At 32.8% G+C, this 67474-nt stretch overlaps 3 protein-coding genes across 10 annotated transcripts; all 3 read right to left on the bottom strand.

Annotated features, from left to right (window-relative positions):
* Positions 1 to 15147: 15147 nt before the first annotated feature.
* LOC110627437 (ATPase MORC2B) lies at positions 15148 to 30733 on the bottom strand. 8 transcript variants are annotated; one of them, XM_021773738.2, is made up of 15 exons: positions 30578 to 30733; positions 30318 to 30402; positions 29571 to 29724; positions 28901 to 29027; positions 28344 to 28809; positions 25742 to 25925; positions 25456 to 25557; positions 25033 to 25362; positions 22046 to 22129; positions 21796 to 21954; positions 20574 to 20657; positions 16839 to 16976; positions 16280 to 16422; positions 15701 to 15840; positions 15148 to 15416 (listed from the first exon to the last, which is right to left on the bottom strand). In XM_021773738.2, exons 1-15 carry the CDS (start codon positions 30618 to 30620, stop codon positions 15313 to 15315), a joined length of 2343 nt encoding a protein of 780 aa, XP_021629430.1. In that variant the 5' UTR covers positions 30621 to 30733; the 3' UTR covers positions 15148 to 15312. The 8 variants fall into 8 exon arrangements, with proteins under 8 accessions (XP_021629430.1, XP_021629431.1, XP_021629432.1 ...); XM_021773739.2 differs by having other exon boundaries at positions 16280 to 16392; XM_021773740.2 differs by having other exon boundaries at positions 28344 to 28767.
* A 15743-nt stretch (positions 30734 to 46476) lies between these two features.
* On the bottom strand, positions 46477 to 54731 carry LOC110627713. The gene is made up of 9 exons (XM_021774064.2): positions 54488 to 54731; positions 54303 to 54414; positions 53800 to 53927; positions 53310 to 53449; positions 53109 to 53177; positions 52624 to 52762; positions 52347 to 52409; positions 52220 to 52263; positions 46477 to 46882 (listed from the first exon to the last, which is right to left on the bottom strand). Exons 1-9 carry the CDS (start codon positions 54585 to 54587, stop codon positions 46796 to 46798), a joined length of 882 nt encoding a protein of 293 aa, XP_021629756.1. The 5' UTR covers positions 54588 to 54731; the 3' UTR covers positions 46477 to 46795.
* Positions 54732 to 58727: 3996 nt separating this feature from the next.
* On the bottom strand, positions 58728 to 60296 carry LOC110627842 (mitogen-activated protein kinase kinase kinase 18). The gene has a single exon (XM_021774214.2). It carries the CDS (start codon positions 60016 to 60018, stop codon positions 58735 to 58737), a length of 1284 nt encoding a protein of 427 aa, XP_021629906.1. The 5' UTR covers positions 60019 to 60296; the 3' UTR covers positions 58728 to 58734.
* Between the last annotated feature and the right edge of the window lie 7178 nt (positions 60297 to 67474).

The raw sequence follows: 67474 nt of genomic DNA, 5'->3' as shown, positions 1-67474 counted from the left end.
CTTGAGCACGTCCTAGGGAATGCTCAAGCTATTAGGCAGGCACAAGGGCATGTTGTTGGTTTTGCTTTAGCCCTAAAATTGAACACTTTGGTCCTTTATTTCATTAAAGATCAAGCCTCACATCATACTCCCCCTTTGAAAGAATCTCATCTTGAGCTAAGATTTGTCGCAACAAACCACAAGGATTGTCTTATTAGCTTTTACTTTATTATTTCCTACTTTGAATAAACTCTGGCTCCAAATTTGAAGTGCGAAAGAATGAAAATCTTCATTAGAAAAGTACACAGCATCTTCTCCTTTGTAGGATGAGGATTTGAAAAGTTGAAGTGAGCCCCTTCGTATCTATCTTTGCTTCTTCAAGAATTTATAAACAAACAAAAACAATAAAACATTAGGATACAAAAGGCTAGGTAACTCTTAAAACAATCATGGTTGAGGGATACAACCACAGCTCCAGTTGCGATATCGAGTTGCTCTTTGCCTATGTCCTCATGAATAATTGCTGTCCCTTTTCATTCTTTTGCAAAATACCAATTTTCCTTCCATGAGATCTTCAATTGAAATCCATCATCCTCATCCTCGTCTCCTCGATTTCACAATAAATTTCCTTTTCTCTTTCAACTAGGTTAATAGTTTTTCTCATCTGAACACTCATGGGTTTATGGTCTTCCTCGTTGCATTCATAACATTTAAGAGTAGTGTATTTAGTATGGGGATTTATACCTTTGAAAGGGTTGAAACTATTTGCTTTGCTAGTTCCACTAGTTAAATTCTTGTTTGAGTTCTCCTCCTTTAGTAACTTAAGAAGAGACTTGGGCACTTCCTGCCTCATCCTCCTTAGCCTATTTATTGTCCTCGTCATTCCTTCGATAAAAATCATGGTGCATCCTTTCGCTCTTCGTCATCTCAGCTCAATGCCATATTCTTTGCCTTAGACAAAGTTGTTAATATACTTGTACACCAAGAATTCCTCAATTGTGAAATTTCCATCAAATTGATGAATATTTGACTTTTACTTCAGATTTTTTTTTTGTCATACTTTCATCATATCTATCATAACCACGAGCACCTTTGCTCTCTTAATTTTTGTACCGTCTAGGATAGTCATGGGTTATATATTCGTCCTCTTCTTACAAACTTTCATAAGGCCAATTTAGCGTTAGAGATGACTCTTCAACGCAGTATCAAAATCCAGTGGGATTTTGGTGCTGCGCTACAGTTGGAGTGACACTGTAGCAATACCATTTCAGTTTTTTTTTTTTATTTTTTTAAAATTTATATATAATCTAAAACTTATATATATTTTCTTTAATTTTTTTATTTTCATAATTTATTATATTTTTAATTTATTTTATATTTTTATAATTATTAAAATTTAATTTAAATTAATATATTTTTAATTATAAATAGTATTTATGATAAATTAATTTATTTATAATATATTATAGTAGAATGACACATATATTATAATTGAACAATATATATTAATTTAAACTATAATTATCAACAGTACATTAAATATTTAATATTCTAGAAGGCCAGACTCGGATCCAACAATATTATTAAGATATTGATCATATACATTAGATGTGGATGAGGCTGATGGTTGTTGACGTTGAGCTCTTTTCTCTGATATGAGTCTATTTTATTTTTAATTTGCTAATTAATGTTTAATTAATGTATGTTTATAATTAATGTTAAACCTCGCAGAGGGGGAATGGTGAACAAGAGCTCACGGTGGCTCCGTACGCCGGGGAGGTCTTTCCGATCAGAAGGTAGTAGTGGTTCAGCTATGGAAACTGATCAAGATTATGCCGCTTATCACGGGCCTAATTTAAATTCAAATTCTGAAAAAGATAAGGGAGTGGTTACTGGAGCTGCTTTAGCTAAGTCTCCTATTTTGTCTCAACATGCTGTTAATTCCCATGTACACCCAGCCATGCAATCTCCTATTGGGCTTACTATTGTGGACCTGAAGCGGCGTCGTATGGAGGAGGCATTAAATGAGGAGAGGGCCCAAGATGGTGGTACCAATGCAGGACCTGATTCTACACTTTCAAGGGCTGCACCAAAAAACATGTTATCGGCGGGTTCTGGGGACCAGGCCCGTCGAGAGAAATGAGTTACCTTAGCTGGAACTGTCGTGGGCTTGGCAACCCACGGGCAGTTAGTTTCCTAAAAGAAATTGTTAGGGAAAAGAGGCCAAGTTTTATTTTTTTAATTGAAACTCTTTGTTATCGTAATAGGATTGAAGAAATAAAAAATTTATTGGGTTATGATGATTTTGTTTCTGTAGACTGTGTGGGGCATAGTGGTGATCTGGCTTTACTTTGGCGTGCTATTGACTCTGTGCATGTTCTATTTCAATCGGCTAGATGTATTGATGTGGAGGTTGACTTGGATTCGGTGGGTAGTTGGTGACTAACTGGCTTTTATGGACATCCTAATCGTAATCATCATCAGGAGTCTTGGGCTTTACTACAGAATTTAGCAACTATGAGCACACGTCCCTGGGTTTGTATGGGGGACTTCAATGACATTCTAGCTAATCATGAGAAGAAAGGAGGCAGACGGCAACCAAATGCATTGATTCAGGGGTTTCGCAATGCTGTAATGGCAGCGGGACTCTGTGATTTTCCCATGAGCGGATATAAATTTACTTGGGAAACTGGTAGGGGCTCAGATCGGTGGGTTGAAGAAAAATTAGATAGAGTTCTTACCTCTCCATCATTTAATTCTTTGTTTTCCCATGCTAGAGCGGCTTCGTTGGAAGCTTCTTCATCTGATCATCTTCCAATACTGTTGGAGATACGTCTCTTTATTCCGACCCAGTTGGCCAGGAGATTTAAATTTGAGAACAGTTGGAGAAGAGAGCCACAGTGCCGTGAGTTGATCTCCAATGTTTGGAATTCGAGTGCCTCTGTGGATGTGTTTAATAAATTACTTTGGTGTGGAGAATTGTTGTATAGATGGGGGCTGGACATTCGAAATCTACATAAGCAGGAGTTGGTACAGTGTAAGTTAGATATGCAGCACTTGCGGGGTTCTCGTTCGTTGGTTGATGTTCGCAAGTTTGAGGAGGCTAAGAAGAGATACCATGACTTGTTGAGGGATAAAGAAATACAATGGAAGCAACGTGCCAAAGTCTTTTGGTTGAAAGAAGGAGATTCTAACACTAGATTCTTTCATGCAATGGCTACAAACAGAAAAAAGAAGAATCTGATTCATCGGCTCCAAGACAGCAATGGGGTTTGGTGTGAGAGGGGGCCAGCTCTCGACACTCTTATTGTTGATTATTTTCAGGATATCTTCCAGGCAAATTCGGGTGATACTCAGCCTATTATTGATCATATCCCTCACTATATTACTGAGGAAGATAATGCTTTTCTTCTTGCTCCTTATTCACCTGAGGAAGCCCGTGCAGCAGTGTTTAGCATGCAGGCGGACAAGGCACCTGGTCTCGATGGGTTCAACCCAGGTTTTTTCCAATATCACTGGGATATTATTGGGTCTGATGTTTCATCTACTTGTATTTCAATGTTGGTTGTCGGTACATTCCCGGTAGAGTTAAATGAAACAGCATTAGTTTTGATTCCAAAGAAGACAATTCCTGGGACGATGGGGGATTTGCGGCCAATAGCTTTGTGTAATGTCTTTTATAAAATAATGTCCAAGATGGTTGCAAATCGACTTAAAAGGCTACTGCCTCGGATTATTTCTCCATCACAGTCGGCATTTGTTGCCGGGAGAAGCATCCATGATAATACTATAATTGCCTTCGAGCTTATGCACTTTTTCAAAGGCAAGCGCTACGGTCGTGAGAGTTATGGTGCCTTAAAGATGGACATTAGCAAGGCATATGATCATATGGAGTGGAATTATGTTTCGGATGTCTTGGATAAAATGGGTTTCTCAACACAGTGGACGAGTGTGATCATGCACTGTATTACTTCAGTCAGCTATCATATTGTTCATGATGGGAAGGAATTGGGTCCAATTATGCCTACACGAGGATTGCGACAAGGAGATTCCTTGTCCCCATATATATTTATCTTGTGTACTGAGGGACTTTCACAGCTTATATCGCACAAGGTAGCTAGTTCGGCTTTACATGGTTGTCGGGTGGCTAGGAGATGCCCTGAGATAACTCATCTCTTCTTTGCCGATGATAGCTTGATTTTCTTCCATAGCACTGCTGCTGAAGCTCAGGTTGTGAAGGAGGTGGTTTCTACTTATGCACAGGCATCTGGGCAGCTCATAAATTTCACGAAATCAACCATATGCTTCTCTAAGAACACGAGACAGAATGATCGGGCTGGTGTGTGCTCTGTGTTAGGCGTGGAAGAGCATTCAAGTTTGGGCAAATATTTGGGTCTTCCATCAGTAGTGGGCATAAACAAAAGGGAAATATTTGGTTTTTTAAAGGACAAGGTGTGGCAGAAACTTAACTCCTGGAAACATCGTTGCTTGTCCCGTGCAGGTAAAGAAATCTTACTAAGAACAGTGCTCCAAGCACTTCCTAATTATGTGATGAGCATGTTCCTAATCCCTAAGACTCTTTGTTACGACCTCCAACAGATGATGAATATGTTTTGGTGGGGTAAAGGTATTAACCATGAAAGGGGAATCCATTGGATGAGTTGGGATAGGATGAGTCAACCAAAATTTGTTGGAGGATTGGGCTTCAAGAAGTTAAGGGAGTTCAACTTGGCTATGGTTGGAAAGCAAGCTTGGAATATTGTGACTAATCCTTCTTCTTTGGTGGCAAGGTTAATTAAAGCTCGTTATTTTCCTGATGCTAATTTTATCACGGCTCGTCTGGGGTCTAATCCGAGCTATTTTTGGCGAAGCATTTGGGAAGCACAATCTGTTATTAAGGCCGGTATGTGTTGAAAAGTTGGAAATGGACAGCAAATTCGAGTCTGGGAAGATCCTTGGATCCCAAATTTGCCTTCCTCCTGGGTGCAAACATCGCAGCCTGTTAACTCACAGGTAAACTTTGTTCATGATTTGATGATTAATGGTTTTTGGAATTTGCCATTGTTACGTTCAATTTTTAGTATGGAAGAGCAGCAGGCCATACTGTCTATTCCCCTCCCTTGATTTGCTGCTAGTGACAGATTGATCTGGAAGTTGGAGCCAAAGGGTCAATATTCAGTTAAATCAGTTTATAAATTCCTAACTAATATTGGGGATGGAGTTGTGGGAGGTCATATTAGTGCGATGTGGCGAAAATTATGGAACGTCAGGGCTCCTCCTAAGTGTCGCGACTTAGTGTGGAGGGCAATCAATAATGCCATACCAGTTTTGCAGCTGCTTCAACAGCGACATGTTCCTGTGCATAATTCATGTCCTTTATGTAATTCTGTTAGTGAATCTGTGCTCCATGTGCTGGTTACATGCCCTTTTGCCAAGAGGGTATGGCTTGCGTCTTCGATTGGATGGCTTTTTCCTCAGTCGGCGTCATTTTTGGCATGGTTGTGCTCAGTTTTGCAGCTGGTGAGAAAGGAAGACCAAGCTATGGTGGTAATGATCTGCTGGGCTCTTTGGCAGGCACGGAATGATGTGGTCTGGTCTTCGAAGTGGTCGAGCCCTGCTGCTGTGGTGTATCGGGCTAGGACAATCCTCTACGATTGGTGTAATGCGCGACACGTTGATGACAGTTCTTCTGATGCTGTGCCAGCTCCTCCACCGTTACATTTCTGGGTTCCACCGCTTCAAGGATTCTTGAAAGCTAATGTAGATGCAGCAGTCTTCCCTGATGGCTTCATTGGAGTTGGTGGAGTGCTTCGCTCATATGATGGCTCTTTTGTTGGCGCTTGTCAACATAGACTCCTTGGTTACTTCTCTCCTAAAACAGCTGAGCTAATTGCCATTTAGAGAAGTTCTGAGTTGGATTAAGAGGCTGGGTTATGATCAGATAGTGTTGGAATCAGATGCTCTTACGGTAGTGAAGGCTTTGCTTTCTTCTTCAACTTCTGATTTTTCTAGTTTTGGGTCCCTTGTTGATGATTGTAAATCTCTAATAGCAGAGATGAATTCAGTATCTGTGAGTTTTGTTCCTCGATCTGCCAATAGTGTGGCACATCTTATAGCTAGAGCTGTCTCTACTATTTCAGACAGGATGGAGTGGCTGAGCACCCCTCCACAATTGATTGTTCATACTTTGATGTTGGACTTCCAAATTTGAATGCAATTACATTTTTAGTTCAAAAAAAGGTAATATTTTTTTATCATTAATATTTAATTAATGTATTTTTATAATTAATTATTTTTATTTATTTATAATATAATTGAATATTTGAATATTGGATGAAATTGTAAAATATATAAATATTTAGGGTGAATATATAAAATTATATGAATTTTTTGAATAAAATATATAAATAAAGTTAAAGTAAAATAAATAATATAATATTAAAGAGAAAAGAATATAAACAGAAAATTTTTTTTGGTGTTAAAAATAGTGCAGAAGATTGGAGATAATATTATTTTGATGTTTTGCGCGTTGGAAATGGCCTAATAGACACTTTTGCCTACAAGAAGGAATTGGCTGCACCATCTCTTGGTCTTCTATTTTCTGCATGATCTCTCTTTGCATCTAGTCACCCTATTTGTTCAATACCGCATTCCATATGCTTTAACCTAAAAACCACTCATCGATTGAGATGTGGCTTCAATTATTGCAACATGCATTTCTTATGTAGGGGTTTAGCTCCTTGATCATGATTGCAAGAACCATTGCTATCATCTTGATCAAGGCTAGCCATCTTGATTGATGTGATTTTCTATACTTTGATACCACCTAACATATTACGCTCATGCATTAGAGTGAAATTTGAGAGAATAAATCTAATTAAAAATAAATATTAAGAAAAAAGTTGTTAAATATATGTGAATCTAGAATGTTTACATAGTTTTAATTTTCCTAAACATAATCAGAATAAAACTCTAATCAAAACATGAAATTACAACACATCAAATTCACAATAAAATCGAAATAAAACTAAACCTATCTAGATTAGAATTACAAGATAGCTCCTACATAAATATGTGCACCTTTCCAAAGCCATAAACATCATCACCAATGATAGCAGACATCTCTCTAGCTATACCATTCTTTTGCATATGCATCCAAGAATTAATATGGTAGTAACCAAATCTTTTATGCCATAACCAGGTTTTATCACTGACAATGTTGTTTGATCTAATTGTTTTAAGTGCAAAATATAGTGATTATGGATCTTTTTAAATCCCTCTATATTTAATTTATCTAAAATTACAGTTCGTTCATCCATTATAAACATTAGTTCAAAACTAGTGGATGGTCAGATTTCTTTTGAAATTATAATTTATTTATAAAATATTTTTTTTATAAAAGTTTACAATCTATTTAAAAGTTATTTGGTATCACTTAAAAATAACTGAAGTTATAAGTATATTTTAAAAGTTCTGAAATTATAAGTATTGAAGTATTTTAATGAATAAAAATTGAAGAATAAAAAATGTCAAAAATTATTTAAATGGGATATTATAAATAAAAGTTAATGGGGATTTAAATATTATTTCAAATAAAAATAAAGGATCAAAATGTTTAAATTATAATAGAAGAGGACGGACTGATTATAGATGAATTTAAGTATATGATTTTAAAAATACAAGAACCAATCCACTAATTATGCTAAAATTCAAGAACTCAAGTGTAATTTATTCATTTAAAAAAGATAACAAAGAAATTTTCATACTTTTAATGGCAAAATAGATGGAGGACCTTTAATTTAGACAAATTAATTACGTAGGAATTTAGTGTTCAATTTTAAAAATACAGTGATCGATCCATTAATTATATTAAAATTTATTGATTAAAGTGTAATTTATTTTATTTTTTAAAAAAGCAATAGATGCACTATTGATTAAAAACTTATACTAATCTATACGAAAAAAATAAATGAATATTCTTCTAAAATATTTTTAATTAATTGTGTAATATTTTATGCCGTATGTTTTTCATTAAAATATTTAAAACATAATGATTTTTTTTACATTATATAATTATTATAATTCCCATATATCAATTAACATTGCTAATAATCTGTCTAGCTATCTGAGAAAATAAAAATTATATATTTCAATTGCAATAGCAATTGAATCAATTGATTTTTAGTTTTATTATAACATAATATTACAATCTCCTTAAAGTATTAAGAAAAATTATTTTATTTTGGATACATAAAGCAATTTGAAAAATTTGCAAATTCACAATTTTTTAGTAAATGAAAAAGATAAATGCTCAATATTTATTAACTTTATCATTTCTTCTTTAACTAAAGTATTAGAATATTTAAAATTATTAGCTAATTGTATACTTTCACTAGAATATTTATTTTAAAAATATATCTGAAATATTTAATATCGGCTTGAAATTTAAAAAACAATTGCATTAATTGTATTTCACCTTAATTTCATTAGCCCTCTAAGTGAAGAGGAATGTTAAAATATCAAACTTTAATTTACAACCATGTTAGATTTACTCTATTATTGGCTCCATTATTAAATTTTATAATTCATTTTTTTTTAAATGGGGAGCGGGGGATTCGAACATGAAATTTCTTAGATTTACTCGGATGCACTTACCATCAGGCTAAGTCTGTGAGTACGTAATTCATTTTTATTGTCATTTATATTAAATATTGAGATCTAATATTTATCGGATCCGTAAAATATTATATGTAAAATAATGTATCAATAATATCAATACATATGCACCTAAAATATTAATTTAATATTTCTTGATTGATAAAATTATTTGTTAATCTTTTACTTTTAACTGCTTTCATCGATAAATTTTTTCTTCGATAAATTTTTAGAAGTTGTTGTATTATTAAAAGAAAATTGAAATTTGAAGCGAAATATTATAAAATAAATTTAGAGTTTGAAAGAGAAAATTTTGAGGAATAGAGTTTTTGAGAGAATGAGAATATTTTGAGAGAATTGAGATTATCTCAAAGTGAAAAAATAAAAAAAGATTAAGAGAATTGAGATGAATTTGAGTGAGTTTTGAAAATTGAGAGAATTTTGAAAGAATTGGTAACTGAAAACTTAAAGAAATTTGAGATTATTTTGAATGAGCTATTTATAAGAAAAAAAATATATTTTAAAAAATTAAAAAAATCAACAAAAACAATACACTTTTGGACCATCTTTGAAATGATTCAAAGTGGAATATTTGCTTCCAACAACCCACTGGAAAAGGCGCTTGGCCCTCTCTCACTTAAGACCAACCACGGGACATTATATAGCATTCCATGGTTGGCTAATATTTTTTAAAATTAAAATAAATTAGAAATCGAACCGTCGATTTGAACCAATAAGTTTTGGACCAGTTTCGATTCTGGTTCAAAGAAGGAACCCAATCTGATCCCCTCTTAGAAGGTTTTAATCTGATTCACGATCTGAACTGATCAGTAGCCAGGTCTAGAGAGGATATCCTTTCTCTAGCTGGAGCATGGACTCCCTACCCGTCTCCAAGTGATATTTTTATTTTTTTTTTCTTTTCTTATCTTCTATTGACGGGAGATAGTAATCTTTTTTTTTGTATTTATATTTTTTGTGCTCCTTTTGTCGCCAATTCTTTTTCAGTTGTATATTTTTCTTCTGTATGCAGGTGAAGTTCTCTTAGATTTTATTTCCAAATCTGGTAACATAATAAAGAGTGGCTCGAAGAGCAAAGTCTCAAAAGGCAAGATAGGGTTGCCATAGAGTGCATTTCCTTCACATTAGCCAATGACATTTTCGATCAATAAAAGCCCTCGACTTTGAAGCCACTTTTGGTGAGATTCAGAAAACTTGAGGATGCGATCTTTTCAATGTTTCTACTCACTTGGATGGTGTGTGGGTTCATTTTTGGGCTTGAGAAGGAGCTGTCTGCCATCAAGTCAGATAGGGTCAAGGAAGTCTCTAGGGCTTTGTACTTGGCTGGATTTTAATTATATTGTGTCTTAAGGATTTTAGTTGTATCATATTTAGATGTAGGCCTTGGGCCTTGGGTCTTATGGTTATGCAATAAAATTTTTACCTTTGAAAAAAATAATCTAAGAACCAAAAATTCTATTGCACTCAACTTCTTATTCCTAGAAAAACTTGGCTCTCCACATATACTCATCTTAATGTTTTCTCTCTTTTTGGATCAATGAAAATAGTGCTAACTAACAACATCTTGCTTTATTAATTAAATAAATATACCTTAAGTTTAGAGGTGTATTTGTACTGAGCTAACTTATTAAGCCAAATAAAGCTCAGACTCTGTACTAAAATTGAGCTCAATTTGAACTTGATTTATTTTATTTAATAATGAGATTAAATTAAGTTTGGTTTGATTTAAAATCGTTAACATTTTTCTGAACTTAACTTTTGATTAAAAAGCTCAAGCTCGAATTCTAAATTAACAATAATAAATTATTTACAATACATTGATAAGTTATTAGGCATAGTTAATGAAAATAATATTAAAAAAAGTATGTTAAAAAAAATTACATAAACATAAATCATAGAAAAATAATACAAATAAATACAAACTACATCAACATAACTCAAATAAAATACAAATTTGAATATCAAATAAATAAAGTTTAAAAACAACTTATATGATTCCATCTTCTTCCTTAGTTGCTCAACTTGAAAGTGAGGAAACAATTTAAACTTCAACATCGATTTAATCTTCATAATAAATAAAAAAATAAAATATTAGTAATATAAAAAAAGAGAAGTATTATCATCGTATTATGAATTAAAAAAAAAAGTGATTAAATTTATACTTGAAAAATTATTATAGCAACAAAGTTTATTATTAAGGATCCAACCACCGAGATAATATAACCTCTTGAATATCTTCCTCCTTTTATAATAATAGACTTAAATAAATTAATTTAATGCTATTAATTAGAGACAAAAAATACAATTAGACTTACCTTCTTTTTCATAACCAATCACCTCTACAAGTTAAAATTTGAATAATTTATGTTTCTAATGATACTTTGTATGGATCACAACTCTACCTCTAACACTAAAAGCTGATTTTAAAGCAATAATAATTATAAGAATTGATAGTACGTCATGTGCTATTTTTTATAATATACTGAATTTCTTGTTATTTATCTTTCAATATCTATTAACGTTAGAATCATCTTTACAAATATAAACATCTTCTTTCAAATACACTTATAATTCAAACTTCGCTTGCTCAATCACATTATCAAAATTCATGATATAATTATAAAATGTGCTCTTCCTCTTATTTGTTGTTTTCCCACTTACTCTATAATTACATTCTTTATTTTTTTTAGTTTTACCACTATTAACGTTTGATCCAAAACTTCTTGCTTTACGAGCATCTACATACTCATGCATAATGTTTATATCTCAATTGTAATATGCTTAATTGCACCAGATTTGGAATGTATTTATAGAAAACATCATTTAATTAACTTCATCTTATTCCTTAGATCTAATATAACTGCTAAAGAGATCAACAAATTACAATCACCCAATACTCATCAAATTTAGATTTCATCTTATCAACCATCGGTTTCATAAAGGTATCCCACTTTCATGTACTTCATTTACTAATTTCTTTATTGAATGAAATTTAGAAAGAAATAATTTTAAAGTTTGATAATACCTGAAATAACATTGGTAACTTTATTAAATTCTTCAAGAGAAGAACATACTTCCTTAACCTTTTACCAATCATCCTTACTAGGCAAATATATATAACTTGGATCTCTTTACTTATAGCGAGGTAAGACATCTTTAAACTCTTAACAGTTGATTACATGAAATAAGTTGCATTTCACCTTGTGCTACAATCCAAAATAAGCTTTTTGGAAAGCAGTTTCACTAAATATCAAATGATGAGACTCAGAAATAAGATGTTTTATGCTTTCACACACATTTTTAATTATATATGCAATCTAAAAAAAATTCTTATACCAATAAATTTAATATGTATGTACAACACTTCACATGAACACAATTCATCATGAATTGCAAGATTATTCTTGTAAGCAAAATTATCTTTCAACATCCTAACAACAACATTATTTTAAGCGATATTATCAATACTAACAATTCATAACTTATCTTCAATTCCTCATTCAACTAGGATATCACGTATAACAACTCATGTATGAGTTTAGAGTCAACAAAGTGGTCAGTGACAACTATATATGAAATGTGCTAAAAGTTCACTTAACTTTCATAAATTTATGGTCACACTGATTTTATCAGTGGCTTTTAGTAATGCTTCAATTTTCTTCTTCTCAATTTCATAAGCATAAACACAATATTTTCTTACATTGCACAACTAATCTTCTAATAATATGAAGCTGCAGTTCTCATTAACAAATTGCGACTCTCATACTCTGTAAAGATAAATGGCAACTCATGAATAAGGATTATATGAGCGAGTACTTCTTTTACTTTTACATGGTCATAAAATTTTGCATAGAAGTAATGCTTCAATTTTCTTCTTCTCAATTTCATAAGCATAAACACAATATTTTCTTACATTGCACAACTAATCTTCTAATAATATGAAGCTGCAGTTCTCATTAACAAATTGAGACTCTCATACTCTGTAAAGATAAATGGCAACTCATGAATAAGGATTATATGAGCGAGTACTTCTTTTACTTTTACATGGTCATAAAATTTTGCATAGAAGTCACACTTTTTATCTCAACTAAGGTTGTTGTTGCTCTTTTAAATTTACCTTCCTTCTTAGACAACTATTTAAATGTCTAAGTGTATTGTGGCACTAGTTCTACGAACTCCAAGCTAATGATTGTAGTGAATACATTATTCTTTATTGTTCCATCAAAAAGTGTAACTTTTTAAACTCAATCCACATTTTAGAAGTTTGCTTCATTTTCTTCGGACAAAATGGATTTTCTCCATCCTTTTTCTTTATTTTTATTTGATTTAGCAATATTTGTAGCAACATCATCTATGATTGGTCTTGTAGATGAATCTTAAGTGAAAAGAAAAAGAATAGAAGACACTTAATCAATAGGAGTACTTAATTCATTTGAATTTACATTTGACATTCTGTAAATAAATTTTGTATATTAATTTTATTAAGAGAAAAGTAAAAAAAAAGTATCATATGATTTTATCGGTTTTTCACTTTAGAGTTTATAATTTATTTCAAGATTTGTGATTCAATTATATGTCAAAGTAATATCTTATGATATAAGTTTTACATTAGTACAATATCTAAAAATTGCCGTTGTTTGCTAACGACATAATACCATGAGGTATTAGATACAAATTTGTACCACAAACCTTAAAATAAGTGAAAAATCGATAAAACTATATGGTACTTATTTGTACTTTTTTAATTAAATATATAAGTTAGAACATTACAAAAGAGCATGACAATCTTCCATGTATAATAAACATGCTACATTCATGTATTATCACACCATAAATAAGGTTAAAAACAAGGTGTAATTATTATCTGTTAAAGTTTTAAATGTAAATAAATGGGAAAACAGTTGATGGATAAATAATTCAATGACAAAACATATACATAGATATTGAAATTGGACCACCTACTTAAACCATCTCACCAACAGAAAGCTTCTTTTGGTAAAAACCCTTGAATTTTTCTAGGATACAGTAGTTTCAGTACATTCTCCATCTCAAAATTCATGGTATCTTTGGATTGAATTCATGCATAAATAAATGCTTAAAGAATAAAATATAATTTTTGTTTGAACTTTTTTATGCTCCTAGTTCTTACATGTGAAATTATAAAATTATAGAATAATAATTTATGGACAAATCTGAACCTATTCCAAATGACCTATTCAGTCTTTTAACAAGTTTCATATAACCTCAAACCTAAATTTGCCTCTTAGACCATAATAATTAATAATGACTACTAAATCTCATCAAAATCATTATTAAAAATCACTAAACTTTCATCAGTAACAGTATAACCACTTGATTTAATAGAAATTTCCATTCACACAAGTAACAGGATCTTCAAAAAAATAGAAACAATTGAAGAAGGTGATGTCTTATTTATCGTTGAGCGCAAACAGGGGTTACGAAGCTGGAACCTAGAGTGGCGGTGCGACATTGGAAGAGGGCTGCAAACGATCGTGCGACTGCTCTTTCGCGTGCGACACTGGATAGGACAGATCTGCGGTATGCTGCGCTGAAGAGGACCGAGCTGATGCATCAACCCGGCACTGGCAGGAGGCTACACAGCCTGCGAAGGTGCAATTGCTCAGGGGCACACGATGGTGAAGAACGCGAGCTAATGCGGCAACGGCTGAAGAGTGGAGAACCGCAGAACATGATGGGCAATGGAAAATTGGGGTCCCTTGAGCATATACTTCATATTTGCTAGGCTATTCTTAGTAAAATTACATAGTTTTGTTAAATGGGTTTTAATGTATTTTTTTATAATTAAGTAATTTAATTCAAAACTAACCAGTTTTAGTTAAAACTATGTAGTTTAGTTAATAGATTTCAAATGTATTATTATAATCAAGTTCTTTAATTAAAAAATTTACTGTATAAAATACAAATTATGAATGAAATTTTTATTATTTATAATAGTTGATTTTATGTTTAAATTAAATGAAACCTTTAATTTTTTGAAAATAAACACAAAACATAAAATATGATCATAATCATAAAAGTAGATGTTATGAATTAGGTAAAGAGTGTGCGTATTATATTTATAAATAGAATTTTTATAATTGTAATTTAATTTGAAACAGTACATTATGTTCATAAAAAGAAAAATTACAATATAAATAAGTAAAAATTTTATAAAATATAAAACTAATATAAATATTTATGTGTATAGAAAATAATGTAACTTCACATTATCTAATTAAGTTAATTTTGATGAAAACAAATTTAATTTTCAAAATTATGAAAACTCTTAAGTGTTATTAATGATAAAATCTAGAAACCAAATAGTAAATTGGCCAATTTATTTTCAATGAACACACACATGCTAGAACACCCACAAGTCTCAAGCAAATTCATTTGTTAGGCGTCCAAATGACATCTCTCACTCCTAAGTAAATATAGAGAAGAAGCTTAGCAGGTGATGCAACAAATACACCATTTTCCAAATTTACACATTCCACATCATATTTCATCAACTACCCAAATATTCTGGTTATATATACAAATGGGTATTCTGGTTATATACAAATGCTCTAAGGCAGCAAGTCCAAAAAGCCTAATATCCAAGTAAATATTCACAACTTCATACCCGAGAAAACTATGCTATGATACAACCTTCTTACAAGACCTGGAAAGGCCTTTTCGGTTCCGCTTTAAACCTTTCCTGTCGTTCTTCTGGGTTCCGTCAAAATTTTCATCAATATCACCTACAAGCGAAATGAACAAAAACAAAAATGGAAAGAAATTCTGATCATCAAGGTTTAAGATATTTGAATCAGAAATGACCATACCCGTTCATCAACTAACAAATCTAGAACTGTACTCAAAGTTAAAAATACCATTCTAATACCAATGGGTTTTAGCTCATTAGTACTGGAGTCATCTCTTAAATTCGAGTTCGAACTCCATTCAAAGCCAAGAAAAATACAAATTAATTATCTAGCTACGTACACAGTGCAAGGGCTAAAGGTAACTCTGATGGATCGATTACCTTCAGGTGTAATTGTTGCATCACCTTCAACATCTCTGCTGCCATATCCAGACCGTTTTGCAGAAACTGTAATCACGCCACTTTCAACCTTTTGCTCAGGGATTTCACATGATCCCTTGAAAGGTTCCATGTAACAGAACCTGAGAAGATAAAGTGTAAAATAAACAATGCTTGCACATATATATAGTAAGGAATATAATCTGAAAATATATGCAGGCATTCTTTCTCATAACATAGAACTTCTAATATACAGATTCCAGTTAGTGAAGGATAACATAACAAGAAGGGCCTTGCAGGAGCTTAACATGTGGAAGCACACCTTGCAGCTAAATTAATGAATACTCCAGCAAAGTTCAGCAAAACGTTGAACAAGCCCATCCCAACTTTTAATATAAGCAAACTAGACATACCCACACTATAATGGACCAAGGTGCTCTACACTGTACAGAATATATTATTAAAGTTGGACAATGACAACTCCCATTACACTTATTTTTAAAATTACTTTTCCAGTATGAGCACGTGATATATAATACCATATCATACGAGGGAAAGCTAATCAACATATTAGACGAATACCATTCCGTAGGTAAATTCTTGCTGTCAAATCCAGAACTCAACATCCTCCACTTTCTACACTTATCACACTGAACCCATTCATGGTCAGGCTTGTGCAGGTAGCCACCTTTTTTCTGGAACAGTAGAAACCATCTCAATATATCCTTAATTGAAAAAAAAATCCAAAAAAAAGAAAGAAAAAACTCAGAAGATTTGTAAAATAAAAAGAATGATGTAACTTAATTGAGGCAGTTGATTAAGCAAGGAGCATTGTATTAAACTTAAATACATCCTTCTCTTATTCTTAGAACATCTGGCACCTATAGTCATTGCTGAAAAGGAAGAAACACTAAAATTTTATTTCTTGTCAAGTTATAATTCATTGTTTCCATATAGGTGGTTGTCATTTCAAATGCATGAAGGTTTTCTTCGGTTGCTCCGTGCCTCCATGGTTGTTAACCTAAAGCAACTTCTAAGAAAAAGGAAAACGTTCACTTGAAATGAACAATGCAAAATCGACAAGTCAAAAAATAAATAATGAATAAAAATTTTCTCAGAAATTAGTAAAATGTTGTCTTACCAGCAGCACTGTGTCATAATTCTTATCCCAGTATTCATCTGCTTCCTTCCCCAGCCACTCCTCCAGTAGAGCATATGATTCACAATCCAGAAAACCTTGTTTGTTACTATGCACCCAAACATGACCATTACCTTCATTCTTTGAAGGAAAAGAAGGGGGCATCAAATTGTATCAGTTCACAATATATAGAAAGTGCAAGTTAGGTTGTAAATGCTCAAAAAGAAAAACTTGACTAACAGCTATTCATGTACCAACTGCACCGGTATATTTCTTTCTTTGTATTTACAAACAAAAGAAATTTTCCTAGCATGAACTCTGAAGCTTTGTCCATGCAACACCGAGTTGCAAAGTTACCTAAGTGATATTTTAGTGATACGAAGTGCTTCTGTCTTGCTTAGAAATTTCATCACATTGATAAAAGAAAAGTACTTAGAGTTGAGTTCACCTTACGGTAAATGGTAAGCCTAATAATAGAATCTAAATGAGTGCTGGAAATCCCTAAATTTTCAATGGAGCAAAATAAGAGTGAGAGTAAAAGCAGCCCTCTGAAGAAAGTTAATTGGTCAAGTAAGGAATCTAGAGAATTAAATAGAGAAGAAAGAGAGAAAATGATAGAAAAGCCCAAGGTGGAGCCGGCAGAAAAGCCCAGAACAATGGAACCAAATACTTCTGTTAATTCATTCAAGGAAATGGATTAAAAAGGGAAGGAATGAAATATCTGATGATGGAGAATATCCCACAATCATTCTCCCAGCACTATAAATGCCCTTCCCCCATGCCATGCTCTAAGCTAGCATTCTAAATCAAAGAAATTAACATATCCTCTCCCACCCCTTCCTTCCCATTTTAAAGATTCAGTCTACTCATGCAACACATCGCCATTCCCTTAACAAAAGTTTCTGCTGCAGAACAGAATTCTGATCTTGAATATTCCAGAATATAGTTTCCAGATGCTGTCGCCTCTTTTGGGCCTTTCTTCTGGGCTGCGACTGAACATTTTTCTTATCATTACTAAAGGTGCAAAAGGTTCCACTGCCACACACACAATATGAAATGTCAGGCGCAATAGAAATGAAACCAAAATTTACTTGTATTAATAGCAAACATTTAAAATTCTAGTGTCAATGTTTTTGAAACTCAAATATAAAGCCTTGTACTGTAGTAAAAAAATGCAATCTGGCCCTTCATGTTTCATTATATTCAGCATTACAAAAAGGTTTTCTGTTTTGATCAATTGAGTCATCTTGAAAATAACATTTATGTTGTTGAGTATGTTAATAATTGAAACGTTTTAGTAAATCTTCTAAAAGATTTTGAGTAAAATGTAAATAATAAAATGTCATAAAAAAAGAAAAATAATTAATAAAAATAAAATGGAATAAACTAAAAAAAAAAAAATTCCTGTCCACAGTTTCTCTTTTTCTTTCTCATCCTCTCCTTTCCATCAGATTTCCAACATTCCCAAATCCCAAGTCCCATAACTAGAGATATAGCTCCAAGCCTCCAACACATGTATCTTCCATCGTCACTCTCAACTACAATCACCAAAACACCAACTTTAGCATCAAAGCTTTAGTCCCCCTTTATTATTTTGTTCCCAAATTATTTTTCTATCCTTTCATTGAAACCAGAAGGAAACTAAAATTCAGCCAATTTCATTCTTATTCCATATGAAACCAGAGCTCTACCCTAAATCTATATATGTAAACTACATAAACAACTAAAGAACTGTTGAATATGAGTTTAACTATCTGATTAAGTGGGCTACCTTCAGCTCCATGATTGGTGGTAAGAGGGTCATTGCAAGAGTGCATCTATTACAAGAAAGTGGGAACGGTGAAGAGGGGTTGATAGCTAATGTGCGATGGTCAAGAGGGTGCCTGAGGAGATCAGGTTAATTTTTCATAATGAAAAGGAAGAGGGCCTTTTTTATATTTATTTTTACAAACCAGTTAAATTTTTCAAACATGTATTAAAAAGTAAAACATTTTAAAAGAATAACATAGCAATAATTTTTGGACTTATTATTTTATTAAATGGGTTCAATTGCAATAAAATAGTTTTGTATCCATTCCGAGAAAAAGAAATCAGCAAGTGCTCAATCACACATATGACACCCCCTTCCCCCTAGAATATATATACGCAAAAATACTATCTTTTCCATATTCCAAATATGCTTTGACTAAACCAAGTAAATATAGATTATTCCAATAAACACAGCACAATTAGTGATTAAACACAATGAAATCAACAATAAACATTGTAGAATTAACAAAGCAAAATTAACAATCTAACATGACAGCAAACATTTCATATTTGTTGATCTAACCCCTATCTTTTCCCTCGGTGTATATTGCCTCTTGTCAAGTAAATTAAGCAACAAAAGAATCTTAAAGTAATAATCACAAGAACAAAGCATCTAGAAATGAGATGGAATCTACAAGGCACTTAGAAAAGCAGAGAAAGTGTGCGTGCATGCTTGCATGTGTGTATAGAGGGTCCTGCACAATCAAGTTTTGTTGGAGTGAAGTGATCAAAGTAATAGAATAGGCAACATTGTTTTCTTTCCCCTCTTGCTGAAGGTTGCCCATGTCTAATGTCTAGCAACATGGATGTCTTTCTGTTTCTTTTTATTGTTTTAATTAGATTTGGTGTATCATGATAAGGTCACTCACATAATTAAATCAATAGCATGGTTTTAAAAAACGGCCATTACGTTATTTATAGGTTTTCGAGCCTGTCATGGCCGTTAAGGCATGTAAATAACGGCAGGAAAATTTTGTTGCCGTTATAGCCGTTACGCAAAGGTAATGGCCGTTATCGACTGTGATGTAATGGCCATAACGGCCGCTACTTTCCTTACCAGTAGTATAGCACCAGCCTTTGTATGCATTATTGAAGGGGAAAAAAACTGATTTCTCTACTTCTTCTCTTTGACCTTTTGTCTTTCTTTACACTTTACTACTTTGTGTCTTCGCCACAACTAGCAAGCCAAGCAGTCCTCCATCCAGCACTCTCTCCCCTTCTCCAGAGTCCAAACTCCAGCTCTAGGCTCCAGCGTTCTTCCATACTTATTTTCAGCCTCCATTTCAACTTTTTAAGCCAAAAACTGCCATATTTCTCTTAAATTTTTTTATAGCAGCTTATATACTTAAATTTCTACTAAAAAGCCTACCCTAAACGATCATTCTGGTAGTATTAATTGAGGTAAGTTACTATATATAATGTTTAAAATTTATGTATTTTATGTTTATTTGATATATTTGTACTTATTATTAAGTTGTATAACATAATTTTCATTATATTTTTCAATATATTTTAATTTCAAGAACTTTACAAATTTTTCCAAAAAATTTGCGCCGCAACAGACCGTTACCATTACGTTATGACCGTTACAGGCCTATTTCCATTACATGCAGCCACGACCGCAATTTGAAACCATGATCAATAGTGGATATTTGTGGATGAAATAACATTACATAAAGAGAGAGAGACAGAGAATAGCAAGAGAATAAAATAGTGTATGCACTCCTCATAAAGGTCCCTGCATTAGTGATCAATGCAGTATTTCATTGATTGAAATACAGGGGCATTGTGACTCAAGTGCATCATTAACAACTACGCTTGTAAAGAGATCTCCTTGCAAGCATGTAAGAACTCTTTCAAATCTTTAATGCATGACAGCATCAGCAGAAATAAAACAGCCAAACACCTATTTAGAAAAGACTTGCCTACCATTAGTTCAGTAACATCTATAACACCAATCACACCTCGTCCCACTTCACCATTATATGTCATGCCACCAACTCTTTTGTAAGCCTAAAATAAAAGAAGAAAAAATGAGCATTAAATTAGAGATTCAATGTGATCTGATGGAACATGAGTAAGGGGAGCACAAGAGCATTTGAACATTATGACAGAAAAAGAATCAACCTTCGTAGAGGAGAAGAAAAGGCAACTATAATCCTATACATTATGAACTAATATAAAACATTTGATAATATAGCATAATTTCCTATATGCATTCTATTCCATATTCATGTGTCCTCACTCAGTAAATTTGATTTCATGGCATTGGAACATGTGGCATTTAATTAAATACCAAACTAAAGCTTCATATTCGTACCATCCAACTCAAATACTATAGTTCATTGTAGGAACTTTGGATGTAGAATAACAATAAAGACAAACTAGTTTTTTAGTTTTGAAGGATCAAGTGCTTTTTGATCTCATAATATAGCAATGAACAAATCATTAATATCAAACTCATATACTCAAGAACCCAAGTGTAATTTTAAAAACTGATACCTAATATAGCAAGGCTAAAGCGTAGAGCCCAGGGATAGATACATGTGCAAGGCCAAATCTTAAGGGGGTTTTAAGAAGTTACTCTACTCTGCAGTACAAATCCTTTTTTACCATTCTTGTCAGTTTTAAGGCAAGCTTTCTTTATCATTGTGATCCACTTCTTATTTGGTCCTCTTGCAGCTATCAATCATACATCCCATTTAGTTAATCTTCTTTTCGAGAAGGTGAAAGTAGCATTCGTTTTAATTTAAATATAGAGAGGGTCATTTGAGATGGTTTGAAGAAGGGAGACTCCCTGTCCCTCGAAAAGAAGACATTTAGCTCACATAAAGACAAGGATGTCATTGATTTAAAGAACTGGCCAAGAATTGAGCAAAATTCACACACTATTACATTGATCTGATAATAGACTTCAAGTCTAATATATTTAAAAATTCTAGCAAACTAATAAACACGCGCAGAACCCTTCATTGGAGAAGATTATTAGGAACAAATGCACTGAAGAATAATTGAAACAACCATGAACCATAAATCAATTTTGAAATGATTGAAATATTATTAAAGGTGATAAACATAAAATGATACTGAAAACTACTCATTAAAACGGTACCAAACCCAGGTAAAATCATATCATGAAGCAAAATCTGACCTCAATTAAGCGACCATGCCAATACAAAAACATTCCACAATTTGCCTGCTCCCACTCTAATTGACTGCGACCAAGGGTTACTTGAACATGTTTCCCCATGATAACAGCAGATGCTTGATAAGTATTACTCAAGGAATTTGCCAATGGCCGACTTTTAACCTGTGGAAGAGCTCATGCTAAATATTAAAAAATTAAAGCAACGATAAATAACACCACTTCCCACAAATAGAACTGAAAAGCAAGCAATTACCAGAGAACCTTGAACATACATCCTCATCCGTGGGACTAAAAAGATGACTTCTAGATAAGATCTAAGAGAGTAGTCTAAGAGCACCTGGAAACAACAGAGAAACACGGTGAACTAGATATTACAAAAAATAAACTAATTTGACGTGGATTAGTTATCCCAAGTCCCAACACGGATATGCAAATGAATTTCAAGGCTGATGAAGTGGAGAATAAAATTATAAAATGGGACATTTCAAGGGGGTAGTAAGGATAATACAGGGGGCTCAATAGTGCCATAGAAAAGAAAGTGACACAAGTAAGAAATTTCAGAACAGTAGCTACATGATATTTTGCATAATATTTACTTTGTATTTGAATTGATGCAAAATAACATATTTGGATTGAGAAATAAAGTAATCAATTTTCGTTTGTATATTGGTTTCATCTAAGATGCAGCAATCATAGGCACAAATGTATTGCCCACATCATAACAAATTGTCAACCATAAAGTGTGCAGATCACATCTCATTCTTGTTGAAACTGCTATTGATCAAAATTGATTAGTTAAGGGAGATGGAGGGATGAGTGTTCTGTTATTTAACAGACATTTTCATTTTTATGGGGAACATAATGGAACCAGATGTAGGAATGGAAATAAATAATATATATTGTATAAATATATTTATAAACTTTGAAGTAGAAAGCTCTAGTGAGAGACTTGGCAAGTGAAAATTATTAACAGAGAAGCTACCAAGTGCTCAAATTAACTGAAATACTGCAAAGTGGTCAAATTGAAATAAGAGAGTGAGTTGTTACAGGCTCAAGGCAAAGGGTCCTGGAGCCCAGGTGCAAGGTGCAGGCAGCAGGTGCACACCTGAGCGATGCAAGGTGCAAAAATAATAAATAAATAAATATAAATAGTTATTAAAATAAAAGAAATACAAGATAAGTTTATCTACTTTCATAATTATAGAATTTTCAACTTTGATGATATGATAAAACTTATAATTAGAAATTAATTTTTCACTTGTGATTTATCTTTAATATTTATAAATAATATAATGATTAATTTATGGCAGCAAGAAATTATATAATTTAATATTGTATAATAGTATGTAATTTATGGCATCAACAAGGAATTTTTTTATTATAAAAGTAATTCAAAATACCTAAAATTTTTTATCATATTAAAAAAATTATACTTAATTTTTAATATTAAAGAAAAGTATGAAATAAAAACATGAATGAGGATTTGAGATCTTATCAAGTGAAATTGGACAGCATAACAGCATAGTAAAAAGAGATTAGAGAATCCAGAAGAAGAATCTAAAAGTATAAAGAAAGAGAGGAGGAGGAGGAGGAGGAGGAGAATCCAAAATAAAAAATAAAGAAATAAAGGAGTGGAAGAAGAAGAATAAAAAGCAATTGATCTCTAGGAGCAAACAAAGGTAAACATATGTTCTTTCTCCTCCTCCTCCTTTGTTCTCCATGTCTGCTTCTCCTTCCTCTTTCTTCTTCTCCACGTCTGCTTCTCCTTAATCTTTCTTCTTCTCCTTCCTCTTTCTTCTTCTCCACGTCTGCTTCACCTTAATCTTTCTTCTTCTCCTTCTTCTTTCCTTTACTGGGAGCACTTGTACCTGTTTGGAGTGGGAAAAAAAGCCAGTCACCTCTGAATAGGGCGTCTAGATTGCCAAGGCGCACCACCTGAGTGCACCTTGGCTCGCCTGGGTGCGCCTTTGAATCATAACCCGCTTGGGGAGTGTCAAGACGCTGACCTTTGAGCCTCGCATGCCTTTAACAACTACGTTTGTGCATATTGGAAATAAAATTAAAGAAGGTCCATTAAGATAGTTTAATAATGTCTATAGATAGTTTAGTAATGTCTAAAGTAGAGCATCAAATGCCCTAGTATGGAAGTGTAATAAGTTAGTACAAGAAAATGAGGAGATAGGGGAGAGCCTAAGATGATGTGAAGGGAAGTGCCATCAAAAGATTTACAAGTTTTCTACATTAATACGGAATCAGTGTCTAATACAGCTAAATGGCAAAGAATAAATCCATATATCTAACCCCAACTAGTTTGGAATTAAGATATAATTGTTGTTGTTGTTGCCATATATGTAGAAGTAGACAACTTTTGAGCAAATTAAAATTATTGCATGTACAGATATGGATAAATCCAAATAGAAGTATTACTTCAAAAGTTAGAAAAAGATAAAAAGTAAAAATTTGCTTGAGATATATACAAGATAAGCTAAAAAGAAACCTTCTTTATCAAGTAGGTGTATTTACACGCATAGATAAATACACAAAGAAGTTTTATTTAAATACTTTCAAAAATAAATAAGAGCCTAGGAGAACATTTTGGTACGAGGTTAAATCAATGTATAAAACTAAGGTATAGGCTTAAATAAGAAAAATTCTACCTATTAATTTACAGATTCAATTCTCGAAGTAAATACAAAATCAAGAAGATAGAACATATAATCAACCCAATCAACACTGTGCTGCCAAAAGTGCAAAGAAATGAATAGTTTAGCTCTTCAAAACTTAATTATTACAATATCATAATCACATAATAAATAATCAATCATAATGTAAAACACAATATGAAGATAATTTGTTTCCAGTGATCCATTACGTAGTGTGTACTTTTGAAAATGATAAATTCAATATGTTACAAACGCTATTTCGCATTTTCAGATTTTACTAAGTAATATTAACAATTTTATTTCTACTATTAGCATAGGCTGCAAATTGTTATTTTTAAACAAGTACATGAAGTGTCGCCACTGTATAAATAGAGGCTACCAAACATTCTGTTGCACAAAAAATTTATGGCATATTTATGCTGTTAACTGTTGAATAGTAACATACATGGATAATTTGTTGATAATAATTGTGTTCATGGTTTCTTAGTGTAACTATAACTAGTGAATAACTTTCCTCTTAAGTCCTAGCTTCTTTCTGCTTATCTTAGATATGAATTGAGAGAGAAGGAGGAACAACCTTTTGACTCATCTGGCCAGGACGAGATCTAACCCTTCTAGAACGGATGAGTATGTCGCCTTGGTGAAAGGAGCTCCCACCAGTCAGTCCATCAGTCCAGTCCAGACAATAATTTGAGCCCCACTTATCTAAGTTCCATATGTATATTTGTGTTCCTGTGCATTTTCCATGGAACAAGCCTGCTTTTTCACCAATCAAATACTTATCAAATGGTGAAAATTCCTTAATAGTTTTCAAATTGTACTTTGCTAAAGCTTTAGACTGGACATTTCTATCTACTTCCATAAATTGTCCTTTTCTGCAGTAGCTTACAATTGGAATCTCTAGATTCTGCAGAATCAACACAATTAAGATGATAAGAAAAACTAAAGCATGTTAGAAGAAATAGCAGACAAACAAAATCAATCCATATTTTCAGCATACATCTTTTCCTTCATTTAGAGATTGTGAGAGAAAGGCTATAGATCTGGAATCAGCAGTCTGCGTAAGAACAAGAGCATCCCTCCCAAGCCTCATTGCTCCAGTCTGAGAAATTGAATCTAAATCAATATTAGATGCATATTAATGATAAACCACTGTAATTATTAAAGCTGATTTCACACTGCAGCTTGGACAATCAAATTCAAGCAATTCAAAATCATATACATATCATACACGAATAAAATATTGGAGAGATATGAGCTACCCACAGAAATATGACCAAGGCTACCTTAAATCCAACACCAAATCTTCCTATATGATCTGGATCATCTATATCAGGTTGCTTGTGCCCAAAACATGTCATTCTCACAATGTCCTGATGAGTCATCCCCTGGCCATCATCTATAACTGACAGCATAGGAATATCTTTTCCAGCTCTTTTTGAGTAGATGATTTCAACAGAGATATCCAATCTGTCAACACAAACTACAAGTAAGATATGGAGGGCTTCTTTTGTGCCATTTTAGTACCATGAGGTTTAATTCATTTGTCCCTTTCGTGATTTTTGTCAGTATCACTAAAATTATACGTTATCAAACTCGTGTTGTATTACAAAACAACAATGAGACATTCATATTATCCATAAATTTAACTACATTGATGGTGAAACATGCCATCAAACTAGTAAAATTCACATTTTTTTTATTTAGAAATTAAACTTATTTTTGTTTACAGACCTTACAAATATCATTGACAAAGCATTTAGTTACATATAACAAGTCATTTCACAAGACAGGGATATTATTCAAATATGTGTTTGACCACATTAAACAAAAATGAAACAAGATGATGATAGATGAAACCTCTAATCTAAGTACTAAAATGGAGGGAAAAAAAATCTTATCCCTCAAGTGTCAAAGCCCTAAACCACAAAGCATTTTATAAACTTTTTGCAAAATCAATGCTACACTAGACCTGTATAAAAGCAAATATGCATTGTTACTACAAGAAATAATTATTATGGAAAGTTATTCCTATTTAATATAGGATTTGTATTCCTAAATAAATAGAATAATATATATCTATATATTTCTAAAATAGGAAGATTTGATATATTTCTATTACAGTTGAAGAATCCCTTAATTTATGGTATCATACCATATATATCTTAGATCCTCTACTATAAATAGGAAAGTTTATATATTATGAGAAGATAATTTAATTCAAGAAAGATGTAGCCCTTTGAGATTTTGCATCCGTAGATATAGGCTCTCGTAGTTGAACCACGTAAATCTTCTTGTGTTATTTTCTTCTCTCTTCTATTATTCCAACTTTAACATGGTATCAGAGCCTTCAATTCCTTTAAGTTTGGGCACTGTCCATAGATGATACTATTCACAAGTAGTATTCATAGGTACTATTCATTGGTACTGTTTATGGGCACTGTTCACAGTTACTTTGTGTTCGATTGGTGCGGTTTGTTCAATTCTATGAGTTGTTTTGTGTTGATGTTTCTTCACCGGTATTGCCTTTTGAGAGAGATTTTGTATTGATGTTTTTTTGTTGGTATTCCCTTTGGAAAGAGAATTGCAATTCCAAAGATTGTTTTCTATTTTTGTACTTTGTGTGAATGTCTTTGTGCGAGTATTTTTTAATATATTCATGAGTTGCTAGTTGTAAGCTGATATGAGGAAGTTTTTTGGCTTCTACATAGAATCTCATCAATAGGGAGAGTTAAAGTTGATGAGATTTCAAGCTACAATTAAGAAGAAGTATTATGAAAAGTTATTTCTATTTAATATAGGATTTGTATTCCTAAATAGATAGAATAATATATATCTATATATTTCTAAAATTTGTGGATTTGATATATTTCTGTTATAGTTAGATAATCACTTAATTTATGGTATCATACCATACATGTCTTGGTCATTCATTATAAATAAGAAAGTCATTGTATGAGCTTTTTTATGATCCAAAGTAGAAAAAAAAATATTTAAAAAAATTTTCAGCTGAGCCTAAATCATGTTCGATAGTCAAATTATCGAACTGCCATGTTCAATAGTATGGCTGTTAAACATTGGCCCGCCATGCCACATGACACTGAGTTAGTGTGGAACGTGCCAACTTGCATGGCACAATAAATGGACCATGTTCGAGAGAACCCTCAAACATAGCCCATATTCCTGCATGCAAGGTTTATTTTTAAAAAAGATATTTAAAAAAATATTTTTTTAAAAAAAATTACATAAAAAATTATTGATTAAAAATAGATAAGTTTAATGGTTTTGAAATTATTTTTAGATTGTATAAATATGATTTTTAATAAAAATATATAATTTCATTATAATAATTTTATACAAATTTTCTTAAAAAATCTATTTACGATGTTCCAAGATTCAAGGGGTGAATCTATATATATTTAAAAAATATTCAAATGTGAGAGAAAAAAATATATTTGAAATCTATGGGATAGGGAAAAAATTTTTGAATTCAAGGTGAACCCATATTTTATTCGACAACCATACAATCGAACTAACATATTCGACAGTAATGAAACTCTAATTTCAATATAATAATTTCTATACAATTTTTCTTTAAAAATCTATTTGTTTAAATATTTTATTTTTTCATTTTTTGAAACTTCTCTTGGATTTCAAATATTTATTTTCCCCTACCTTGGATCATAAAAAAGTTCCTTTTTATATTGTGAGAAGGTAATCCAACTCAATAAAGATATGGCCTTTGAGATTTTTTATGTATAGAGGTAAGCTGTCATAGCTGAACCATGTAAATCTTCTTTTATTATTTCGTTCTCTTTTCTATTATTCTAACTTTAACATAAATAAACAGAAACATTTAAGGTCCAGAAAAAAGATCCATTCACCTACCTGCTTGCTTTTGCATCCCTAGAATTATCAACAAGCTCAGCTATTGCACCAAATATCCATCCAGAGTGTGCCTGACCAAGAGTTTGCAGGTAACTTGGATCTGCCCGCACATAATTTTTCTCTAACGGTCTGTCCTGTTTCACAGCACAAGGCTGACATCTATCTGTCGGCACACTCCCACAGTTATCACCAATTGAATGTGGAAGCTTGACATCAGGCACACCATTATTTTCATTGAAACCCACACCCTTTGACTGCAGATGCCCACCTTTCCCAGCAGCAAACTCAACGTCATGAGAAGGTGAAATGGTGCTGCTATTACCACAAATTTCAGTTGGATTTAAGCTAGTTCGCTTAAATAGACATGCTTCAGTGGTATCTGCAACTGTAGATGGCACAATTACAGAAACCAGTTGAGATGGTCCTTTCACAATCAAAGACAGAAGAACAATATCCTTAGTTAAACCTAGAATATGGAATAACTATGTCAATTGTATCACTTGCTAACCCCATCTGCATCAAAAACAGAAACAAAGCATATTAATAATAAAATGCACCTGATTCACAATGCTTTTGACCACTGTACTTATCCAGCCGGTATGCAACTCTAGCATGGCTAAAATTATAGGCTTCATCAGGAGGAAGTACATAGAACTCACAGAAGTCAAATTTTGCAATTCCAACCTGCAAAAAGTATGAGGTCGAAATTTCCAAAATATAAGCTTCCAAGAAAAAATAAATAGAGACCTATGTCTGAATTCTCTGCATGCATGGATTATGTGCTTCTTTAATTGAATGAACTAAGTTTTAAAAAATAGAAAAAATGGACCACAAAGAAATAATAGCATTTACAACTTCCAATAAATAATGACAAGGATAGCTCCTTTAATTGAATGAATTAAGGTTTAAAAAATAGAAGAAAAGGAACTACAAAGAAATAATAGCATTTAAAACTTCCACTAAATAATGACATGGAAAATGTTGATTTATTTTGTATATGTGAAAGGTTCATAGTGTTTCTTAAATCCTAATATTGTCTTCCAAATCATCATCCCAGTCCCCGGTTGTCAAATGAATGACAAAGATGATGATGATGATGATGATGATGAAGATGCAGTTCCTATATTACGAATCAAAAAATTAAGAAAGAGAGTGACGAACCATGCTAATGCTGTAGAGGAGGTAAACTAGGATGGAGAAAAAGAAAATGACAAAAAACCTCCTTACCGAGTCTCTTTTCTGAAGATGAGACAAAAACCTCTTCCACTCATTTTCATCACGAGAACACAAAGCAGCAGGGCGTAATAAGAAATGAGGCAGTTGACAATCAATATTTAATGAAGATCTTGAGACAATATCATGCAAATTCCAACGTCGAGGCCTTAAAATATTAAACAACAAGCATGTTCATATCAGAACCAATAAAATATTTACATATATATATAACAAGAATTCTAAGCTGGTGAATCCCTTACAGTTCTGGTATTAATAACAGAAATCAATTTTGATCAAACAAATATGGGACTAAAATGTGTAAACGCCTGTGTTCCTAATTGGTAAATCCTCCATTCTCATGATATTTAAAAACTGGAACATTTACATGCAGAAGAATCAAATGGATAAAAATTTGGATACACTTTCAGCTGGTTAAAGTGTTTGCTCATTTGTCATGTTAGGTTGACAAAGTAGCAAAATTCTCTTAATTGGCCACTGTACTTTTGTTGCATGTTCTCAGAATCATAACCCAATTACCTTTTTTCTTTTAAGTGATTCTTTCATCCATCCTCTTAATAAATGTTTATTTCACGACTCAATCCATGGCAAGACAATAAACACTTGAATATAATTAGCAAGATTTAAGTTTTACCATATACTAATAATGTGAAACCTTCATTGTAATCCAGAAGTAGTATCAATAATTATTATCATTACTACAAAAGCCAGAGACTTAATAATCAGAGAATGTACACATACACTTTTACAGGAGGATCATCCAAGCACTGTGCCCTACATATAGTTTTTGAATCCTTCATCAGCAAAACAAAGTGATTGTACTTATCTGAAAAAATTAACAGGTACCAGTGATAAATAACATCAAAAAACAAGAAACTTTCCAATTATACACAACTATGAAAGTATAAATTCATCATTAAACTACCAAATTTTCTTGTTTAAACTGCTAAATATGGGCAGTTGAAACAAGCCAGAATGAGAAATGGGAAACGTATACTAACCTCCATTGAGACCGATTTCTGATTTCAACGGCAAATCTCTCATTTTGCGGTGACAGTACGGACGGTGGAGCAGTGTAGTATTGCAGCTGAGGAGACGGGAGTAAATGGAGGGGGGAAGAATTTCGAAAAGACAATGGGTTTGTAACTGTAAAGCCACGTGATAACAAACAAAATTGTGGACCCTATGAGGACCCATCAAATCCCTCCCTTATTATTCTCCTAGGTCCGAGCAAGTATGTTTCTTTTTTTACTCGAATTACTATCATGTTCCTAAAATTTTGAAAATTTACTAAAATTTTATTTAAAAATTATTTAATTAAAATATTATATTTTAAAAAAATAAACACTATAATTTCTCTATTAATAAAATCGATAATTAATTTATTTTAAAATTAAATAATATAAAATTTTAAAATTATAAAAATTAAGTAATATGTATAATTAAAATTATAAAGATTAAATAATTTAATTTTACAAAATATAAAAATATTTTAATTGTGGAATTTTAAAATATAAACAAGTTAATAATTTTTTATAAAAAAATAAAAAAATGATAATAATTCTCCTATTATTAAAAATAAGGGGAAAATTAACTTTATATTAACAGTTAATAAGTTTGATAAATACTTTTTTCATCTTATAATTTTTATTTATTATTTTAAAATTATTATACACTTTTTTTAGACTATAATAATATATAAATTAGCTATTATAATTTTATTTAATTTTATATTATTTTTTAAAAAAATCTTTAAATTTCTCTTAGTATTTAATAAAATTTAATATATTTAATATGAATATAATTGAAAAGTTAATAAAAAATTGTATTTCTTAATTTTTTTTTTGAATTGATTGATTTCATAAGAATTTAAATGAATTAAATTCTTTTAGCTTAATTTTTATTTTTAGTAAGATTTTTTTTTTTTTTTGAAATGGAGTAAAAATTATAATTTAAAATTTCAATTCTCCATAATTGATTTTGTATTAAAAATAAATTTGATCAAAATTAATTGAATTTTGCTAGAAATGATTTAAATTAATGATATTTGTTTCAAAATTATTTAATTACCCATTAAAACTCATTTCTTTTTTTATCTTTTGATGTTCTACTCTTTTTATTATTCCTCTCTTTTCTCTCTTACTTTTCTCTAACTTTCCTAACTGTAACGATCCGAAAATCGAACCGCTACCGGCGTTAGGATCCAGATCGGCTTAAGACCGCCGGAACCCGTAGCAAGCCTGACATGTAACCTGTAAACCTATTTAATCCCATACATGATCAACAATCATACATAAAAATTAAAACTTTTCTTTCATACATTCTCTCATACACCAAACTCAACCTGCATACACTGAACATAAACATACTGTAAACATTGACCCCTCTTTGGGATCTCATCAATGCCCCAATGGGCGATATACATGTGTTGAGTTGGCTGACATCTACATCATAAAACATCTGAGATCATGTAATAAAGGGGATAACAATACCCATAGGGTCAAGCACAATTTCTAATCCTCAATATCATTATACATAACATGACTATTCAACTTTACATCATCTTACAATTTATCATGTCCACTTTCTATCTATTACAAACATATGACTTTACTCTTCTTGACTTCTCTGTCTAGCCCGTACCTGCAATCCTGGGGGATTAGGGAAAAGGGGTGAGCTACTAAAGCCCAGTGAGCAGAATAATGAAAAACAACATTTAAATTCTCATGCCATCATGTAATGCAACACATCACAACAAATCACATCTCGGATGGTATTGTCACCAATAGTCTTCTACATTCCAAAGTGCCGGGACGTAGAATGGGTACAACCGGTCTTTCTCTTAACATAACATATCATAACATTCCAATGTGTCAGGGACGTAGAATGGGTACAACCTGGGCTTCCATACCATGTCATGCCGTAACATCATCATACCATATGAGGACTAAAGGATCATCCAATAACCAATCCACATCAACATCATAAATGCAATGCAACATATTCGTGAATTCTAATGCAAACAACCTAATTCATCACATGGCATTCATGATGCATGAACATGCTAAAAACTTTATAATTTATTTGCTTTAAATCGTAAAGGTTTATTCTACTCACCTCTGGCTGAAGCTCTACTGACTCAGAAGCAGCTGAACTCACTGCTGGGGTCCTCGGTTCCTCGGGTCCGAACCTACACAGGTGGACTCAAGTGAGAGACCAAACAACTAGAACATAACTCTAAAAACATCCCCCAAAAACCCCCCTAAAATACCTCAAAACAATTATGCAAAAACATGCAAAGGAAGGCTGAACAGGGCAGGTTCGGCGGCACCTTCGGCAGCCGAAAGTCCCTCCAGAACCGAAATCCAGGCAGGTTCGGCGGCATCTTCGGTGGCCGAAAGTCCCAGACAGAGACGAAAGTCTCTTTTTGGGGGCAGGCTTCGGCAGCCGAAAGGCTTGCCTCCCCAGCCATGTTCGGCGGCTGAAAGTCCTTCGGCTGCCGAACCTGGTTTCTGCCAAAGGGCAGAAACTTGGCTCCTCTATGCACATTTGCCTCCAAAACTTTCAATCATGCATAAACCTATTCTACAACACACATACTCAAGCATACAAGCTCCTAGGGGCTTCAAACCATCTAAAACCCCATCTACAACACATCAAACAACACAAATCCAACATACATTGCCCATAAACCAACAAAAACCCAAAAACTCATAAAACCCTACACATGCATTTCTACTTCAAGAATCAACTTAAAACTTGTTAAAAATATATAGTGAGCTCAAGATCGGCCCTTACCTCTTGAAGATCGAGAGGAAAACGACCCTAGCTCGGAGATGGGAGAGATTTGAGTTCTTGAACCTCAAAGCTCCAAAACTTGCTTTAAACTCGAAAATCTTCAAAACAAGATGAAAACTCATAAGAAAAACATGAAATCTCGAAGGGAGAAGCTCAAAACAGAGGAGGGGCGGTGGAGAACTCACCTTGGCCGAAAACGGGAAGAAAAGTTTGCCCATTTCGGCCATGGGATCCTTTTATAGGGTTGTCCTTACCACCTTTCGGCGGCCTAACGTGCCCCCACAACGCATGCAAGTTCGGCGGCCGAACATGAGGTTTGGCGACCGAACCTTGGCTGATTCAAACAAGGCTTTTGGAGGCCTAAATCGCTCCCAAAACCTCCTCACGTTCGGCGGCCGAACATGACTTTCGGCGGCCGAACCTGGCAAAGTCTCCAAAGCCCTCTCCACTCAAAACTTGAATTTATTTTCATTAAAAACCATAAAATACATCAAAACATTTTATGAAAACATGGTTTTACCCTTCTAGAGGTCTCCGACATCCGAGATTCCGCCGGACGGTAGGAATTTCGGTAACGGAGTCTAGCCGGGTATTACACTAACACCAAATACTCCAAAGAAAAATTACAACTTTCTCCATAATGGTCTCTTTCGTAGAGCTAAATATCGGTGTGTATATTCAATTAAATTATTATTTGATACATGATTGAATGATTACTTATTTTTATTATTTATTTTTTTTATATTAATTTTTTGTATGACTTTTCTATTACATTTATCTAAATAATTGATGATCTGAGATTCAGAAATAATAGGGTTTACAATAGTCGAATAAGTTTGATCTCTAGGAGGGTCCCTCCTCTCTTTTATCCTTTTTCTCCTGGCTAGTGATGCTTAACGGTTTTTCTACTGCAGTAACACACATCCCTATCGGGCAGATCCGTACATACAGTGGTGTCAGTCCTCTTACCTATGTCAGGCGGTCATTTAATTCTCTCCGGTGCGCGTGCGAAAAGGGTTGTGGAAGGACTGGGTCAGGGCTTTTCTCGTCATCGGGCTGACTTTCTTCTTTTCAAATTTGGGCTTATGTTTAACCCGTTCCCTTTATTTCAGGGTCCGAACCCGAACCGCCGAGCAGACCTACCTGTAAACATTCCAAGCTCTGGGCTTGATGCACTCTCATGGGCTTTGACTCGGTCCAAGGGAGAGAGAGCCAACAGTTATCAATAATTATTTAAATATTGATTTTATATTGATCTTTATGTTAGTGTTGTGCTTCTAACTCATTATATTTGTAAGTTATGTTACAATCTCTTATACTTATAAATTATTTGTTGAAATACTTCAAAAATATATGAAATGTTTATATATTTTAAAAGATTTTATTTGCTAGTTTATTCTAACTTCATTGGATATATTCAAAATCTCTAATCAATTTAATTATATTGATATTGAAAATTTACTTTTTATATTTTTTTACTAATATTAAAATTATTATATTATTTTATTAATTAAAAATAAATAAATTTCGGAATTAACTTTGATGATAAAAAGAATAAAAAATTAAATTTTAAATATTAATAAATTATTTTTTATAAATATTTTCAATTTAATAAAAATTATTATTATTATAAGCATAACATTAATGTTTAACTTAAAAGCTAATTAAGGGAAATAAAGTAAATAAATTAGTTTAATTTCCTTGCTAATTTATTCTAAACAAAAGAATTCAATCGAATTTTATTGTCTTTAAATTTATTTTAAATAAAAAAATTATTTAATTTATTTTTTATAAAAATTATATTCCAAACGGGATAATATGTATAAAAAAATAAGGTGGATAAAAATTATAGTATGCTGGAATAATAAATAGTTGTAGAAACAAAAATAAAATTAAATATAGAGGGATTAAATTTAAATAGCTATATAATTATTAGGAAAAAAATTATTATTTATTTTTATGACTTAAATAACTATTTAATACCTTTCATTAATTGCATATTAAATCGTTGTTATTTTGAAATTAAAAAATTAAAAAATTATATTTTGAAATTACAAATATAAACTAGATACAATGACATTTTAGTCACTTCATATGTATTTTTTAAATAAAAGAACTAAAAATAAAATTTTTCTAATTATTATAATTAATTAAATTTTACAAGTCACTTTATTAAGCAATAAATAAAAATTTAGTTTTTATTAAATTACATAATGTTATTAATTTTAAATAGTTAAAAAAATAAAGAATATTATTTATTTTACTTTTTCATACAAATTTAAAAATATAATTTTTTTATTAGTCTTTTAATAATATTCATTTTAATATAATTTATAAAATTTTTTAAAAATAAAATAAAATAAAATTATAATAGTTAATTTATATATTATTTAAAGTATAGTAAATAATAATTTTGAAACAATAAAAATAATGAATAAAAATTATAGAACGAAACAAATAATATATTATATTTAAGTCAGCAAATCATTTTATACACTTAATGTATATATATAATCATATTATCCACATAATTTAAATTAATAAAATATCATATTATCCACATAATTTAAATTAATAATTTGCATCATTTTCAATACTAAATCGATTATGCTTTATTGATGAAGAATTTATTATATATTTATATAAAAAAAGTTAGCAATTAATCACTTATAAATTATTGTACATAAAGCAATTAAAAGCATTGCAACAAATATGTTGAAGATAAATCTCATAAATTATATGTCTTCTTCTGACCATTATAAAGAAAAAATATGATGTGGAGAAGTACATGTTTATGTCCAATTTTGTCAATAAATTGGTACCTTTAAGTTTTCCTTTTGTATTTTTTTTTTTTTTTTGCTATTTTGAGTCCTGATCAAATTTGTATTTCTTTTTCAGCTTTCGATGTGCCGATAGACAAAATCAAGTTTTCCAAGAATTTCACCCTATCTCTGGAGAACATGAAGGATACATTGGCTACTTTTAAAGCCAACAAATTTGTCGTTGATGTGGCTAGGGAGGTTTTTCAGGCCACGACTCTTGCATCCCCAGCTTGTCCTTCTGCTTGCACTCCTGCACCCTCATTGGCCTTGGTGTCGGTGTCAGGAGGTTCTTGTTCTATGGCCTCTAGGACATCAGTCTCTCTTAAGGCGCCGACCTCCTCTAAGGCTCTTATTGTCCAAAGAAGGTCCCTAAGGAGCCCATCATTGTTAGTGAGTTGCAAGAAGACAGCTCGAAGAAGGACACTAGGTCTCCAACTCTGAGTGTCTCTCCCATCCGAGCTGTGGGTAACATTATCATTGGGGGCAGGGCTACCAAGTGTGTTAGGACCTCGAAACCTGCAGAGGTAGGCCCCTCCCTTTCGGCCGATAAGGGAAATAGGGAGGTGGAGAACCTGTCTTCTGTTCCTAACAATGAGCTAGTGAATGTTGTTTAGGTTGGTACTGACTCGACACTAGCCTCCATAACCGAGATGTTGTGCAACAAGGTGTTTAGGGGAGTTCCAGATGTCTCTGACCACTATTACCTGGCACTTGTCTGCAATTTGGCCTGCGCCACTAAGCAGCAATCTGCTTGCAGCTCGAGCTCCATAGAGGCTCTTGGGGACAGTCAGAGAGAGATGCTTCTTATGGTAAGCTACTTGCCTTTCTTTTTTATATTCTCAATTTAAAGTTTTCCTGATGTCCTTCTTTCTTCTGGCAATCCTATGCCCAGAGCCGATCTCTCTAGAGCTCCATGGACCACTGTGTTGAAAAGGCTTGCCGGAATGAGAATCTGCTTGCTACTGATGTGGCTCGTGAGCATATAATTGACCTTAAAGGGCCAGTTCTGCAGAGTCTCCAAGTTGAACCTGACCACATATTCCCTCAGGGACTCATTTATTCTTTGCCTGACAGTCTTCAAGTAGCCCATCTTTCTTTCAGCAGGGACTCCAACAATGAACCTGTTGATGAACACGTTGGCCAGGTCTACAAAGTTCCTGACGCTCCTTGATTTTATGCTATTGAACCAAACTCGAGCTAGTCCTATGAGGGTTATTGGGAAGACCTTACACATTAAAGCATCAAAATAAGTCTGTAACTTCATAAGAGTCTTGTAATTTTGCACATGTTCTCGGGGATTTCCTATGCCATTATACGCTGCCAAGGTCAGTAGCATAAACTTTGTTGGTATGGTTTCTTGCTGTATCCATTTCATAAACAGTGATGAGGTCCGAACAGGGGATCGCTGTTGTCTTTAGCCCCCGGCTCCATTAGCAGTTGTTCTTTCAATCTCTCCAACTTTTGATCTACCTCTGTATCCTCCCTCCTGAGCCTCTTCTCCAGGCGTTAATGGCTTCCTTTAAGTTTTTCACTTTCATATCTTTTTGTAGGTTCAGAAGAGTAGCTTTCCACCCATCGTTTTCTATGAGCCCCCTCACTACCCTGTCCCTCATCTGGGCCACTGGTTCATTCCTCCTACTTGCTTCTCCATCTCTTTCTCCTGTTCTTTTACTACTCTATTGGGGAATCTGATAGTTCAGCATGAGTTGGGGCTCATTGTGGTTAAGCCCGTCTGTCATGGGTCGCCTACTCAACGGGGTATTAAGTTCCCTTTTTTGTAACATTTGGCTTAGCTAGTTGGTGGTGCTTTGCAGCTGGAGGGCCATATTTTGGAGTTCTTGGTCTGATAAAGGGGTTCGGAGTATTTTGGAGTTCTTGGTCTGATAAAGGGGTTCGGAGTATGGTTATAGTTGAGCTCGATGAGGGGTTTAGTAATACAGGTGATGGGTTTACTGGTGTTGTTGGGTTGAAAAATGAGAATAGTGGACTCTTTTGGATCGAACTTAGGTCATTCTAGGTGATTCCTATTTAATTTTCATTGGGATTTGCCATGTAAATCTTAGTGGATGAATAAGAATGAAAACTCTGGTGACATTAAGATCCCTTTGTCCCTACAGATGGTGCCAATTGATATTTGAGATCCAAGGATGGGTCTAGGCTCAAGTAAGTTTTGGTAAGCTTCCCTTTCTATTTTTCTCCCTCTCCCTTTTTATTCCTTTTCATTTTTGTTCTTTTTCGAGTATGTAACCACCATCTTATGTCCGTATCTCTCTGCCACATTCACGACTCCTAGCGCCACCTGAACGTGATCCCAAGCATTACGAGCTTTATCTTTCTAAGAAGGCTAATGGGCATTTGGACTAGGTTGCTCTAGACCCGTCCGAGTCCTAGCCAGCTCACAGAGACAAGTCTTGAACCTTCAGGAGATTATTCACTTATCACGTATTGAGTCAGCACTTAACTTGGCCTGATTTCTTTTTTTTTTTACTGTATCGGATCCAATGATATGGAGTCCAACAGTCATCATTTATGTCTCGTTTACCGAGATAGTGTCTCGTGATCTCAATAAAAACATTGCATTTGTAGTATCTGCAAAGTATGTTGAATAATAAAATTATTAAATATTGTTAAGCTATTAAAATACATGTAAATATACCAAATATTAATGGATTATTAGTTATTAATTTTATAATATTGTCCATTTAATAAATTAAATTTAGAAAAAAATATAAAAAATGATTTCATCAATTTTTTATTTTAAAATTTATAATTAATTTTTATTAAAATAATATTTCATGATATAAGTTTAGAGGTATAAATAAATCAGACTGAGTCGAATTTTGAAAAGTTTAAACTTGATTCGTTAAAATTTTTTCGATTTCAAATCGAACTCAAGATTTACTCATTTTGAACTCGAGCTGAGTGTAATAAACTTAAATTTGGCTTGTTTAGCAAATGAATTTAAATGAGTCAGAGATTTTATTGAGTTTAATCTCAAATAATTTATAAATAGTTCAATTTATATATATATATATATATATATATATATATATATATAATGAGTTTTAATTTAAAATTAAATAATTTTAACTAAATAAATATATATACAAATTAATTCATAAACTTATAAATATGAATTCTTAAATCTTAACGATACAAATATATACAAATTTTAATAGTGTAATAAAATTATATAGAGCTAAAATTTAAAAAATTTAAGTTTAACTCATAAAAATATATATAAAATTTGAATTTATTTCTCTTATAATATTAATTTTAGTCTGCTTAACGAGATTGTTCGCAAGTTTGCTCATGAACTCGAAAACGAATCGAGTTTACGAATTTTAATGAGTTGAATATTATATAGTTCAAACTTAACTCATTTATTAAACAACCTTAATTTTTAAGCTTGAATTTGATTTATTTAGAAATTGAGTTGAATTTGATTAAATTTTTATTGATATGAATTTCGAATAGCTCATGAATGATTTGATTTATTTATATTTTTATATGAATTTGACATAGTATATCATTTAAAAGTTGTCACGGTTTGTTAATAGTATAATATTATGAGATATTATTTTAATATAAAATTAAATTATAAATTTTAAAGTGAATATATATATTATAAAATTAATAAAACATTTAACTATTTGATACATTATAATTTTAATTTAAATATTTAATAAACTAATATAAAATAATTGGCCATACCATCTTTTGTGTTCGTATGCAGGGCATGTGTTAAATGTTAAGCGAAACAAACTTAATAATTAATTGTACTGTTTTCGAGTCTAAACTAGGTGCCACAGTATTTGGTTTAAATTAAAAAAATTGATTGAATTGAATTGATTTAAAATTTTGATTTGATTTTTTATACATTTTGGTTTCAGTTTGGTTTTTAATTTCAGAAATTTCGATTATTTCGGTTCAGTTCGGTTTTGATCAGAAAAAACTAAAAAAACCAAACCGAACCGATTAGTGATAATTATATATTTTTTCAATAATATAGAGAAATTAAATCATATTAAGATTAAAATATTTTAATTAAATTTTAAAATATTAAAAATAAAGTGTAAAAAATAAAAAAAAATTATTAAAAATTAAAATCAATCAAACCGAACTGAATAGAACCAAATCAGACTAGTTCGGTTCGATTCAATTTTTAACCAAAATCAGTTCGGTTCGGTTTTCATAAATACTAAAATTTCAATTTTCAGTTTATTCAGTTCGATTTAAAACACCAAGTGCTCACCCCTAGTCTAAACTAGCAATGCTTTTTACATATCCCAGATATTAGAACAAGTAGTTAGAGTTCTGACAAAAAAAAAAGCTAGAAATGATTTCATTGTTGTGTAGCAATTATTGCAAGGAATTGGTTGGGGAAACCTCTGTTTTGGTCCTACAGAATTGTTGAAGGTATTACAGATCCTCTTTATTTTTGAAGCTTTGGCATTCAGATTTTAGCATCTCATATATAGTGTTAATTTTATGCATGTTCGTGTCAAGGAAATCATACTTTCCATGCTTTCATTGTGTTGAATCCTGAAATTGGACAGAATCAAATCTACTCCTTCAATCAGGAATTAAACCACGAAAGGGGATGGCGATGGTTGTTCCTTTCATTGTGTTGTGTAGATTTAAAGATAGTGCTGTTGTTGCTATTTCAACTCGATCTCTTTTTTTTAGGGTCATGTCTCTCGCTGCTATTTTCAAATCTGTCATACATATACCTGGTTATGGTGAGTTGTTTCTCTTCAATGTTGGAAAGGATGAGAGTTGCTTCGTCTGTGCTGTTGACAGCTCCTTTTTACCTCAGTTTATTCATATGCTTTGACTTTTGTGTAGGAGTTTTTTTTTTCAATCTCTTTTCCATGGACGGAGCCACACATTGCCAAAGAAGCCTATGGCTTCATGAAATTTTTAAAAAATTTTAAAGGTATATAAGTAATTTTTATTAAAATATAAAAAATTATTATTAAATCTCAATTAAAAAATTTATCAACTCATCTTTATTTTAAAATTATTTAATTAAACCATCATTATATTTTATAATTTCAAATTCTTTAACCCATTTATCAAAAAAAAATTTTACTATTTAATCTCTCATCTTCTATATTATTTTTTAATAAAAAAAATTTACTTTTTATTTTTAAAATTTTAAATTCAAATCTCCATTTAGAATTTTTTTAGATTATTCACTCATTATTTTATTTATTTTTATATACCATTTTTATTATTAAGTGACTTTGTTACTAATTTATTTATATAATTGAAATTAAATAAAAATAACTTTTAATTGATTAAAATATTATTTAAAAAAATAAATTTCAATAATAAATTATGTATTAAAATATTATATTATTTTAATAACTTTTTTATAAATTTTACCGGCAAAAAGAAATACCTTTTTGCAGTAAATATTATTAAAAATCGACTGTATAATGATCAATTATAAATAATTTATCGATAAAAATATATTTATAAATATTAATAATATTATTATTAAAAATATATTTTAATAAATAAAAAATAAATGAGATTGACTACTATTTAATTATAATAATTTTTTCACTTTTTATAAAATATTATTTTCTAAATATATATTTATTTTATACTTTTTTTATTTTATATTTTATATTTATTTTGATTTTTTGTACATATTAAAAAAATAATTTATTTTATTAACTTTTCAATTGTATTACTTTAAAAATATTAAATTTTATTAAATATTTAACAATATTTTAATCTTATTTTAAAAAATAATAATTAATGATAAATTGATTTAAAAATAATATAAATTAAATAAATTATAATAGTCAAATTATATGTTCGAAAGAAATTAAGCAATAATTTTAAGAAAATAATACAACAGGAAATACTCTCCCTGAATTGAATTTCTGTAATTATCACTGCTCTTTCTGGTTGGTAGCAAAGGCAATATTCTTTCAGTTGGTAAGGAGCGGCGCGTGTTTACAAACCTAGTCGAATTTGTATTTTGGGTCGGATGAATCTTTAGGATTTTATTTTTATTTAGACTTTTATTTTTGGTACTAAACAGTTGATTTGTGGTGTAATTGAACCTTACCTTTTCTCTTCAATAAAACCTCTTATATCTTTAGATGAAAAAAAAAAAATAAATATCAGTGAGTTGCTTACTAACCAAGGAACCTCTTCTTGCACCTCTTTTTTATCTCACCCGTGACTAAAGATAAAGAGAAAAGTACTTTTCAGCTCAGGCACCCCTTTTACATGGAAATCAAAAGCAAGATTCCAAATCTGTTTAAGCACATTCCTTACATGTGCCACTGAAAAGTTTCCGTTATCTACTAGTTGTCCTACTAGAATTAGATCTGAAGCTGCTACAGCTGCCGCATCATCCATATTCAATTCCAGAGTACCATCACCCTAGGACATTGAATCTGTTTTGTGACCCAACTCATTAAGAGATTCATTAATCTGCTCTATAATCAAGATCAACAACACAGAGACCAAAAGCGGTAGTGAAAGGCACAAGAAAAAAGACAGAGAGAAGACCAAGAAGGATAACCAAACACAAGAAAGCTAAGAAGACTTGACAAAGGAAGACCGATTGTTATGTTCAACGCATCTAAGACATATATTTTTCCACATGTTATTCCTATTTATTTTCTAAACAAGGGTTCATACATATTCTTTTACATATATAGATATATAGAGAGAGACGTCAACTTCGCTCATGGATGGCTCATATTCTCGCCAACAAATTAAAAGTTTATAGAAGATATGGTTAGTCTTCTTATGCTTTGAATCAGGGTTGACAGTGGACCAATTAGAATCCCAATTAGATTGAGCATATCAGCGTAGATAAAATATATAGCAATTGAAAAATAAAAAAATAGCCGTAATTAAAATAAGATCGTCCAACTAATTAAAATATAGCATATTCTCAGCTTATCACTGAAAATTTAATTTAGGATTTGAGAATTAGTGTCATTAAAAATCTAAATCTAAATTTTAATAGTTTAATCCCAATTAATAATACTAATTATTTTAGTAGTTATTAATTATTTAATAATTGATAACTAAATCTTATAGATAAAGTTCTATGATTCATTATCTAATCACTATAGATAGTAAACATAATCGTTTTTAATATTACAATAAAAAATAAAAAATAAGTTATTTTCTATTTAATAATATTCATGATCGATCACTTTAAAAATCATTGCAGAATAGAGCTTAAGTTTGCGTATGAATAATTTTAACTAATATTTCGATAATAATTTACAATAACTATTATAGTAAATAGTAATTAAAAATTGTGTCTTTGAGATAAAATAAAGGGAAAATTACTTTTTAGTCCCTGAGATTTAACGTAATTAACACTTCTGTTTCTCTATTTTGGTGACCCAACACTTAAGTTTCTCACTTTTTTTTTCTGTTCAAATTCGTAGTCCTTCCGTCCAAAATAGCCGTTTGGGACACGTGAATTGACAAAATTAACCCTCACTAATGCCTCTTCTTCTTCTTCCTACCCTTTCTGCAACTTCTTCTTCTTCTTCTTCCTACCCTTTCTGCAACTTCTTCTTCTTCTTCTTCTTCTTCTTCTTCTTCTTCTTCTTCTTCTTCTTCCTACCCTTTCTACAACTTTTTCTTCTTCTTCTTCTTCTTTCTTCTTCTTCTTCTTCTTTATTCTTCTTCTTCCTACCCTTTCTGCAACTTCTTCTTCTTCTTCTTCTTCTTCTTCTTCTTCAACTGGAGAAAATATGAAAGAGAAAAAAAATAGGGATTTCACATTGAGAGATGGGTATTTTTGAAAAAAATTATCATCTCTCACCTTTGACTCTTTGATCAAATGGTTTAAATGGACGGAAGGACTATGAATTTGGACGGAAGAGAAAGTGAGGGACTTAAGTGTTGGGTCGCCAAAATAGAGGGACAGAAATATTAATTACGTTAAACCTCAGGGACTAAAAAATAATTTTTCCTAAAATAAATAAAAGATATTTTCTTATATAACAAATATTAGAATGTTGTTACTATACTATTTAATCTATTTTCAAGAATGATGGTAAATTAATTATAAATATTAAATTAAAAAAAAACTATTATGCTTAAATTTGGAAAAATATTTTTGAGATAAATTAATAAAAATATTAATTAGAATTAAATTTTGTTAAAATTTTTATATCTTATTCTTCTAAAGGAAGAGCAATTTTTTATTTTAAAAAAAAATGGGAGCCTAGTATGGAAGTTATTTTATTTTATTGATGAAATTACCTTTACAATATTTTACCTTTTTTTTTTTTAAAGTAAACATGTTTATTGTATTAATAAAATTTCATAAACAAAGAGAGATATCATCATAAATAGAGAAACGATTATACCTGATAAATTCTTTAATCAAAGTATGAGCAACTAGAATAATATTACGACAAATCCATCTAATATAAATATCAGTTCTAAGAGACTAACAAAAATTTATAATTATTCACAATCAAAACCCTATATAAGATAATTTGGCAAAAATACTCCTCAAGTGTCTGTCTAAACTCCTATATAAGATAATTTGATAAAAATGCTCCTCAAGTGTCTGTCTAAACCCCTACATAAGATAATTTAATAAAAATACTCCTCATTATTTCTCATCTCTCGAATATAAATCATTAAAATCTCTCGAACAAAGTCACGAAAAAGAGTTTATACGAGATAAAATTCGAATAAGGTTCCAAAACTATCGTCGTCATTGCGATTCTGGAAACTCATAATAATTAGTAAATCTCCATTGAACATTACCTTCTGAAACAACCGAATCAATAAAATTTGAAAAAAAGCCAATCACAGAAATAGACTCATAATTCTTCTACATTAACGAAAGGTCTCCTCCCAATCCTTATCTATTAACTGAGAAACAACCGTCAAAATGTAAAAAAATTACGAAAAAAATTCATACGATAACTAAGAGTTTTTGTTTTCATCAAAAATAAAATATTGGTCTTGTAACTAGAAACTAAATCTTTCAATACAACAACTGTCTGAGGATTACCGCCATAAATCTGCCAAATAGGTTTGTATATTCGAAATGTTTTTAAATTTTACAACATTTTGACCTCCTATTCATGGTATTTGTACGCTATATATATTTTACATATTTATTAGTATTATTCTTTTAAGTTATCTATACATAAATATAAAAAATTATATTTAATAAAAAAATTGTGTTAATTATTTTTAATAAATTATTTATAAACAAATAATAATTTTATTATTTATTATAAAACATATAAAATAGATATTTATATAATTTTATTTAAATTTTTTATTAATCTTCTACCGAAGACCTTTAATTATTATAAATAATTATTTTTTTCTCCTGTAATAATTAACCCTTAAAATATACAAGAGGAATACCTAATAATTTTTAACCTTATACTAAACACACTCTTATTCTCTATTATATGAAAAAAAAATTAATTAATTTTTTAATTTTAAAAAATATATTAGAATGTTTTTAAAATTTCAAAAAGATATTAATCAACTCATGTTGAAAAAAAAAATAAAATACTCAGTATATCTACCTACAATTTAATATATTTTTTAAAATTGAAAAAATCAAATATTAATAAATTTTTTAATTTTATAGAAATTAAATAGTAATATTTAACCGTTAAAATTAATAAAAAAATTAATTAATAAATTTTTTTAAATTTAAAATAAAAAATCAACTAATAAATAGAAACTAATATAGTAATTTTCTCTTTTATTTATATAATTACGTTGTTGCATATTTAATAGTTTCTTATAACAGATACACAAAGAGTTGTGTGACTGACAAGCAAGCCTATGCAGAACATTCTCAATTCTAAACGAGCTCAATCCATGTGAGCCCAATATGGAAGCTCGCTACAAACTTAAAAATACAAAGTCATAATCATATTCATATGATACGATCATATTTTTGAAAATTGAAAACAATGCAACAATCCCCATTTAAAATAAATGAAAATCAATAAATTGACTAGTCTGTTTGAACTGCCCGGATATCTTGCTTGCTTAGAAAAATTTTCCCAGAGACGGATCAAATAGCTAATTCTATCGGCAAATTCAAGTTCAACAATTTCAGTTGGATAAGAATACAGCCTTTCCATCCCAATGATCTCATATTCTTATTTCTAGCCAAATATGCATGGTGTACTATGAGCACGAAAAACGATTTACAGTGTACACTATTTAACTTGAGAATATAACATAAAGAAGGTGATACCTATCAAATATATTCACAAGCATTGTCAAGAAAATAGAAAAGAATAAATGGGAATTTTTATTTCAGTTGCAGAAAAGGAAATGAAAGAGAAATACAGAGTGAACCAATAAACATCTGAATGAATATATAATGAAACCTTACAAGAGAAAAAATAAAGATACACCACAAGTTAAGCAAGAACCACTGAGAAGAAAGCTAACCTGAGTGCTTTTCCCTTGAAATTAAAACTAGCAGGACTCAGATTTTAAACTTCTGTAAGAATTCCATGTCAAAGTATAGCATGTTTGTGTCCTTTCCTTTATGCCTCAGCTTCTATGAGCAGGAACACAAACAAAAAAAGAAATGGACCATGACTACATAATCTCCTTCCCTACTGGATCAACAGAGAAGTGAAAGGGAAGTGTTTTCTTTATGATCAACTCAAATTTTGACCTCCATATCTGCTCTCAAATGATTCAAACTTTTTACAGTTAATATCCTCATTAAAACAGATGTGCAACTGTGTAGAAAGATAATATTTGTACTTTATCACAATAGAGATTACAACCTATTTATACATGAGAGACGGTATCTAAACAGGAAGAAAAATCAAGCCTATGATTATGCAATCCCTAAAATTAAGTAACTAACCCATCTATCAATATTTACTTCCTATATTAACATATTTACTTCCTATAACCTATAACACTCCCCCTCAAGTTGGAGCATAAATGTTAATCATGCCCAACTTGTTACATATATAATCAACTCGAGTTCCATTTAAAGCTTTAGTAAAGATATCTCCTAATTGTTCTCCAGTTCGGATATGTCCTGTTGATATTATCTTTTGTTGGACCTTTTCACGAACAAAATGACAATCAATCTCGATGTGTTTAGTCCTCTCGTGAAATACTGGGTTGGAGGCAATGTGTATAGCTGCTTGATTATCACACCACAACTTAGCAGGCACCGAATTTGTGAATCCAACTTCTTCCAACAGTTGACGTACCCACAAGATTTCACAAACTCCTTGTGCCATGGCTCGATATTCAGATTCAGCACTAGAACGGGAGACCACGTTTTGCTTCTTACTTTTCCATGAGACCAAGTTACCTCCCACAAAAACACAATACCCAGTAGTTGACCTTCTATCAACCTTCGAGCCTGCCCAATCAGCATCAGAAAAGCATTCAATATTTGAGTGCCCATGGTTGCCATAGAATAGCCCTCGCCCTGGGGCCCCTTTAAGGTAACAAAGAATCTGTCCCAAAGCATCCCATTGGGCAACAGTAGGAGATGACATAAACTGACTTACCACACTCACTGAATATGCAATATCAGGACGAGTCACCGTCAAATAATTCAACTTACCAACTAATCTTCTATACCGTTCAGGATTTGCAAATGGCTCACTGTCTTCTGTGGTAAGTTGAAGGTTAGGAGTCATTGGGGCATTACAAGGCTTAGCACTCAATTTTCCTGTTTCTGCTAACAAATCCAGAACATATTTTCTTTGAGACAAGAAGATGCCTTTCTTACACCGCATAACTTCGATTCCCAAGAAATATTTCAATGAACCCAAATCCTTTGTATGAAACTGTGTTTTAAGAAATTCTTTTAGAGATGTGATGCCAGCAATATCACTTCCTGTGATAACGATATCATCCACATATACTACGAGCAGAATTAATCCACTATCAGAATTTCTATAAAACACCGAGTGATCACACTTACTCATTTTCATTCCAAACTGTTGGACCACATCACTAAACCTGCCAAACCATGCTCGAGGACTCTGTTTCAAGCCATAAAGGGATTTTCGAAGTCTACAAACCTTGCCTGACTCCCCCTGAGCAACAAAACCAGGTGGTTGCTCAATATAAACCTCCTCCTGAAGATCACCATGAAGAAAAGCATTTTTAATATCCAGTTGATGCAAAGGCCAATCATGTGTAGCTGCCAAGGAAATAAACAATCGAACAGATGCGAGCTTGGCAACCGGGGAAAAAGTATCAGAATAGTCCACTCCATAAGTTTGTGCATAACCTTTGGCCACTAAACGGGCCTTGAGGCGAGCAACAGATCCATCAGGATTTACTTTTACTGCAAACACCCATTTGCACCCAATAGCCCGCTTTCCTGAGGGCAAGGACATCAACTCCCAAGTACCATTAGTGTCAAGGGCCATCATTTCCTCTTCCATTGCAGCACGCCAACCAGGATGGGACAAAGCCTCAATAACAGTTTTGGGAATTGAAATAGAATCTAAAGCAGTGGCAAAACAACGAGAAGAAGAGGATAATTGATCATAAGAGACACAAGCTGAAATAGGATAAGTGCAAGTACGTTTACCTTTACGAAGAGCAATGGGCAAATCCAAATCAGACAGTGAAGGATCAGTGGGAGCAGGATCTGTCGACGAAGAAGCGGGTAGCGGAGCGGAGTCAGAGTCCTCTAAGCGTCTGGAATACACATGAAAGATGGGAGGGCGACCTGGCATATGAGCGAAAGGTGTAGGAGTAGTCTGAGGAGACAGAGAGCGAACAGAGTATAACAAAAGGTCATCTTCCTCACCTTGGGTGTTATAAACAGAGGATGGTGGAAAAAATGGAGTGGAATCAAAGAATGTTACATCTGCAGACACTAGATATCGATTCAGATCAGGAGAAAAACAACGATACCCTTTTTGACGTCGAGAGTAGCCAAGGAAGACACATTTGAGGGATTTGGGATCCAATTTAGTAACCTGTGGACGAACATCACGAACAAAACAAGTACACCCAAAGATACGTGGCTCAATAGGAAACAAAGATTTAGTAGGAAACAAAATATTATAAGGGATATCACCATGAAGGATGGAGGAAGGCATGCGATTAATCAAAAAACAAGCAGTGGATACAGCATCAGCCCAAAAGCATTTAGGTGCTTTCATTTGGAATAAGAGGGCTCTGGCTACTTCAAGAAGATGTCGATTTTTTCTTTCGGCAACTCCATTTTGTGAAGGAGTGTCAACACAAGAGGACTGATGAAGAATCCTTTTTTGTAACAAATAAGATTGAAATTCCCCAGAGAGATACTCTTTAGTATTATCACTTTGCAATATACGAATGGGAACATTGAATTGGGTTTGGATTTCAGCATAAAATGCACAAAAGATAGAAAATAATTCTGACCGACTCTTCATTAAAAATAACCAAGTAGTACGAGAGAAGTCATCAACAAAAGTAACAAAGTACTTAAAGCCAGACTTAGACACAGTAGGACAAGGACCCCAAACATCTGAATGTACTAACTCAAAGGGGGACGAAGCCCGTTTATTGACTCGAGATACTGAAGGCAAACGATGATGTTTGGCAAATTGACAAGACTCACAATCTAAAACAGACAAAGAATGAAACTGTGGATATAACTTCTTCAAAGCTGAGAGAGAAGGATGCCCCAAACGACAATGAACATCAAAAGGTGTTAAACGCGTGGAACATGCAAGTGATCTAGGTAGTTGCTGATCCAAGACGTAAAGACCCTCTGACTCACGCCCTCTACCAATAATCTGCTTCGTCGAAAGATCCTGAAAAATACAGTGATCAGGAAAGAATGAGACACAGCAATTCAATGCACGAGCGAGTTTACTAACAGAAAGCAAATTAAATGCGAATTTAGGGAGACATAACACGGAGGATACAGAAAGAGAAGGGGTTAAGTTGACATGACCAGAACCCATGACAAAAGATTTAGTACCATCAGTAAGAGTAACATAAGAAGGCGATGCATGAGACTTAAGATTGGACAAAAGGGTAGAATTACCTGACATATGATCGGTAGCACCAGAATCAATAACCCATTTGGAGGATGAAGACACAAGACATGCAGTAGAGTTACCTGACTCGGCAATTGCAGTGATAGAGGAGGAATTAGAGGATTTCAGAGATGCCTGGTATTGGGTGAATTGTGCATACTCATCTTCAGATATCAAAATCCCCTTATCTGAAGGGGCATCAACTGCCATATGCACCATTTGTGTGCGCTGATTCTTATTCTGTAGTTTTTGACATGTCTTCTTAGTATGTCCTGGTTCGTGGCAGTAATAACAAATGATTCCTCCTGAGTCAGAAGTAGGACCTATTTCCCCAGAATGCTGAGATCTTTTACCAGCATTAAAACCTCCTCTTTGACCACCTCTATTATTATGTCTGCCACTGTCATTGCGGCTAACAAGGGCACTAGTGGGGTGTGAAGGAATTGGCGATTCTGTACGCAATACCCTAGTGAACACATCATGTAACGATGATATTTCAGAGTCAGAAAGAATCTGAGATTTAGCTGTCTCAAACTCTGGAGGGAGACCTGCAAGAAAGCTCATAACAGCCATTTGCTCTCGTTGAGCTTGTTGAGTTTTCACATCTGTACTAAAGGGCATCAATACATTAAGTTCTTCATAAACTCTTTTAAAATCCATAAAATAGGATGTCAAAGTTCTATCATTTTTCTGGGCTCGGTAAAACGCCTTACACACATCATAAATACGGGAAATATTTCCTTTGCCAGAATACAAAAATTCCAAATACTCCATTAATTCTTTAACAAATTCACAGTGATTAATAAGACTAATCACCTCACTATGAATAGAATTTCGAATTTGCAGAAACAAACGAGCATCATCCCTCATCCAATCTCTACGAGTTTCATCAGTTGGAGGATCCTTGGTAAGATGATCATCCATTGCAATACTTCGTAAATAAATACGGATAGTCTTACTCCAATCTAAAAAATTAGATCCATTTAATTTGTGTTCCGTGATTTTAGTCATCACAGGAATCACATCAGTTACGGTGGTTTTAACTTCAGCCATCAAAACAACCAACCCAAAACAATCAAAATAGCAAAGGATCAGAAAAACAGTACCCTTGAACAGTACCGATGAACAGTACCCGTAAACAGTGCCGATGAACAGTACCGTGAACAGTGCCGATGAACAGTACCGTGAACAGTGCCGACGAAGAGATCCAAATGTTACCCTTTATGGATAACTCAAATGAACGGAGCCCTAAGTCTCCAAAAAAAAATTTTAAAACTTGACGAGAGAGAAAAGAGAAAAAAAAATCTTTACGAGAAAGGCTCTGATACCATGTAGAAAGATAATATTTGTACTTTATCACAATAGAGATTACAACCTATTTATACATGAGAGACGGTATCTAAACAGGAAGAAAAATCAAGCCTATGATTATGCAATCCCTAAAATTAAGTAACTAACCCATCTATCAATATTTACTTCCTATATTAACATATTTACTTCCTATAACCTATAACAAACTGCAAGCACGTAATTAGAAAGAGATTTTAATGAAGAAGCGAAATGTTCATTATTAATAGTTCAAGTTTTCTTGAAAGTTCCAAGTTCTATATCTACATTGTAATTCCTACACATATCTACACCATCAAACAAATATAAGCTCTCACGAGCAGGAGTAACAACTAACAAATCATAAAGCTGGCTTCTTACTTGATATCATAAAATACAACAGAATTATAAGTAGAAAATATTAAGTGTACAAGAATAAGACTGAAAATTCATATATTGCATGAAGTTCAAGATAGGGGCAAAAATATATTCTGAGCCAGAAAAATCATATTCCTAAGTTAAGGTTTTAGAACATGCCTGAAAGTGGAAAAAGACAGAGATATGCAAATGAAGATTCAGGCCAAACGAAATAAATATAGATATTTGAAAACTTGAATAAGGAAAAACTTAAATGCAGAAAAGAAGTCAAATGCATTGATTTGATTGAGCTTCTTACATCTTTGTACTCTGTGCTACCCACAAACATCTCAAACGCCTCTGCTGCAAAATATGCCAGCAAATGACAGTAAACAAAATGAAATGATAATGAATCAGTAACTACAGAACACAGATGAAAAACGCACATGATCGGAATCTTATCACCACTGCATGGGTATAGTCCTGACTACTGAGATTAAAATTGGAACCTGATCATCACAAAGAAATATTACTTGCTTGGATCCAAGCAATAAGAATTAATAGCCAATAAACATCAGTAAATATCATCAATAACTAATATGATAAGACAACCTGATCTCAATTAGCCATGAAATCAATGCTCAGGGAAAATGAGAAAACAGAAAATTAATCAGTGACTTAAAAGTCCTAATATGCACCTCTTGTTTTAGAGTTCAAACTCACCTTGAGTAGACTGGACAACTAAGGATGGAAATTCTTTTGTCAACTTTTCAAGAGATAACAAGGCATCTTCTACATGTGCACCAGATACACTCTCATCAAATGCTATAAGATGCACAAACTCCACACCATAGTTGAACTCCTACCACCACAAAATATTTCAACTCCACATCAGAATGTACCAGCAAAACCCACTAACCAGACAAATGATACTGCAACATCAGAAGTAAATAATAGGGAAAAATACTATATATCTATGTCGTCCACGGACCCCAGAAGTTTAGAACTTAATAATGAGCCAAAAGATTAAAGGAAATAAATTTTCTTTCAGAACTCGATATTTTGCACAATTTGCCTTCCTGGAATTGATATAGAACACAATATGCCGGTAAGCAAAGATAAGAAACTGAGAAAGTTTATTCTTTTGTTTCAAAAGCAAAAAAAAGTTTCAAAACATTAGAGAAAATTATAAAGATGAGAATCTTAACCTCTCCTTTACGAAATATGGGAAGAATATCATCTTCCACTTCAGATTCGTAATCGACATTAGTTAGTACCTGAAAATATGCAGCAAACTTGAGTCAAATAAGCACCATCTGAGTAATTTCTTTTTTAAAATAACCCATGATTGCATGGTGGGAAGTCAAAGGAGAGCAATTCAGTTTTGGCATTTACATGGCAGGGCATACATGGCAGTAAGGCATTACATGCTCCTTGAGAACTTTCAAGTAGAAAGGGTTCTCATAGAACTTCGCCACATCTTCCTTTCTTTGGAAACGCATGAAGACAGCATGTGTATAATTTTCCACAGTTTCATTGGAGATGCGTCCTACAGAAAATAGGGCATCTACATGATTATTAACACCAGATGGTTCAAGAAATATATGTGCTCCTGCATTCTGGATCACCCAACAGAGGTATTTCAAATTGGTAAGCATGGGCTTGATCTAGAGCTCGATCATAAGAAAAGATATGAGAATGAATACCCGTATTAAACTTCTGTTAGTTAAAAACTGGTTTAAATAAGCATAATCTACTTACAATATGAAATCACACTTAGTAAACAGTCTGATCATCTATTTTCTTCATTTAATAGCTAATGTCAAGGCCAAGTAAAACAAAAACTAAATATAAAAACAAACAGGAAAATTGTAATTGGCTAATTGAAAGGAAAATTACCCAAAGATACTGCCACAATTCCACGCATTTGATATTGGGAAGTATACAAATAATCAAGCATGTTATTTTCCTCCTCTTCAGACAAATTTGGCTTTGCTTTGAGCAAACATATGTGCTCCACAACTTTCCTGTGTGAAGACAGAACAAAAAAATTCAGAATTAAGATAATGAACATTTGAAGGCAAAGCCAAATTCAAATGATAGCTAATATAATCAGAAGAAAGAAAGCTGTTTATCAATGTTGGCAAGAATTCTCAAATCTCAAGGCATTAAGCATTGTCAGTCCCATGTAATGTGCCACAACAAATGGCTTTTTGAAAGGAACTGAAGCTTAAAAATGGATATGAATAGTCCAATAGAGAAAGTATCACGTTAGGGACAAAAGTACAAGTTATCCATGTTTGAAGCAAACAAAGTCTATTATCCCAGCATCAGAAACAAAACTAAATTTGAAATTTGCACCCTTTTTTCTTTTCTATAAAGCACTAGTGCTAAATGAATACCTTTTCTTCTCCGCATTGAGACTCGAGCTCTCAACATTGGAAGCCGAAATAGTCATTCTCCGGTTCTCCCTCCTCCACCGATGGACGCTCATTACTCCATTCAATCTTGAACCTGAAACGACATGTTGAGCCAAACAACCAAATTCAATCTGAAATCAGATTCCTCAAGCAAAAGTAAAACTCACCGTTTAAAGCTAAGCGGCGGAAGAGAAGCGTGTTACGGCGGTGATAATGCGTATGAAAATCGGGGAAGGATATGGTCGATGTAAGGGCTTGAAGGAGCATTGTTTCTGCAGCCACCGCCTTGTGACTGTTGATTCTTTTACTCTCATAAGGAAAGGATTTAGAATTTGAGGTTTTGGGAGCTGAGGAAGGGAATTGTGGTGGGAAATTGATTTCTCTTTTCCAGCTTAGAATCCAAAAATTAAAAAAAGGAAATGAATGGATAAGGAAAATAACGACTCTTTTTAAATCGCGTACTTAAAATTCGCGCCTCATTCTGTAACTAATTACAATATTGGCCACCAAAATGGTTTGCACGTGTGCGTTTTAGTTACGAGGGAAAGGTAAATTAATAAGTAATTCTTTCGATCACATAAAAATATTTTCTTCAATTTATTCTAAATTACAAATTATTTTTTAAAAAAATTACAATATAATTTTTATAATAAAAAAATTTATTAATTGATCATTAAAATAGAAATATCTATTCATTAATTTTAACGACTAAATATTTTACTATTTCATTTTTATAGTTTTGAAAAATTCATTAATTACTTTTTTAGGTTTCTAAACAATTTGCTAATTAATCTTTTATACTAAAAATATTTTAAATTTTTTTATAATTTTTAATAATTAAAATTAATAAAAATATTAATTAATAAATTTTTTAAAATGTTATAAATATTTTAATATATTTTTTAAAACAGTGAAATCAAATAATGAATTTTTCTATAATATAGAAATTAAATAATAATTTTTTTTTATTTTTTAAATAATTTAAACATAAATTAATGAGTCAATGAAAAATTTTGCATTCATTAGATATTCATATCAATCCATTAAATTTTTATTTAATATTGCATAGAAATATATGATAAATTCGTGCAAAAAAAACATAGGCATACGATGCAGTAATAAGATGAAAAAACCGAAGCAAAATGAAATAAGTCACGCCAAAAATTAGTACAAACCACTTGATCCAACCTTTCTTGAGTCCATGCTAGGGTATTACTGCCTCTTTCCCACGTAAAATCAACCATCATAACCAAAATCAGAGGAAGCACTATCCATAAGAGCTTCCTGAAATCCATTAATCAACCATCAAGGTTGCCTACAACCAACTCCCTTCTCAAAAATTGAGAGAATATCATTAAAATCGCCAAGAATATACTATGGGAGAGAAGAAAGACATGAGAGAGACCACAAAAATTCCATGATAATCTTCACTGAGCTCTTTCCAGATAGTGTAAAATCAGGCAAAGTAACAATGACATCAATATGACTAGAGGAAAATTCCAACAATTGAACAGAGTTTGGTATCTTCTAGAATAAAGCAATACCACCACTTCGACCTACAGGATCAACCACAAATGCTCCTGCATCCCAACAGACAAGCAATTGTTTTCCATATGACTATGTTGTACCAGAGTTTCAATAAGAAAAGCAAATGTGGGCTATATGACTATGTTGTACCAGAGTTTCAATAAGAAAAACAAATGTGGGCTGCTTTTGTTGGATTAAATCCTCAAGCTCTTGAATTTACATAGGTTTCCAAGCCCACGATAGTTCCAACATAATGAACTCGTTGTGATAGGTAAGCTTGGCAATCAGGTCCCGCCTCTAATACATTTTTTTAGTCAAGTGATGAAAGCTCAGAAGAAACATTCTATGTTAGCCATAATCACATTTTAACTCCGTTAATAAATCCTTAATTTCAAAAGTCTCAAGATTTGGTTGCACAATAAGTAGGCCACGTGCAAGTACAACATGTTCAAATAACTCATGACATTGTCGTATCAATAGGACAATGAATTTCACGTGCAGGAGAAGAAATTGCCTCATGCATCAATTTATTAGGATGAAAACCACCCAAGATAGTTGGAACCAATAAGGAGCTAGAAGAAATTGATTCTCTAGATTCTGTCCATAACCATCGATCACCCATTGAGAAAGTACGTCGAACAAAGGCACGAAGCCAAGGACCATACTTGAAATCACACGATCCATTAACAGATTATCAAATAGAAAAGAGCAATAGCAATCCGAACCAACAATACCACGGCAGAAACAGAATTATGGAAGTCGTTCATATTTGAAAGTTAACCAAAACCAATCTATTGTTTGACGATGGAGCCTTATTTCTTTGCTTTTAAAGGCTTGTGGATATTTAAACAAACACATAGCCCTATATAAGGATGAAAGCTACCCTTAAAATTATTTGGATCCATTTCCATAAGCCGACCAACATAATTTCCAATGGCTTCACCAATCTGTTGTGTCATAGCACATCGTAAACTTGCAACCAGAATACAATGTCAGTAAGTATAACATGCAAAGGTTGATCACCCGGAAGTAATTCCTTAACAAGAAGAAATTGATTATCCGAAGTCCATGGACCACCTTGTAAGATGCATTTCCATAACAACTGCATGAAAAAACTGAAAAACATACCAGTTACTATCCATTTCCTTCATGAAAACACCCTTAACTAGTGACTAAATATAAGCCAAAGTCATACCCATGGCCGTGAATTTAATAGGTCTGTCAGATAAAAAAACTGCCAACCAAAGTCCACCAAGAGCAGGTAGTGTCATTCTCGGGTACAGATGAAACATCTTCTAAGATAAGCCCTTCATCATGATCATAATCATCATGAATCATAAAATGATAACGCATATGCATGAAGCAATTAGCAAAACTAGGAACAGTGGCCATGAAAGAAATAAAAAAGAACAAGAAACATGAACAAAATAAGAAAACACTTGTCACAGGAGAACGAGACAAACAAACTTGTCATAGGAGAACAAGACTTCTTCAGCCAAATATGGTACTATTATGCCAGCATAAGTTTAAAGACAACGAAGGCAACATAAGAAGCACAATAAAGATAGATTTGCAGCAATATCTCATCCCATAACTAACCTTCTTAATTCATTAACCCTCTCTTTCTTAAGTGGAACTTAGTAAATTATATTTAAATATAATTTATTAATTTACTTTTAAGTTGTTATATTTTAAATTATATTATAAAGATTATTATTTTTTCTAACTTATATTCCTATAATTTGATAGAAAATAATTTATAAGTGGTCCCCAAGAAAATTAATAATTTTAAACTAGAGCTTATTTTATATATGTACAGATTGATTTGAGGACTTGTAGTGTGAACATATATACTTGTAAAAATCTAAAGAAACTAATGGAAGAAGGAAATTCAAACCCAACCAAAGAATTGTTCTAGAGAACAACAGAGCGTCCAATAACGAACTTTCTGGTTCTACGAATTTTCCAGCGCTTCTGGAAAAATAACATCAGGAACCCAATTACTTTGTTGAAATGCATTAGAAAGTTCGTGAAGCTTTAGTTTATGCAATGGGCGACGGTTCGTCCACCTAAATCTCTTTTTTTCTTTTTTTGAATTTGACCTCCTCCTTGTTTAATTAATATTAACCAGTCACACGGGGAAGGCGTGTCGATGGGCGGACTAAAAAGAGTTCTGGAAAGATATTGGGAGACATTTTAATCATGAAAAAGTCTTAAAACGTCAAATCCACCATGAAAAGTCGCAAAGAAATTTTTTTAATACCTGAAAAAATCCATTTGGGAATTGTTCAATCTTCTGATTAGGCTTTCCAATAGATTGATCATGAAGCCGAAAGTTTTAAGTTATGACACGCACGGTGGGCGACTTTCGTTGCATGATTTGGCAAGAGATTACGAATATGATCCCCAGCTTTACCTACCGGAAAGAGAAACAGAAGCAAAGGCAAATGGAACCATAAGTGGCCAAATTGGCTCCCAGTAATCTTCAGGAATAAATCTTACATTACCAACCACAACACAACAAACAAGTAAGAAACATGCCTCCAGGTTTCTATTGGTGGAAGCCACCCAAATCCTCACCTTCCTGGATTTTGGTCCACACTTCACCCACCCTTTGGCATCGATTAGGCCTACGTGTGTGTTTTACTATATAATTTATTTAAAACCCAGAACATAGGACGTGTTGGAATTTGCTGCAAAAATATCCAAATTGGCAATTTTAATATCTAAGTTTTAGTCTTAATTCAATGAAAGAAGGATATGTGTGATTAAAAAAAAAATTACTATTTGATTTTTATAGAGATATTCGTTAGTAAATTTTTTAAAATTAATATATTTTAATATATTTTTTAAAACTAATAAATAAATAAAAAGGAGAAGTATGAATTTATGCTTGTAATATTAATCTTGGAATATAAGGGATTAACAAGGTATCTTTGTGCTTATTAAACTCTACATTACTTCTAATTAGAGAACTATCTTTCCCATATTTACAGACTCCCAGAAAGTCCCCACTAATTCTACTTCTAATATTGGTATCTAACAAGTCGTCCAATAATTGCTCGCCACCGTGGCTTTCTAGGTACACTGAACCGTACCTAATCACGTCACCTGCTGCGTCAACTGAGTCCATCATTGTATCACCGTCCTCGCTGCAATTGCCTCTTACTGGGATCCAATTCTCATCCCAATCCCAACTGGGTCCCTCTGAAAGTAAGGACAGCCGTCTGATCCTCTCTTTGGCTGAACTTTCTTCACTTGGGTGGACCAGATTGTCCACGTTCTCTGATTCTGATTCATCTAGTGAGCTCCAAAAGCCTTGGTCAAGAATGCTTGTTGGAGAATTTGAACTTGAATTGGATTCTTGAATTTGTTTTGCATGAGAATGAGAATTGGAATTTGATTTTACCAGAAATGGATGCTTCAGAAGCTGATTGGCTGTCCACCTTTGTTTTGGATCTCTCCTTAAACATTTGTCCAAGAAATCTCTTGCTTGCTCTGATAGACAACATGGGAACTCCGGCAACTGATCGGAAAATCCAATCCGGTACATGACAGAAACTGGATCATTGACATCAGGCCACACTACTCCACCGTTAGCCATTTCAATAATTGTACACCCTAAAGCCCATATGTCACTAGAACAACCCTGTTCCTCCCCACGCGCCACCTCTGGTGCCATGAACATTGGCGTGCCGCCAATTGGCGTTGCTGCCTCCACCGCATCGACCCTTTTGGCACACCCAAAATCAGCAAGTTTGGCGCCAGTTTCTCCTATTAAAACATTCCTACCTTTGATGTCACAATGAACCCAGCCATTTGAATGTAGATAATCCAGACCTTGAACAATTTGACCCGTGTAGTATCCGATCACCGATTCTTCCAGCCGGCCACCGTGTGCCTTAACTTTATCGGCAAGTGTACCGCCGGGAATGTACTCCAAGAAAAGATTGTACATAACCTTGTTGTTCTCTCTAGTAATGTCACAGCCCTTGTAGCCAACTACATAAGGAGAGCTTAAAGAAGAGAGAATCTTTTGCTCTCTTTGCAAGAACTGGAACTGGTCAAGCTCAGCAGACTTGACAGCAAAAACGTCACCGGAGATAGAGTTGCCGAGGGAGACGGTGGCGGTGGAGCCACGGCCTAAGGTGGGGCCTCTAATCCAGTCCATATAGTAAAGCAGAAACGAGAGAAATGAGAAGGAAAAAGAGAAGTGTTTGAACTTGTTTATCTTGAGTTCTGTTATGAGCTGCTTGCCAATTGTGATATAAGAGGAGCTGAAAAAAGGGTGGACTTTTTTATTTTTTCCTTGACAATTCCTTTGACGGCACAACGTGTTAAACTGCTGGTGGAGAGTTGACAGCTTTGGGGGTTCGGCCTCCGAAAGAGAGATGACGTGGCGAAATGGGTAAGTAGACACGTATAAAAAATTGGAGGTGAGAGGAGGCGTGTTACGAGTATGGTGTGCAAATATGACTTGTTTAGCTGATTTGGGTTTGGTTCGGTGCGATGAGATGGCAAGATTTGGAAGAGGTTGGATAAGAGCAGTAGTAAAAATAATTGGAATTGGAGGGATAATACGCCACTTGGATGCGTTGATTTGTAGCCAAGTGGAGTTTTAAAATCAAAGTTTGTTGGTTCATGGTTGAGTTAGGCCGTTAGGGTGGAGGTTAGTGGGTTGAACCACTCAAAAGATAATGAATTTTAGCATCCTTTGTGTCTTTTTGTGTTAAAATTGAGATTCACAATTTTATAATAATTTAATTTGTAGAATTTTTTTTATTTTAAAAATTTGAATTTTTTTTATACAAATTTATTGTTTCAGAAGTTGATAGGTTGGAAATTGGGTATTTACAAAAAAATTAAATTATTTTTTTAGTAGGGAATCAGAAAAATAAGACTCAACCGAATTATCATGCGAGATCAAATCAGATTAAGCAAAAAGTCAAATCACTGTAACAACAGTGGTTATTATAGCATTTGAAAAATCAGTCACGTGTGTATTAGTTGGTTTTATTTTGTTAGGTCTCCTTAGCTTAGTCATCAATTGGATGGGATAATACTTACCCACGACGGTGCATAATGTGAATTCAAGCTTTTTCATGTCAATTCTTGGAAATAATTAATTCTGAATATTTTTCTTCAAAGTTTGGAACTTTCTATTTACTTTTACTTTAAAAAAAAAAAAAAAAAAAAAACTCGTTTTGTTGGTTTGGAGAGCAGCTACTAGGTCAAAACGCAATTGCCTGTTTCCAGTTGCATACACAGTTCACAATTTGGAGAAATTTATTATTTAATTTTTTATAAAATAAAATGTTTTTAAAAAATTAATTAATTAATTTTAATAATTAAATATTATAGAAAAATTTAAATTATTTTTAATATAGTGAACTAATTAATAAATTTTTTTATAAATTTAGATAATAAATTAAAAAAATTTTAAAATTTAATGATAATTAATTAGTAAATTTTAAGTTATTAATCAATAATTTTTTATATAATATGGAGAATAAATAATAATTTTTTCATAATTTATGTCGGCCATCTTCTTTGAAATTCGATTGGGAAAGGAAGGAAATTTATTGTGCATGTTTTTTTTTTTTTTTTTTTCTTAATTATCGTTCAACCATATGCCGTATCTACTTCTAGGATTTGGCAAGTCATGATTTTAGCTGACCCAATTGGAAATTTTCGTAAGCCATAAATAAATATTTAAAATGTTTGAGATCTGTGGCTTTGATTTTATAAATTTTAGAGTTAAAATAAATTTTTAGTGATATTTTAGTATTTATAGAAAATAAAAAAAAAAATAGTATAAGCTATTAGTGAGGCTAAGAGGTGATTGAATTAAGGAGCGTTTGATTTAACTTATAAAATTTACTTTATAAGTATTAAAAGCTTATAAGTTAATTTGAATTTATAAATACATTTAAATTTTAAGTTTTTATTTATTTAATATAAATACTTATAAGTGATAGATAAAAATTGATGTGTTTAATTAAAAATAACTTATAAAAATATTTATTATGAAAATGACAAAAAAAATAAGTTATTTTTTCATTAAATTAGAGTATATGTTGTAATTTTAAACTTTTTAATAAGGATATTATAATAATTAAATTAATTAAATTAGTTTATAAATTGGGTGCTTATAAACACTAAAATAAAAGGTTGTGAGAACTAGTTTATTTTTTTTTATCTATAAGCTGCTTATTAAAATTATTTAAAAAATATTAAATAGATGAAATTTTAAAATTAAATGATAAAAATATAGTATCACTATTGCAAATTTGCCAAGTTTTTCTCAATAATTTCAGTTAAATTTATCACAAAACTTACTCGAATCTTAATTAATGCTGATTTAGGGAATATTTGATTTAGCCTTAAAATTTAATTTATAAAAATTGAGTGCTTATAAATTAATTTTAATTTATAAACACTTTTAAATTCTAATAAACTCAAATAAATCATGTCCAACGTGTCAATTTGCAATACCAACTCTAATAGAGATACAATTATTGTGATGGTTCCATTGATATTATAAAATTGAAAAGAAAAATCCAAATTTTACGACACTATTCCTTCTAATATTCAGGTCTAAGGATTTATTTTTTTATAAGTCAATGTTTGATTTAATTTTTAGAGGCAACTGATATATTATATTTGAACGTGAATGATAATGTATAAAAATAGGAGTTTTAGATGGTGATACGTGTCACGTGTATCGAAAATCTTTTTATTTGGTCGGACCAGACAGTAAAAAACTCGATGTATTGAGTATAAAGAATCAAATCAATAACACTCATGAGTTTACTCAAGTCCGAAATGGACAAACCGACTTTCTCAAAAGCCCATACTACAATAAGACTTTGAACGCCGACGTGGCCGATCTCAATAATCGGAAGGAACTCATTCCTATGTAGATCGAATGAGCCCAGCACGACCTAATAAAATCAGGGCAAAGATGCGGACCTCCTATGAGCCGGTCGCCTCCTTAGTTCAGCACAAGAATTATAAGCGCACATGTAAAGGATATGAATTGGCTAGCTCCGCATTTATTGTCCTATAGCACATCATTAATGTAATGTGTGACACACCTGCACAAAAGTATCCCTGTCCCATGAGAATGGGATATGGTACCAAGAGCATCAATTTTATTCAAAGATATTTATGCATCGAACTAACCCTAAAAAAGGGATCTCTCCTTCTCTGAAAAGGGACCTATATCTCTCTCTCACAGTCACGCAGGGAGAACCCAGAACTACCATTCTCTTATTTTCTCTTCTCTTCTCTGTTTTACTTCGCTTAACTCCATGAAGTTTCCAGATCTGACTTGAACGTCAGAGGGTCTCCATCGGAAACTTACCCGGGGGTCTCTGACCGTCTTCTTCATCTTACAGGTCTCATTCCTTAAAGTCAAGCATAAAGGGATCTAACAGACCGATCACAGAATGATGATCAATCCAGCGAATTAGACCTCTACCTAGGTGTCCTCATTTGGACGCATCGCCGAATCTCACTATTATCAAGTGGCGCTGTCTGTGGGAAACGAAGGAGACTATACCATCGTTGGAATTTTCAAACAAAACTCATTGAGATCCATATGGCAAACTGAGAAAAACTAATAGTCAAATAATAAGGGAAACCGAAAGAAAGAGAGAAGATTCAAGAATCTCTAACGGCATCTAAAAACCACATAATGAAAATCAGAAAAAGGTAGATGCCAATATGAAAAGGACAATCCGCCAGGCATGAAAAAGAGATGACATGCGCGAGTTAACCAAACTACACAGTTATCTCTTTAGTTCAAAGTATGTTTGTCATCATGACTACCTTCAAACACTAATCCTTCTGAATATATGCTTGAGCATGATAGTATTTTAGAAGCTGCTTAAAAAGATCTCATCTGTGATTAATATTAGTATGAATTCCTTAAGGAAGGGATTATTTGCTTAAGCATGCTGCTATGAGAAGTAAAATTGTGAAATAATTTATGCATGAGAAATATTATTTATTAGATTCTTTAGAATTATATGAGATGATATAGTTGGACAAAAATAATATTTGCAGTCAACTGTAATATGAAACTAAATATCTTGCTGTTTAAATTAACAACGAGTATTCTTGTTACATATACTCTGTGTGAGCTTTTATTTTGTAGATAAATTTTAAAAGCAAGAACAAGGCTAATAAACCTGGAAGTCCCGGCCACAAAACCAGTTGGAAAGACAAAACCCTTAATGAGGTAGATGACCAGTCTCGGAAATAAGACTGCCGGTACCACAAAACCAGTTAAGGAGATGAAGACCCTAATAAGGTGGGTGACTGGTCTGGAAAATAGACCGTCGGCTAGGAGTGAGCATTCGGTCGATTCGGTTCAAAATCGAACTGAACCGAATAAACCAAAAATTAAAATTTGAGTATTTTTAAAATCGAACCGAATCGATTTTGATCAGAAATTGAATCAAACCGAACCAGTTTGATTCAGTTCGGTTTGATCGATTTCGAATTTTTATTTTTTACACTTTATTTTTAATATTTTAAATTTTAATTGGAATATTTTAACCTTAATATGATCTAATCTCTTTATATTATTGAAAATAATATATTATTATCACTAATCGGTTCGGTTCGATTTTTTTGATTTTTCTGATCAAAACCGAACCAAACCGAAATAACTAAAATTTTTAAAATTAAAAATTAAATTGAACCGAAATAAATAAAAAATCAAATCGAATTTTTAAATTAATTCAGTTCAGTCGGTTTTTTCGGTTTGAACCGAATACTGCTTACCCCTACTGCTGGCACCATAAAACCACTTGGGAAGACAAAGCCTTCAATGAGGTAGGTAATCAGTCTCGAAAATAAGACGGCCGGCACTACAATACCAGTTGAGGAGATGAAGACCCCAATGAGGTGGGTGACTAGAATCAGAAATTAACCGTCGGCATCACAAAACCGGTTGGGAAGACGAAGTCCTCAATAAGGTAGATGACCTGGTGAAAACTGCTTTATGGCCTGACCGAGCGAAAACTGGCTTATGGCCTTACTTAGTGAGTCCGATGACCAAGTGGCCTGGCGTAAGCTGCCTTATGGCCTGGCAAAAACTGTATTGTGGTCTTATTTAGTGGGACCAACGCCCGAAAGGTCTGGCCAGGTGAAAACTGCCTTATGGCCTTGCTTAGTGGGACCAATGCCCAAGTGACCTGGCATAAGCTTTCTTACGACCTAGTTTAGTCTCTCTTTGAGGGAGGCAATCCCACCGTTCCTTGTTGTTGAAGAACACCATATGTGAAAATATCTTGTTCATTTTTTATTAATAAAACCTTCTCAAGTTACAGATATTCCAATAATAGGGAATAACTTTACCATTTAACTTGATCAGCTTATGTGATCCTGGACAAATAATCTTCGAGACCCTGAAAAGTCCTTTTCAATTCTCTCCTAACTTACTAGACTCGGCGTTGCCGCCCGTTACATCTATTCTTTTAAGGACTAGATCCCCTACATTGAAGGCGCGTGGCCTAACCTTACTGTTGAACATTCGGGATATCTTATTTCTGTAAACCGCCATTCTGATTGTGGCCTTCTCCTGCATGAATTCTGCTTAGTCTAAATTGAAATACATTTCTTCAGGATTCCCTGATATCTTAGGGTATTGTGTCCTGAAACTGCATACTGGGATTTCCATGGGAATGATTGTCTCGGGCCCCGTATTCGAGAGAAAAGGGTGTTTCTCTTGTAGTTGTCTTGGTTGTGGTTCTATATGCCTATAATATATGAGGTAACTCTTCCGACCAGTTGCCCTTGGCTTGGTCGAGTCTTTTCTTTAGACCTGTAGAATGGTCATGTTAATCATCTCAGTCATACCATTTGTCTTGGGGATAATAGGCTGAACTGAATCTTCAGTCAAGTTCTCATTTTTTATAGAACTCTTTGAATCTGGAACTTGCAAACTAAGTTCTATTATCAGTAATTACTAACTTTGGTATTCAAAATCAAGTGAATATGTTTTTGCTAACAAAGGAAATCGCTTGTTGGGTGGTGATGGACTATACCGCCTCAGCCTCTGCCTACTTACTGAAATGATTTACCGCCACAATTACGAACTTTTTCTACCCAATTGCTTTAGAAAACGGGTCAAGGATGTCTATCCTCCACTAAAAGAAAAGTCAGGGACTTTCAATGGCCGCTTGCATTTCTCCTGCGATCCTTGGGATTGTTGCATGTACTTGGCATCTTTGGCACTTCTGGACGAGCTGCTTCGCGTCTTCCATTATCAACAGCTAGTAATATCCTTGTCTAAATGCTTTTCGAGAGATTGTTTGAGCTCCTTCATGGCTCCCGCAATCACCTTCATGGATATCCCTTAAGATTTCCTGGCCTTCCTCTTTGGTTACACACCGCAACCATGGGTGTCTCAAGGACCTTCTGTACAACCAACCATCAATTAGTGCATACTTAGAAGACTTCCTTATTACCTATTTGGCTGATAATTAATCGGCTAAAAGGTCATCTTGTGTTAAGAATTTGTATATTGGCTTCATCCATGATTTCCCTTCTTCGATGGGGAAGGACTCTTCTACTAACATCGCTGGAGTGTGCAATTCCTCGAATTGAAACGGTTGGGTCAAATGTTATTCTCCCGCGCTGCCATCTTAGCCAGAAGATCTACCTCTTCGTTGTTGCCTCTGGCTACCTAGCAAAGTTCGCAACTGCCCTCCCATCTTTGATTCTGTTTATCAAGGACTGAACCTTCTCCTCGTATTTGATAAGGTTCGATTCACAGACTCTAAATTATCCCTGGCATTGATTAACAACCAATTGTAAGTCACTAAAAATAATAGATTTTTGTATACCTATTTCCTTGATATTCTTAGGGTTATTATTGCAGCCTCGTATTTGGATACATTGTTAGTGGCGTTGAAGACGAGTTTGACCGCGTATCGAAGCTTTATCCCTGTCTGAGATTGTAACAAGATCTTGATTCCTGAACCCCCTTCTCTACAAGCTCCATATGTACAGACCTTCTATTCCTCTGTGCTCTCCTTTGTCTGTCATCTATGTAATAAAGTTAGCTAGCACCTGGGCTTTCATAGCCTTTCTTGGGACATATCTGATATCATAGGCTGACAGTATTACTGCCCAGGTGGATAATTTCCCTAATAATTTCAGCCTATATAGAACCTTTTGCAAAGGGTAATCTGTTTTGACTTTTATGGTATATGACTCGAAGTACAATTGTAGCTTTAAGGCTGATAGTAAAACTACGAACGCCAACTTTTTGGAAGGAGGGTAGTTCAACTCTGCCCTCTTCAACACCTAGCTGGCATAGTATACTGGACTTTGCTCTCCATTGTTTTCACTAACAAGTACTGAGCAAATTATTTCTTTTGGCACAGACAAGTATAGAAACAAAACTTCCCCTTCAACGGACAGGCTTAGCAGTAGAGGGGATGATAAGAAGGTTTTTAGACTTTCAAATTTCTCTGCACACTCTTTTCCCCATTCAAACTTGCCTTTGCCTTTCAAAGCTTTGAAGAACATGAGGCACCTTCTGGCCGAGCATGATATGAAACGACCTAGGGCAGTGACCTGTCCATTTAGTCTTTGTACCTCATTAATGG

This window comes from Manihot esculenta, chromosome 12, assembly GCF_001659605.2.
Source record: "Manihot esculenta cultivar AM560-2 chromosome 12, M.esculenta_v8, whole genome shotgun sequence".
Taxonomy (NCBI): Eukaryota; Viridiplantae; Streptophyta; class Magnoliopsida; order Malpighiales; family Euphorbiaceae; genus Manihot; species Manihot esculenta.
Note: the sequence above shows the minus strand (reverse complement) of the source record. Positions and strands in the feature narration are given on the sequence as shown.

Bases quoted from the DNA above. Each gene is read 5' to 3' on its own strand.
- LOC110627437 (XM_021773738.2), bottom strand. From the start codon at position 30,620: ATGAGAGATTTGCCGTTGAAATCAGAAATCGGTCTCAATGGAG. The intron at 29,725-30,317 runs GTATGTGTACAT...TAATATTTTAAG, and splicing joins GATGATCCTCCTGTAAAAGT to GCCTCGACGTTGGAATTTGC. The intron at 16,977-20,573 runs GTAGGCAAGTCT...TTTCCTTCAAAG, and splicing joins TAGATGTTACTGAACTAATG to AATGAAGGTAATGGTCATGT.
- LOC110627713 (XM_021774064.2), bottom strand. From the start codon at position 54,587: ATGCTCCTTCAAGCCCTTACATCGACCATATCCTTCCCCGATTTTCAT. The intron at 53,178-53,309 runs GTATGCCCTGCC...GCATATTTTCAG, and splicing joins ATGTAATGCCTTACTGCCAT to GTACTAACTAATGTCGATTA. The intron at 52,763-53,108 runs GTTAAGATTCTC...TTGTGGTGGTAG, and splicing joins CCATATTTCGTAAAGGAGAG to GAGTTCAACTATGGTGTGGA.
- LOC110627842 (XM_021774214.2), bottom strand. From the start codon at position 60,018: ATGGACTGGATTAGAGGCCCCACCTTAGGCCGTGGCTCCACCGCCACC.